Raw genomic sequence first — 61,146 nt, 5'->3', positions numbered from 1 at the left:
CACCGAAAGGGCCTGAAGATCTCCAACTCTCTTTAGTGAGGTGATTGCCAGTAACAGGGCAGTTTTAAGTGTCAGATGTCTATCTGAGATATCTTGTATTGGCTCGAATGGAGCTTTACAAAGAGCCTCTAAAACCACAACCAAATCCCAGGGGGGAACACAGGATCGTACTGGAGGTCTCAGCCTCAGCGCACCGCGGAGGAAACGTGTAACTAGGGGGTGTCTACCCACTGACTGATCATTGAAAGGGACATGGAAAGCAGCTATGGCCGCCACGTAAACCTTTAAGGTGGAGTGGGATAACCCCGCAGAGAGCCTGGCTTGTAAAAACTCCAGAACTGTACCAACTGGGCAGTCTGCTGGGTCAAGCTGGCGGTCTCTGCACCATGAAGTGAAGAGCTTCCACTTCAGGGCATACAGTTTCCTCGTAGAGGGAGCTCTGGATTGGAGTAGGGTCTCAACAGCCTCGGTTGAGAGACCAGCTGCTAACAGCTGTGCCCCCTCAGGGGCCACACCCACAGCTTCCACAACTCCGGGCGAGGGTGAATCATCGTGCCCTGCGCCTGTGAGAGTAGGTCTGTCCTGATCGGTATCTCCCACGGAGAGCCGTCGAGGAGCGAGACTAGATCTTAGAACCATACTCGGCCCGGCCAGAACGGGGCTACTAGTAGTAGACGGGCCCCGTCCCGGCGTACTCTCGGCAGAACTCCCGGGAGCAGAGCGATAGGGGGAAAAGCGTACAGACGAAGTCTCGGCCAGGTCTGTACCATAGCGTCCAGTCCCAGAGGAGCTGGATGAACTAGAGAGAACCAGACCCCTCTGCCATTGCGATGTCTCCTGAATCGCAAAGAGGTCCACCTGGGCTTTGCCAAATACTCTCCATATCTGCTTCACCACCTCGGGGTGAAGCATCCATTCCCCGGGCCTCAGCCCCTGTCTTGACAGTATGTCTGCTCCCACATTCAATCTCCCAGGAATATACACTGCTCTGATCGAGAGGAGTTTGCCCTGGGACCACAGAAGGATCTGGTGTGCCAGCTTGTACAAGGGGCGCGAACGCAGACCCCCCTGGTGATTGATATAAGAGACCACTGATGTGTTGTCGGTGCGCACCAACACATGGTGACCTCTCAGGTCTGGGAGGAAATATTTCAATGCTCTATAGACTGCTAGTATCTCTAGGCAATTGATGTGCCATGTCAGATGGCGACCACTCCACAGACCGCGGGCAGGGTGGCCACTCATGACCGCACCCCAACCGGTGAGGGACGCATCTGTCGCTAGCGTTACACGGCGACAAGGAACTCCCAGCACCGGGCCCTGATTCAAGAACCAAGGTTTCTTCCACATGTCTAAGGCACGAAGGCACCGCCGCGTGACCTTGATAACTCGAAGTGGATTTCCCCTCGGGGAAAAGCCCTTGGACTTGAGCCACCACTGTAGGGGTCTCATGTACAGCAGGCCAAAAGGTATCACGTTGGACGCAGCTGCCATCAGCCCTAACAATCTCTGGAATTGTTTGACAGTGAGTGACTGGCCTTCTTTGACTCTCTCGACTGATGTGAGGATCGACTTGATCCGAGCAGGAGACAAGCGTGCCTGCATCGTGGTCGAATTCCACACTACGCCTAGATAGGTGGTTCTCTGAACTGGAGAAAGTACACTCTTCTTGGCGTTTAGTCTCAAACCCAGCTCCCCCATGTGTGCGAGAACGACATCTCGATGTCGAGCCGCCATCTGCTCTGATTGAGCTAGGATCGACCAATCGTCGATATAATTTAAAATGTGGATGCCCTGCATACGGAGGGATACCAGAGCCGCATCCATACATTTCGTGAACGTGCGGGGTGAGAGTGCGAGGCCAAAGGGAAGTACTCGATATTGATAAGCTTTGCCCCCGAAAGCGAACCTCAGAAACTTCCTGTGTTGTGGAAGGATGGATATGGAAGTATGCGTCTTTGAGATCTATTGTGACAAACCAGTCCTCGGATCTGATTTGAGCTACAATCTGTTTGACAGTGAGCATTTTGAACTTCAGTGACATTACTGAGAGGTTTAGATGACATAAGTCTAAGATCGAACGCAACTCCCCATCCTTCTTGAAATACCGGCTAAAAACCCGGACTCCCTGACTAGAGGAGGGACCACCTCGATGGCCTCCTTCCTAAAAAGGGTATTCACTTTTTGTTCCATAACCAGAGCCTGCAGGAGGCCGACTATTGTCTTTCCACTGTGCGCAGGACCCATTGAGATACATTGGCAGTAGTTTCCACGCTGCTAGCTAATGTACTAAGGGAATCAGTCTCTCGAGACTGATCTCTGGAGTAAGAGGCCCCCAAAGGGGAGGCGAGTATCCCAGCTCCGCTACGCTCACGGGCGGAAATAACTGAGTAGTGCTCGCTGGAGGCCGCTGCACCCTGAAACTCCGGCAGGGTTGGCAGACCCACCTCCCGAGGGCACTGAGTTGAGACGGGCACCGTGTAATGAGGTGGACACCGCTCTACCCCAGTAGGGGCTGCCCTCTGTAGTCGTGACTGTTTGTACGCGGAGGGGGCTGCTCCCGCCCAGCAGTCCCTCCAGTACATCTAACTTCATGAGTCAAATAACTGTCATTATATTCCTCAGAATTAATTAAATCAAACAATCAGACAAGTAAATACGGTCTGGATTGTGATACAATACACATTGAAGTGATATATTGAACTTCTCGAAGTTAGATAACAGTCATTAGATTCCTCAGAATCTAATGCAATCCAAATTCCTCAGAATTTAGTGAAATCAAACAATCAGACAAGTAAACAAGGTCTAGATTGTGATAAAGTACACATATAGTGATATATTGACTTCTCAGAGTCATATTCCTCAGAATTTAAAAATAATCAAACAATCAGACAAGTAAACACGGTCTAGATCAGTGGTTCCCAAACTTTTCCATTCCACGACCCACCTAGACAAGTGTAATCTATTTCATGACCCACCACAATATTTGAGGAAAAAAAAGGTTGATATTACTTTAAGCCTAATCTTACTTAAAAGTTTGATGACAGAAATGAAGTATTTAAGAAAAAAAAACTTTTTATTTTAGAGTAGGCCTACACCTGAAAAAAATCACTATTAATATTTAAGTTTTAATTTTTGTTTACAGACTTTAGAATATGTAGTGTCCATAAAAACGTTAAACAGGCTCACTCCAGTGAACTGTAATCTGCGCTGCTGTGTTTTGTTGCAGAAAATGCATTCACGATCCTTCCGTGTGTGTCGGTGAGAACGGAGCACAATCCAACACTTTTTTTAGAAAAAGCATAAGAAGCAAAGCAGAACTATCTAAAACTGTTTGGAGATTAAAATAATTGTGAAATAGGTAAAAAATAATAATAAACATGTGTCTCGTTTTAAATAAACAAAAAAAAAAAAACTGGATGACATTAAGTTCAGGCAGAAATTTATTTTAGCAATGGTTAAATTAATGTTCAGCAATATCTTCAAAAGATTTCTGAACTTTGGCAAATTTTTCTCTAAAAAGAGATGATACGTCAAGGAGTATTGCATTATTTTTTTGTGCATTTTGTTATGTGGAAATGTTTAAATCTTGTAGTGTTACAATTAACCCTGCGTTTGTGCACTGCTCACCCTGTACATGTGAAATGCTTTTTACAAACCGTTTCCCGAACGAAAAAAGTGCACAGAGCTCAAACGGACGATAGAAATGAATGAACATGGCCTACCTGAAACCGTTTTCGTAACATTTGTTTTCTGGTGTATGCAATCTCATGCGGAATATAGTGTATTGAAGTGAGCAAGTTTTTCTCTTTTAATAATGCGGACCGATTGAACCTTTTAATGACATTGCTCTGAGACCTTCACTGTTATTACAACTCGTGCGCGCCCGCGCTTCAAAACACGCAAAGCACGCGGACTTAATTGCAATTCGAAAATCACACTAAGGATATTGCAGTCCTTATTAATGTTGGTGGGCTATATCATTGTGACGAGTGGGTTCCCGGTTCCCGCCTCCTCCTTCCCGTGATTGAGAAGTTTTTAATGTGTTAGACTGGTGCCGAAGCCTGGGAGGAAGGAGGGACGCGCTGCCGAAGATCCCTCGGCACTGAGGTGAATCCGCAGTGCCATCGAGTAGGGCGAAGGAGGATGCTCGAGGCGGTGGGCTGGAGTGAGTTGCCGGGGAGACGGACGCTCCTCTTTTGTATCCTTCCGATCTCCTCCGTGGTTCTCGAGACTGGTGAGTCGAGCAGGTGTCGCTCAATTCCAATCACTCCACCGGCCTCGCACCGTTCCCACTCGTCACTTTCGTGCAGCCCTAGACTGAACTGTGTGTGTGTGTGTCATTGAAACGCAAATTTAGCTGCAGCCAAGTGACTTTGTGCGACCCACCTTGTTCCATTCTGTGACCCACAAGTGGGTCGCGACCCACAGTTTGAAAACCCCTGGTCTAGATTGTGATAAAGTACACATTGAAGTGATAGAACCAACTCCTGCTTATTAAATGGAGTTAAAATAACCAGACACGCGGTCGGGTATGGAAAAATTCACATCAAAACTGAAAATGATGTAATACACGCGTTGCCTCGACAGCGCGCAAATAGCTTAGTCACACAAACAATATTAATCCCCTCGGAGATTAAATAGCTGCTCACTAACGCTGCCCGTATAATGACACTGTTTGTCTTATACTGTGCTTATGCAACTTTGTTTGTGCAACTACAAGCTCGCCGATGCCTTCCGTGTCAATCTCCTCGGAGAAAGAAAGGCAGAGCGTCAAGCCCGACGCTCGGGGGGAAGAGCCGAAGCTCGGGCTTCCAAACCCCGGAATCAGGCAGATCTGGTGGGTACGGTAGGAGATAAGGACGTGCCCGTCTCCATACCTTCCAGCAGATCGATCTGCGAACCCAACGAATACCGGCGCGGCTTCGCCTCGGCGAAAGCGGAACCGGCATCGCGAGGAACGCTTGCGAAGGCTCACTTCGCGAAGAGAGCCCTGCGGGATCGAAGCGTCCGCATTGGCATTCGTTCACAATGCGGGCAGTCGGCCCCCTCGAGAGCCGACTCAGCATGCTTCGATCCCAGGCAAGCCACGCACAAACTGTGTGTATCCCCACTCGTAATGTAGCGAGGGCAGGGAGGAACACACAATCTATAACGTGGCTTGGAATCGCCCTTCATATGTTAGGTCTTTTGCTTTTGTTTTGGCATATTGAGCTGTTTTAGCGATCTTTTAATGGCTAAGGGACAGACAACAATAAATAGGACCAACAGGACAGACTTTTGACATGCACACACAGAGCGCTTGCTGACAGATTCGAAGCTGAAGCCAGCTGCACGGCACGTGCTTTTATAGCTTCCTGGTTGCTACGTCACCCCGCCCGTGACGTCACGCCTTTCCGATGGACTGATTGCACACGATATTCAGAGTCGGTCTCGTCAGGGACGTTCCCCAAAAGCGTTTCGACGCAGCTCGAGTTCCTGAACAGGAACAAAGGTTTTTCAGTCAAGAGTGCTTTCAGCTTGTTTATTTTCATATAAAAAAATATGAAATGCAGTTCATCATTGGATGTAAATTGTGATAATTGTAAATAATAATCGGGATTACAATTTCAAGGGAATAATCATCAATTATGATTTTTGCTATAATCGTGCAGTCCTAGTAGTACACACACACTTTCATGGTTCAAACAGAGCTGTTCAGTTTGAAGTTCGAAAACCTGAAAGAGCATTAGTTGTTTTTCATCATGGGTTCTGATTCACGATGTAAGTGGTTTTGTTCTAAATTAACAAACTTTAAAGAATGAGCTGGTACATTATAAATCGAAACTTTTTTGCCTTTCACTTAGTCAGTCAAGATGGATTCTGTGGGAAACTTAAAGGGTTAGTTCACCCAAAAATTAAAATGATGTCATTAATGACTCACCCTCATGTCGTTCCAAACCCGTAAGACCTTCGTTCATCTTCGGAACAGAGTTTAAGATATTTTATATTTAGTCTGAGAGCTTTATGTCCCGCCATTGAAAATGTATGCATGGTATACTGTCCGTGTCCAGAAAGGTAATAAAAACATCATCAAAGTAGTCCTTGTGACATAGTGTTGGGCAATATGGTCATTTCTAAAATCGTCATATCATCAGCCCGTGAGATCGACGATACACTATATTATCGTGCATGGGTGGCAAAAGAGAGAGACTCTTTGTTCTTGTCATTGCATAACTATTGTGTTTTAAACAGTGCAGGTGTGCGCGAGAGAGCCTATGGAATCACCAATAATTGAAAAAATATACTTTCAGACATACTGATAAACTAACGTTAAATATAAAAATACTGTATTTAAAACAGCTAGTTCATATATAGTCAGACGCAACTGTCATATTGCGCGTCCTGTGACAAATTTGCCGCATCTGCGCATTGGAAGTTATCAGTCTAAATGTCAACGGTTCATTTAAAGTCCAACAGTTTAACACTAATATTGGACATGAACACGTTATATATAGTTATAACATAAAGTATTCAAAAGTTCAATTGAACTGATGCATTAAGCCTGTGTTATATTTTCCACATGAGCAATGCAATGGGCTTCTTCACATTCCCTGCACATGTGCAATTGTGCTTTTGAAGCCTACTTACCGCACGGACATAAATGGGAGGCACGCAGTCGTCCACTCAGAGCATCCATGAACACTCTCCGATGATGATTTTTATGTCACGCCTACCTAGCGGTCCATAGTGGACTCGCGGACACGGAAAGTATAAACAGAGGCTTTAGTCATTCAGCGCTCCAGACCGTGCACCCCATGACGAGCCCGACGCACCACCATAGAAAGGTTCATGTCAAATTAATTTTGATAAATAAGTCGCACCTGACTGTAAGTCGTAGGACCAGCCAAACTATGAAAAAAAGTGTGACTTATAGTCCGGAAAATACGGTACTTGTTAAAGTGCAATGAAATACCTTATATCTGCAGACGATGTACGTCTGTTTGTGGATGGAGACTTCTTCACCGGCTACAGGCTCATCCTTTTTTTTGCGCGTGTGTGCGTGCGTGTGTGAAACGCGGTGCTGAAGTGAAAAAGTATTATTATAATATTATTATAATTTAATACATTAATAGGAGAATGAGCCTATTATCGTCTTGACAATCGACAGAGACATCTGCTATCGTCTCACAACGGAACACGCTCACAACAGACCCAGAAGAGAAGACAATGCTGAATAAAGTCGTCATTTTTTTTTTTTGGACCAAAATTTATTTTCTATGCTTCAACAAAATCTAACTGACCCTCTGATGTCACATGGACTAGTTTGAAGATGTTTTTTTATTACCTTTCTGGACATGGACAGTATTCCGTACATACATTTTAAATGGAGGGACAGAAAGCTCTCGACTAAATCTAAAATATCTTAAACTGTGTTCCGAAGATGAACGAAGGTCTTACGGGTTTGGAACGACATGAGGGTGAGTCATTAACGACATAATTTTCATTCTTGGGTGAACTAACCCTTTAACACTGGCATTTTTTGTCTATGCATGTTTTAACCTCATATTTGTGAATAAAGAAAAGAAGGTCAGGCTATTGACATAAACTCAAAATTGTTAGACTAGCTTTAAGTAACAAATCTCAAACAGAAATTCTTTTGCAAGCAAAAAGGAAAGCAGCAGTGCTGTAATAAAAAATGAATATCTTTGGAGTTAAATGTAATCTACATTAAAAAAGAAAAGAAAATGGCCTGAGATTTTTGTGCCTACATCGCTGAGCTTAATCAGAGAAATGTAAATCTTTCCATAAATTTTTCATAATCTTTAACATCTTATTGCATTTGCATTTACATTTTTAGTCATGCCTGTAAAGCACAATTGAAAAATTCCCTCACTTTCCTAAAGGTTTCCCATGTTTGTTGCACCTTGTATAGGGGATGAAGCATGTTCATTGAAAAGTTTTACAAACAGATTTTACTAATAAATAATAATAATAATAAGTAAAAAAAAAAAAAAAAAAAAAAAAACATTATTATAAAATCCATAGGAAACCAAATGGTGAATTAGTATTCCGAATTGGCCTACAAAGTAACATCATTATTGCACATCTCTACTGAGACCATTTTCATGCTAAAAACTGATTTCAGATGTTTTGAAACAGCCCTTTAATTTTCATGTATTGTGTGTAGCAGCATATTGATGTGTCAAAGTAAGAGCGTGTTTGATTGGGGAGGTTTTGAGGAGCTCCCACTGCGAGTTGGGATGAGTCTGTCGATCAGTCTTGCTGAGGGGAGTCTGATGTTTTTGATGTCATTTGTGTCTAAGCTCTGAACAACAAGAAGAAACATGCACAGCAAAGACTCCATCAGTAACACCACCCTTTGTTTTGTTCACCAGTCACGGGAGAATCAAACACCAAGACATGATCCTTGTCACTTTGCAGCTTTCTGTCATCTCGCTCTCTTTGTTTATCCTGAAGCCCCTTTAGGACAGTGTTGTAAGGTTTTTGAACCCTCTACCAATCTCTGCCTCTGTCTTTCTTCTTCATCCTCATTCTTCCTCCGCTTCACTCTTTCTCTCTCACATGTAGCTGGAAGGCCTCGCTTTGTAGCTGTTGCACAGATTTTTGCCCTGTTTACTTTTCAGTGGAATCATAGAAAGTAGAAACCAAAAGTGGTTTAAAACAACTCAAAAATTCAACTCCTGAAGAACAGAGAGCAGCTCATTTTGTTATAGAAAGGTTCATATTGAGACCTCTTTTCAAATTGTATATTTTGAAATTTTATTGCAGTCTGGGCAGACAATATTGAGATTTCTGCAGAACCTCCAGTTCAGGCACATGTGAGATTACTGTGGCCTTTTTCTTAATATGAAAAAAAGAAAAGGCAGGCTACAGCAGATATCTCCATTGGCTTTCCATTTATTTTCATAGCTGTGTCGGAGAAACAGTTGAGCTATTAAGAGATCTCATTTGTGGTTTTATATGGTGCCATTAGATAGGGCTCAACAATAAGGTTGTGCAAGAGTGACTTGAAATGCTCTTAGCAGAGGCAGATTGTATAACTGACACTCTGTTACTGTAAATGTTTCCTTTGGAAAAATATGTGTGTGTATATTAATAAAAAAAAATAATACATGTAAAAAGATTTTTTATATTTTAAATGATAATCATATAAGTAAAATGATAAAACTAGATGTATAATTTTACATTTGCAGTTTTAACAAACTTGGCTAATTCATTTAGTTTATTAATTAATTGATATATTGATCGCAAGTAACGTATCTACAGGTCACCTTTTATGTATAGATGGCCCTTAAAAGCATAGAATAGACATACATATTTCAATTTCACCTGATCTAACCTTACATTTCATGTAATATTACAGTAGAAAACTGTTAAATGTTATTTTGGAAGTAAAGTTTTTTTCAATGGCACATTTGTGCTTCTTAAATGTCTTAAGTATCAGTTTATTTATTTATTAATTTTTAATAAAATCAATTTTTAAATGGTAAATCTACAGTTCTAAGTAAATCTTATCTCTGTAAATATGTTAAAATTTTTACTGTATTTTTACAGAATTATTATGGCAACCACAGCTCATTTCAAATTATGTATTGCATAGCAAATACAGAGTTCTGGCATGAAGCTCTGATGCAGTCCAATAGGTCTAACTCAATCTGACGTAATGACATCATTATCACATGGTACAGCCGATTGGTTCTCTCCTGTATTGGTAGCCAACAAGCTCACTGCTCAACATTCAAATATGTGAATAGAGTTTGACACAGCAGTGCATCTAACCCTCCACCTTCCCCAGCTCCACCTGTATACTGCCCTACAAAGGCAAAAGACCTTAACTCGCTAGAGTGTGAAACTGAAAAAAAAGGCCTTTAAAGTTTTCTATTTGCCCAGCCAAATTAATTATAGGTAAGACACTGGATATTTGTTTTAATAATGAAATGTTTTAATAATGAAAATGATCTACATAAACAAATTGTGAGCTCAAACAAAATTTTTGCCCCTATTTTTAAAGTTAATGTACTCTGCCTTTGCATTGCCTGCAAAACGTGAGAAGTCATACCAAGCCAAAAGGAAGTAACTTCCACATTATCAATATTTGGTTGAAAATCACCATTTATAAAATTATTATAGTAACACCTGTATACAATTTAGTGATCATGGGCTGTCTCATATAAGCTATTGCATGTTGTAATGTGACTGTATTAAGTTTTTTTTTTTTTTTTTGGACCATAACAAGCAGACTAAAAGTTAAACATGAGTGGACACTGTGGATACCATTTTTTTTGTGTGTGTGACAGCCTGGTGAATAATCTGAATTATGAAAAGAAAAAAAAAATCTTCAAAGGTTATTCACAATTACATATTGCTGCCAAGCTATATAGTCTTTACAGTGCTTTGTTATATGGAGCGGTTTGGTAGATCTCAATCTATCTAATTCATTTTTTTACACTGTAAAACTTTAATGGACAGTAAAAGAAAGGCAGAACACCGTGTAACTCCAAACCGACACCGTAAATTTATATTGACACGTGGCTAAACAAAGTCAGAATGCCTTGACTCATTTTGAGCATTCCAAACAAAGTGAAAGAACGGTAACTGGTGTTAAACTGTGTTCTGCCTTGGCTTCTCTGGGGCTTATCGAAGTTACAGTTGAGATGACCCATTATTTTCTCCTAAAAAAACACACAAAAAAACAAATTGACTCAAGATACTTATACACATGATAAAGGACGTCTTGAATGTCCCAAAAATATCAATAACTCATTTAGGACAAAAATCTAAGTTACAGTCTTTTGCCTTTGCACGGCGGTATAGATCTGCTATGAGGTAATTCATGTATGGTATATGGGGGTTATTTCTTGTGTTATATTTGCTGCAGCAATATTTCTTACATGCTCACAGCAGCATATTGTGGATGTATTGGAAGTAGCAAGTCTCAGTACTCAGTACTGCAACGTAGCAGATCTATTCCGCCAAGACCAAATACATTAACATTGTCATATACATTACCATGCCAATCCCTCCGAGAGCTGTCATGACAGAACTAATATTATTGAGATGATTGGGAATGCTAATGGATAGTTTCTCTCTCTATTCTCTATCTATCTATTCATCTTTAAGACAAGTCTATAGCAAAACAAATAAAGAGAATCTGTGAACATACTGTTCCTGTATGTAACTTTTATCAACGTGTTTGAGAAAAAGACTGTTCTTGCCAAGACATCTGAATGAAATCAAAGCAAAATCAATCAATAACACAGCAAAAATGTTGAGCTCTTTATACCCTTTCTGTTTATTATTTTTCATCTTTAAAAATGCATTCTTGCATGTGTCCTCTCTCCCTTTTCACGCATTTCAAGCAGCTTCATTAACGTTCACAAACTCGTTCCCCTGGATTCTGATCATTTCAAAGAAAGCACTATTTTCAAACATAATTTTGTGTCTTTTCTTATGCCTGTGATTCTTTGTACTCAGATTGTGTCTGTCAAGTCTGTTGCTTTTGAAGGTGTGTCACAGATTTTATCAGCCGCTTTGATTAGCCATTCTGACAGCTTTTTGCTTTCATTTTACTTGAGTGACTTGAGTGAGTTTTGTTAGTTTGATTGTCATAATGTTTGCAGTTTGCAATCTGGAGTATGTTTATAAGAGAAAGCGAAGCTGAGACTCAGGAAGAGCCCAGAGGCAGGTTGGCCGTCGGTCTTACAGAGGTTCGACAGGGAATGTTTTTAGTCATTTCCAAAATTCAAACTTTTTTGTTTTGTTAAATGATTGTGCCAGGAATGCTTTATTCATAATGTTCCTTTGGGGTGTTTTTAAGCAATCTTACATACAGGATGCCAGTTGGATATTTGTCACGCTCAAAAAAATCTTGGAAAGAAAATAAACCCCACACCCCACCGGTGTCTGTCATCTCCATCTCTGTTTCCGCATATCTTGGCGCTCTCCATTCCTGTTGTTTTGACAGGCATCTTTGTTACTTTAATTTATAGCTGCTGTTCTCCTGAAGTTCATTTTCTTTCTGTCACCTGTCAATCATTTTTCAATCTTTGAGGAGTCATTCAGTTAAATTACAATGCAGCAAATGCAATAAAACCCAGCGGGGCACCTGTCTGCAGGGTCGGTGTAGAGATGTCAACCCTGTAACCTCTGCACTGTGAACGGAGCCTCACTTCCTGTGCTATTGTCAGCAGACAATGTATCTAGGAAAGAAAGCAAGATTGTAGGATGAGTTCACTGATGGCAAGCCAAGTTTGTCTTTGTCTCAGTGTCTGGCATCTGTCCATGCCGGACTTGTGATGGTGAAAGAGTCGTCCTTTTCTTGCTTCCGTTTCCATCCAATCAGCAAGTCTTTGCCGGTCTCTCTGGCCTCCAGGCACATCTGCCCTCAAAGACACTTCAATCCCTTGATGCAGCAGTCAGCATGTGTGTGTCCCCAGTACTCCATCAAACGGCTTGTTTCTGCCCCGAGAGCACTGATGGCTGCTTCCACGGTGCACGGACTATTAATGTGCACCAAATACATGCAGAATCTGCCGAGAAACGGAATGAGTGTACTCGATTGAGTCTATCTGCTGCAAAAAAAGGTCTTGTCTCTGTTTTACGGTTTCTTACATACACTGTATGATTATGCTAGTTGAGAAATGCTATTGATTATGAACTGATTAGATGTTTTTTAAACAATTTTTTTAAAGTTAAGATTGAATTATTATTATTATTATTATTATTATTTGTTTAACCCCCAATTTCACAGACTAGGCTTAAGCCTAGTCCTAGACTAAAATGCAAATCTTAGCTGTTTTAGCTGAAATAAACTTGCACTGACTGATCTTAAAACATGCCAGTGCCTTTGTTTTGTCTTAAGATCAACATCAGTTATGCTTTTTCTAAGGCATGCTTATAAAAATTACTTCTATGACCTAATTGAAGTATTGATTAATCCTGTTTTAGGCTAAACCCTGTCTATGCATTTATCTATCTATCTATCTATTTATCTATCTATCTATCTATCTATCTATTTTTTATCTACTTTTATGCTTTTGTAAAATAATGATTGTGTGCATGTGTGTGTGTGTGTGTGTGTGTGTGTGTGTGTGTGTGTGTGTAAGTTATGAAACTGAGACATTTTTAGGTTTACTAAGTTTTTTTTTTTTTTTAAATAATGAATATTTTCAAGTTATGGAATTGAGACTTTTTTGTATAAAATAATTGTTTTTATATAAATATATATATATATTTTTTGGCAAATTATGAAATTAGAAATTTCATGAAAAATGAAATTTTTGTTTTGCTGAATTTCATTTTTGTAAAATAATGATTTTTTTAGGAATATTAAATATATTGCTTAACAATTATACATGTTTGTGTAAATTATGAAATAATTGTATTGTATAGTTTCTTTCTTTCTTTTGTAAAATAAATAATTTCTGTGCCAATTATAAATTGCAGACTTTATCTGTAAAATTCCGAATTTTTGCATAAATTATTTAATGGAGACTTTGTGTTTTGCTTTTTATTTAAAAAGTAAACATCCGGAAGCTTGAATGTATGTTTTAAAATAGAGCATGAAAAAAACTGAAAAACTGGAAAACTCCGTCAAAGTGATGCATTATGATCATTTGTAGGGAAGCCTCTGAGTGAGTATTCTTATTCTCACGGTTTTGTAAACTAAGCTATTAATATGATTTTCAATAATTTTGCAACTATAATAAACATTTGTAGAAGGTTGACAGTGAAAGTGTGGGTGTGCCAAGCTTTTAATTACAAATAGTCATTATCCTTTTGATGAGCTGGGTTGTAAGTTTTCCATCTTATGAATTTTTTCCCCTCTGTCCGTAAAATATAACCATTATTATTGGTAATCTCCCCCCCCCCCCCCCCCCCCCCGACATTTATTTGATAAAGAATACTAAGGAATCAGATTAAGAAAAAACACTGTAACAATTAGATAATCTTTAAGAAAAATGATTCACATGACAGTGACAGAGTTATCTGATAACAGCCAAGCCTAATGAGAACACTAGCTAAATTAGCCGACAGTGAGATAAATTACACCAACAAACTAATTCATGCTTTCCGCCTAAAGTCTCTCTGTTTGTGTACATGTGAGTGTTTGCATCTGTCTGTGTGATGTCTCAATCATCTCTGATTGATCTTAAGCATGTTGTTGAATGTGATACTGAATGCTGCTAATGCTCAAAGTCTCCGGAAGTGGGTGAGAGACGAAACTGTTATGGACTCGCAAACATTTATAAATACTGTAAATTAAGCACTCCCACTGACTCTAATGAAATTACAATGATGAAGTTAGTGGAGTTGTCACATGGACCTGTCAATCATGTTTTCCCCTGCTCACAGATCTGTCCGTTGAGATCTGCCTCTTTCATATAACATTGGGTTCTATAGAGGCCTGTCAGTTATTAATAGTGTGACGAGAGCGGTATGATTTTTCTTGGTATAACTAAATCAAAAGAGCACAGACTACGCCACCCTGGGAATTGCACCCAAGGAAATATAAAAAGGACCCAGGTTCGGTGGTGCAGAGAAAAGACAGAGTCGCTTCATCCAATGAATTAATGGTTTTATTTAAAAGGAAAAATATCCCACTAGCACCATTTGTTTGTAATATAAATAACTGGCAAGTTTATTATAACAATACACAATATATCAAATGTTAAAAGAACATTCCTCCAGACATTGCTGATTTTCAAGCACTGAACAACATTAAACCAAACAAAAATGTATGTACCGTCCCCAAAAAATAAAACAAACAAGAAAAATTATTACTACAAAAAGAATGTAACGGCAAGGCTTAAGCTCCCGTTAGGGGTGGCAAGCTAGCTGTAAACAATTGTGCTCTCAACCATTTATGTGTGCACGGCAAACTACATATGAAGAGGTGCTCAAACCCTGGTGCTCCAACCTCACAGCAAATGTGTTCACCCAGGTGACTAGCCTCCCCCTCGGCACACTCAGCCTTGACTCGAAACAAAAAAAAGAAACAAAAAAAAGATTAGTAGGGAAGATACACATACAAGATAATCACATCAATCACAATTATGATGATTGATCAGATCAGGTGGTACACAGGTGATAAATAATCGGTCCAACCTCATTTGCAGTGAGGACCCCAAAATACTCGATGGATGACCGTTAGATAGACACTAATATAGCACCACACGGCACTACGGCCCAAATCACACTGATCAGTCCAACTCAATTACAGAAATAGCAGTAACCCAAACCATAAAATTAAATCAAAAACACACAGCGACTATTAAAGTCATGAAAAACCTAACAAAATAATTATTCACGAAGGACAAAAGAATAAACTAGTCATAGAAAAACAGCAGCACGACCTGAATGACATCACGTGGTACGCGGAAGACTGCAAAACAAAACATAACAATCAGACAAGGATCTACTCCAATCGTCAATACAAAACATTACTAAATCATACGTACCCCGCGAGAATCACACACACATCACGGATCACACATCACGATGTCAGGATGCACTCGCGAAATGTTCCACTAAAACACACAATAACCCACATTAAACTTGACTAACCCCATACAACCCACATCACAACAGATCGTGATCGCCGTCATACCTCAAAGCTTTCTATGAGTGCTCGACGCAACTCCCAGGGTACGCAGACGAAACGGTTACAGCAATCCTTCAAAGATAAAAACAGTCTAAACACTTTAAAACCACACGAAACCGTGCATAACCTCCGTCGCTTACCTGGACTATAGTGAAACCGGAAGAGGGGTGGGTGTGACCAAGCCTACATTCTAGGGCTTCTTGTCTAACCATTTAAATACGCTGGCCCTGATTACCTCATCCACCCATTCCCATATAAGGGCAATGACGAACAGAAACAGGAGAGGGGGAAATCCCCTGCTGCTACATTCCACCCCCCCCTTCTTTTATCGGCGCCCCGACGATAAGAACTCAAATGTGAACATTAGAGACAGACTACGACGCGGTGCCACCAGGCTAATGCCAGGGCCTAAACAAGGCCGGAACAGCCTGAGACACAACCCTAGAAGAGCAAACAGTCCCACCAGCGACCCCCTGTGCAGTCTGCGGAAGATGGTACAAATTGGAGTGTTGCCCGGCAGTCGAGCGAGCCGTCCGTCGTAAAGATGGTCGAGTCTCCTCCGACAAGGTTGGGCCAAGATGATCCATCAGGGCAGTCGGAGGGGTCGACGGCCTTGCCTCCTGGGCATCTGGAGTAACCGGAGGCGACCTCTGGTACTGTTGAAGGAGTACGGGAATATCTCGTAGGGTCAGCACTTGAACTGGGACCAACCGAACTGGTAGGTACTACAAGCCACAAGTCATCATTAAACTCCTCTTCGGGTGGCCCAACTGTCACTGATGGTCGATCCTGGGGGATGTCCTGGGGCTCTGGCTGCAATTGAGCTTTCAGCATCGTCCGATGTACATGTCGTACCTTCCCCAGATCGTTCACAGGTGCAATTGAGTACACCACTCCCTTCTCTTTGGGTGCCTTCAATACCTGATAAACAGAGCTCCAAAGGTCTTGAATTTTGTTACGTCCCCTTACACCCACGTTACGCAGGTAAACTCGCTGACCCTCAGACAGTGGCATTTCCTTCACCCTCTTATCATGATAGTCCTTGCGGCGTGCAGCAGCAGTTGCTAGTCTCCCTCTAGCACCCTCGAAGGCGACCTGCAGTCGGGCCTCATGTTCTCGAACCCAGTCATGTACCGTACCAGCCTCTGACTCCCGCACTCTGCCCAATAAGAAGTCTACTGGTAGTTGGGGATCTTGACCAAACATCAAAAAGTGTGGGGACTCACTAGTCGACTGATGTGGGGTAGTGTTGTAACAGAAGACTAACTGCGGAAGGCAGGAGGCCCAGTCTCTCTTTCTTGAGGCAGGTAGGGTGCGCAGCAAATTATGCATTGTCCTGTTGAAACGCTCGCATTGACCGTTGCCAGCAGGATGGTAAGGTGTGGTACGTGATCGGGTAATCCCATAAAGACAGCAAAGCTGTTGTATCAGGTTGCCCTCGAAACTACGACCCTGATCGGAGTGGAGACGACTAGGCACCCCGAACTTGCAGAACCACTCCGTCATGAGAACCTGGGCCACAGTAGAGGCCCTCTGGTCCCGGGTAGGTATGGCCACTGTAAACTTACTAAAAATGTCTGTCACAACAAGCACATTTTCCAGGCCATTATGTGAAGGCTCCAAGACGGTAAAGTCCATGGCCAAAATCTCGTTGGGCCGTGAAGCCAAAAGATGTCCCATGAAACTAGGAGTAGCCGGATTCGTATGCTTCGCCACTTGACACCTTTCGCATTCTTGGCACCAGCGCTTCACTTCCACAGCCATTCCCGGCCAAAAGCAGCGTCGACTGACCAACTCCATAGTCCGTTCTACCCCCTGATGCCCATGGTCATGGTGTAACTGGGTGAGTACATCTTGCTTTAACACTGCTGGTAGAACTACTTGAAATACCTCCTCACCCCCGTTAGGTCGAAGGGTGCGACGATATAATACCCCATCCCTCTCCACCAGTCGATCCCAGTGCCGTAGTAACGCCAATGACTGGGTGGATAGGGCTTGACGCGTCACCAAGCTAGGGTACATCTTCTGCTTGCGAAGAGTCCAAATAGCTTGAATATCTGGGTCTGACCACTGTAGAGAACATATATCAGAGGCAGAATGATGGGGTAAAGCAAAAATGGCTGTTTGGATTACCTGGGATGGTAGTACAACTCCGGTCTGCTGCAGAGATTCTGGAACGAAGGTGGTGGTATTCTCTGGCACATACTGCCGGGATAAAGCATCAGCGTTCCTATTTACTCTGCCAGACCGGTATCGAATTTCATAATCGAAACATGACAGTTGGGCCACCCATCGCTGCTCTGTTGCTCCCAACTTAGCGGAGGCCAGATGACTCAAAGGATTGTTGTCAGTGTAAATGATGCACTTTTGTCCCAAGAGATACTCACGAAACTTCTCCGTAACTGCCCACTTCAAGGCCAGGAACTCTAATTTCATTGAACTGTAATTAAGCATATTACGTTCAGGGGGGCGAAGACCACGACTTGCATAGGCTATAGGCCGGACTTTACCGTCCTGTTCCTGTGATAGAACTGCCCCCAAGCCACTATGGCTAGCATCAACTTCTAGGATGAAAGGTAATGCGAAATTGGCATAAGCCAATACTGGAGTGGAGGTGAGTTTAGCTTTCAGTCCTTCAAAGCTCTGCTCACAGGCCTCTGTCCAGGCCGCAGCGAAGTCCCGTCCGGTCCTTTTCCGAGCCTTCGTACCCCCCAACTCCGCTACTAACTTATGTAGGGGTGCAGCCATTTTCGCAAAGCCCTCCACGAAGCGACGGTAGTAGCTGGTGAAGCCAAGGAACGAACGCAGCTCTGCCACCTGGGTTGGACGTCGCCACTGGGCTACTGCTTCGATTTTCCCAGGATCCGTGGAGACGCCAGCGCTGGAGATCACATGTCCCAAATAGCCAACCTCCTGCTTAAAAAAGGTAAATTTCTCCAGCTTGGCTTTGAGTCCTTCCTGTCCCAGTCGGCTTAACACTCCCTCTAATCGCTCCAGATGCTGTGAAATGGAAGAAAAGACCACAACATCATCCAGGTAAAGTAACAGAGATTGACAGTGCTGTTCCCCAAACAACCGTTGCATGAGGCGCTGGAATGTGCTTGGGGCGTTGCAAAGGCCGAAAGGCATACGGTTAAACTCGAATAATCCAAAAGGAGTACAAAAGGCTGTCTTAGCTTTGTCCTTCTCGGCAACAGGAACTTGATTATAGCCGCTGACTAAATCGAGAGTAGAGAACCAATTGGCCCCGGAAAGAGCGTCCAACGATTCTTCAATGCGTGGTAACGGAAAAGCATCTTTACGAGTCTTTTGGTTTAATTGGCGGTAGTCCACGCAGAGGCGAAGGCTACCATCCTTTTTCCGCACCAACACAATGGGGGACGCATAGGGACTGCAGCTCTCCCTAATAATCTGCGCCTCAAGAAGTTGATTGATATGGGCTTTGACAACCTCATACTCAGATGGGGGCAACCGCCTATAACGTTGCCGGACAGGGACATCATCTAACAGGGGGATTTCATGGGATATAAGGCTGGTACAGCCCAAATCCCCCTCATGAGCTGAGAACACAGCCTGGTACTCAACCAGCAATGTCCTAACCTGTTGGGCCTCTTCCCTACTAAGCTCGGATAAATCAAGGGCATCTATTTGGCTCCGAACTGAGCTGGGAGATGAACCAGCTACTTCAATAGCCCTCAACTCAGCTACGCCCTTAGGCAAACTGACCACATCCACCCCCCGCAAATAACCTAACTGGGTACGAGCGTAAAGCAAGACATCAGTAGTGCCAACATTTACAACAGGAACGTCAACTGTACCCCCAAACACCTGGACTAACGAAGGAGATGCCAACAGTCCACCAGGTAGGCCAGAGTCGAGAGGCTCAAATAAGGCGGTACTACCAGATAAGTGATCTGAGCATGTTGCCCTGACAAACTTGGTCACACCCCCTGGAATACGCTGAACCCTCCCCTGACTTAGCTTAACAACATTCTTCACATCAGGGGGGGGCTCAACACCTGCCTGATAACACTGCTGCAAGGCTTGGAACACATGACCAGGTGCCTGAGACACGGTTGGTAACTCAAATAAAGCAGGCCCATGTTGAAAAAACAAAAGTTCGTAGCATTTGCTAATTACATTCATCCCAAGGACCCCTGGGACACTAGCACCACCAGGAGGGTCCTTTACTACAAGCACGCCGCAACCAGGTATAATCCTACCACACAAGAAAACATCCAATTCTAGATAGCCCAAATAAGGAATAGCCAACCCATTAGCAGCCTTAAGCTGAAGCCAACGGCAAGCCTGTAAACTCCCTGTCTTAAAGTGTTGCAAAAAGAAACTCTCGGTAACTGTGGACACCATAGAACCGGTGTCCAATAAACAGGACACCTTATGTCCACCCATAAGAATGTCTATATGGGGGCAAGAGGACATTAAATTGGCTGCGGTGCTCACGCTACTTAACACAAGAGCCTATAAGGGCCCCACCCGAGCTGTGGCTCAACGGCTCGGTGGGCATTAGTTTTCCGACCCCTGTTGGGAGGGCAATGGTCTAGTACTGGAGGGGGAAGGTAAAGCTACAGAGTGAGACCGGGAGCGAAAAGGAACCCTTGCACCGTCACAATCCCTTGCAAAGTGCCCCGGACGCTGACATCTCCTACAAATTACCGGGCCATCACGGAGCGGTCTAACATGCCTCTGGTTGTTCTGAAGTAGAGCGATACTTTGGGTTAACTGATTAAGCTGATCTTGTTGTTGTTTCAGAATAGCTTTAAGATCCCCCAGTTCTGCTCCTAATGCACCATTACCCAGCATGGTAGAGGAACCCCCCTGAACCCCATACTGAAGGCCATAGACCGATGGAACAGAGTGACTACGACCCCTATGCCCCCCAGGCATGCCCTCCCGCTCCCACCTAATAGCTTCCCCTCTGACATCCAACAGGGTAACTGCGGGCTGGCGACGCACTAGTTGCTTTAACTCTCGGCGGAGTGAACAGTCGGAAACATACTCAATAAATTGGTCTCGTAATAGCACCTCAAAGTTCAACATGCCCGCTGGTGCAACATGTTTTACCAGGTCCAGAAGACGCATCAGAGCCAAAGAAAACTCATGAAGACTCTCCCCCTCTTGCTGTTTCCTGGAAAAGAAAGCCTCCTGCAATGCAACATATGATTGACAACAGCCATACAGTTCTTGCAAGATCTTAATAATGATTTCCGGGTCTCCCCGCTCTGCATCTGAACGATATTTAATTTCATCCCTGGCCTCACCTTCTAAGTGATCAACCAAAAAGAAAGCTTGATCAACAGGAGTCAAATGACGGGCTCGCATACATGCGCGTGCCTCCTCAACCCACTCGTCAATATTCATACCAGAGTTGCCTCGGAACATAGGGCACTTTCTATCCCGTGGGATAAGAACAAGTCTCTCAGTAGCAGTTACAATACCTTCCGCAGCCATACTTACAGATGGCCTTGCTGCAGTATTGTCACAAAGGGCCGGAATAGAATCCGTTGACGCGGTTGCTGCCGGCTCCTGGCGCAGACGTTCATTTTCGGCTCTTAGTTGTAGCACCATGTCTCTAAGTTGTATCAGTTCATCCTCCATGACTGTAAAACAGAACAAAACCAAAAAGAAAAAAAAAAAAAAAAAACTACACAAAAAAAAACTCAGGGAAGACGTTCGTTCAGAAGGGACCTCAATTAGTCCAGGGCTTGAGCATCACCTCAGAGTCAGAGTCGGCTGCTGTTTTTCAATACTCAAAAAAAAGGAAAACAAAAAAAAAGGAAATAACTTCAAACAAAATGATCAATATGAGATTACAGAATCCACGTCTCTGCTTTTACAATGCAACCATCCTGCCGACTACGCCAGTTTGTGACGAGAGCGGTATGATTTTTCTTGGTATAACTAAATCAAAAGAGCACAGACTACGCCACCCTGGGAATTGCACCCAAGGAAATATATAAAGGACCCAGGTTCGGTGGTGCAGAGAAAAGACAGAGTCGCTTCATCCAATGAATTAATGGTTTTATTTAAAAGGAAAAATATCCCACTAGCACCATTTGTTTGTAATATAAATAACTGGCAAGTTTATTATAACAATACACAATATATCAAATGTTAAAAGAACATTCCTCCAGACATTGCTGATTTTCAAGCACTGAATAACATTAAACCAAACAAAAATGTATGTACCGTCCCCACAAAATAAAACAAACAAGAAAAATTACTACTACAAAAAGAATGTAACGGCAAGGCTTAAGCTCCCGTTAGGGGTGGCAAGCTAGCTGTAAACAATTGTGCTCTCAACCATTTATGTGTGCATGGCAAACTACATATGAAGAGGTGCTCAAACCCTGGTGCTCCAACCTCACAGCAAATGTGTTCACCCAGGTGACTAGCCTCCCCCTCGGCACACTCAGCCTTGACTCGAAACAAAGAAAAAGAAACAAAAAAAAGATTAGTAGGGAAGATACACATACAAGATAATCACATCAATCACAATTATGATGATTGATCAGATCAGGTGGTACACAGGTGATAAATAATCGGTCCAACCTCATTTGCAGTGAGGACCCCAAAATACTCGATGGATGACCGTTAGATAGACACTAATATAGCACCACACGGCACTACGGCCCAAATCACACTGATCAGTCCAACTCAATTACAGAAATAGCAGTAACCCAAACCATAAAATTAAATCAAAAACACACAGCGACTATTAAAGTCATGAAAAACCTAACAAAATTATTCACGAAGGACAAAAGAATAAACTAGTCATAGAAAAACAGCAGCACGACCTGAATGAAATCACGTGGTACGCGGAAGACTGCAAAACAAAACATAACAATCAGACAAGGATCTACTCCAATCGTCAATACAAAACATTACTAAATCATACGTACCCCGCGAGAATCACACACACATCACGGATCACACATCACGATGTCAGGATGCACTCGCGAAATGTTCCACTAAAACACACAATAACCCACATTAAACTTGACTAACCCCATACAACCCACATCACAACAGATCGTGATCGCCGTCATACCTCAAAGCTTTCTATGAGTGCTCGACGCAACTCCCAGGGTACGCAGACGAAACGGTTACAGCAATCCTTCAAAGATAAAAACAGTCTAAACACTTTAAAACCACACGAAACCGTGCATAACCTCCGTCGCTTACCTGGACTATAGTGAAACCGGAAGAGGGGCGGGTGTGACCAAGCCTACATTCTAGGGCTTCTTGTCTAACCATTTAAATACGCTGGCCCTGATTACCTCATCCACCCATTCCCATATAAGGGCAATGACGAACAGAAACAGGAGAGGGGGAAATCCCCTGCTGCTACATTCGTAACAAATCTGTTTAATGTTAAAGTGCTTTCTAACCATGCCATTAGCAGCACAACACGTCTAAGCTGAAGCGGTCTGACTGTCTCGCTATGTTGGCTGCTTGTTCATTTTGTCAGTCTTTTTAGATTTTTAGATGGTCTAATCAGATTCAATGATCTATGCTAAGCTAAGCTAAAAGTTATACCGCCAGAGCCGGAGATCGGATGAATGGATTTGAAACCAGTAAAACTCAACCATTTAACTCTAGGGGAGTTGAGCTTATTACTTTTTTTTTTTTTTTAAGTGGAGAGTTCCTTTAAAGGTTTTTTTCTTCCAATAAAATATAAATAATAAATACAAAAATTTAAAAATAGTTCACCCCCAAAAATTAACTTTTGCTGAAAAATTTGTTTGTTTAGTGATTTTTTTTATTATTTATAAATTTTTTTACTAACTGTTGAAAATCTGATTTAATTACTAACTATTAAACAATATCATAAAAGGAATAGTTAACCCAAAAATGAAAATTTGCTTAGAAATTACTCCGCCTATATATATAAAAACACACATCAGACCATTTTCTCTAGCTGAAATACAATTCCTTTATCCATAATATGGATTTCTTCAGTTAAATTTCTTTGCTTTCTCGTCCGCAAAAATGAGTCTAAATAGTTCTAAACAAATATATGGTGGATTTTAATATAAGAGGACAACAGTAAAAGCACTTTTCCACCATTGGATTGGATTATTGATATTTTAGAGAGAAGTGATGGTAATTCTAGATTTTTGTTTTTACAAGCACTCAGCTAGCACCTTTGCAAGATGTTAATTGATGTACTGGAGTTGTGTGTGTGTATATAATTGTGTGTGAATTATTCTGATGTTTATATCAGCTGTTTGGACTCTCATTCTGACAGCACCCATTCACTGCATTAGAGAGCAAGTGATAATGCTAGACATAATGTAGAATGGCCTGAAGGATTTCAGCTAATGGTGAACTATTCTTTTAAAGGTAATATGTGATTTTAGCCATACTCCTAATAGCAGTTCATATGTGGCCTTCCTGACTGCATTCATAGATGATACTCCATTTTTTTTTTCGTTTTGATGAGAAAATTCTGCCATGCAGAGACTATCATTTTGGTGTCTTTAATAAATATATTTGGCATTCAAAAGCTCTTTCTCTGAGAAATTTTCTCCATATTGAACAGAGACTGGTGCATTTGTGCTCTCACTAAAGTTCAGTCTGTTCTGAACAGGTTTTAAAAGAGAACAGAACAAAATATAGCAGTTTTAATATTGTAGTCAGACTTTGTACTCCAGTGAATATTTCTCAGGGTGAGTATATTTTAGGAAGTCAATATTTGTAACTTAAAAGTCTCTGCTACAAAAGGGCTATTGAACATTTCCACCATTATTGCTCAGGAAAAAAGAGAGCTATATCTCCATCTCTTCTTCCTCATGAACATTCAGGAGAGTATTTTGATTGGCATTTGGTCCACTGCGAACCAGGTACACTGCTCATGACAGATGTTTGTGTTCAAGCTTTCTCTAATAGAGCAACAAATAAATGAATGTTTTCAGAGCAATGAAGCAAATCAGAGAAGCAAAGTACTACAGACAATTCAAGTCTAACACTGCAGCAATTATACTATTTTAATGAATACCTGCGGGAGTTTTTAAACGGAACGTTTATCTTTGAAGACACAGATTCATTCAGTGTTAAACTCATACCATTTCATACCAAGTGAAAAAATATTATTGCCTTATGTGAAGAAAAGTCACAGCTATAGAATTGAATTGACCGGCAACCTTTTGTTTTTTTCAAATTTTTCTTTTTTTCTCACTCTACAGTGAGTACTACATTAAAATACACATTTTCTAGCACTGTTCATTTGTGTAGTATTGTTTTGTGTGCTTGCCCTATTACGTAAGCATATTATATGACATTACTTATGATAAACTTAATGATTTTGCGGTATTATTTAATTTTTTTTATTTTTTGTTATGTAAATAGGAAAATTTAGAAGCTTGCATTTAAATGTTTACTGCAAAGGTAACTGAATTAGTAAAACTTAAAACAAGACTACTTAAAACAACTTGTAAAATATGTAAAAAAATATTTTTTTGAAAATGTAATTTTCTTTCTCCAATTGCAAAAAAAAAAAAAATGTTGTTTCAGCGATAACATGGCATACCATACTTATACTATAATTATAATTATATATATATATATATATATATATATATATATATATATATATATATAAAATACAGAATAAAATATATATTTTATTAAATGTATTTATTTTCTTCATTTTCACATTGTTTATTTTTACTTTTAATCATAAATCTAACGAAATGTAGTGAGGGTTGTGCTTAAAACAAGAAAAATCAAGAAGAAGAAAACAGAAAACATGCGAGAAAACATGATAAAGGTGATAATACCAGTGAAAGAAAGAAGAGAGGTGCACATGAAACAGGAAGAACTGAGACAAATGCTGTTTTTCATTCTTCTCAAGCAGAAAAGTTAACAAATTTCACTGAGGCTCATTGAACAAGTTGATAAGTACGTTTCACTTCATCTCCTCCCCCTGGCAAAGGTGAAGCCCCCGACACCTACACACACACACACACGCACGTGCAAACACACCAATTCCAGCCATATGCATGAACGCCTCTTGACACGAGCACCATGTGCCACAGAGGCACAATGACAGCAGCTTTAAGTGCAGAGCTAATTAAAGCACTGAAAATAGAGGAGGTGATGAATGTGCTGTCAAAACCTGCGTGTGTGTATGTGCTTGAGAGAGAGATAGAGAGAGAGAGAGAGAGAGAGAGAGAGAGAGAGAGAGAGCGTATGAAGGTAGAGGTGGTGTGAGCTGAAGGAGAGAACAAGCCAGCAGAAATATGAGAAGCGTGTTCAAGGGAATCGTGTGTGTGTCTGTGTGTGTGTGTGTGTGAGTGAGTGCATCTGTTGGGCCGTGTGGCAGCGGTGATCAATAGCGGACATCAGGAGCATGACACAGCATTTTTCAGTAATGAGGCAGACATTGTTATCAGTTTAATTAACTAGACTCCTGCTGCAGCTTTTCCTGTCCATCAGTGCTAAAGCCCACTGCGGGAACATCCTGATGATGACACAAATTCCATCCTGTTTATGTTTTAACTTATTAAATTAAAACAAGCTAATAAGATTTGTAAGATGCTTCATTGTGGTGATTCAGGAGACTTCAAAGACTTCTAATATTACTGCAAGAGTCATTGTTTTCGTATTGTTTTCCAGTAAAAAATATCTTAACATCATTAAAACAAGATAGATTTTGCTAGAGAAGCAACACTGTGTGAGATATTAAGAGTTCTTTTTAGAGAATGAATATTAAGCACAGCTTGTTTTTTTTTATTGTTTTAACCCTTGGGCATCAATTAGAAAACTTACACAGTCAAAAATATTCTATATTTATATTATATATACTTTATGTATATATTATGTATATATATATTTATTTATATATTTTTGATTTCACTTTGTTTTCCAATATTAAGTTTGATAATAGCAACCAAAACTTGTTTCATTTTCAAGATTTTAATGCTTTAAATATCAGTAGTTGTTTACACAATACCAACTGTTGATTTTACAAAGAAAAAACTCAATGATTAGCAATATTAATTTTGATGCATTATAGGTTCTGATTGTAACTATTTTTTGTATCAAGTGAAAAACAGATTTATGAAAGGAAATGATGGTGAAATATAAAAAAATCCAATAAAAATACACATTTTATGGTGGTCAGTATTGTTTTAAAGAATTTATTTTAATTGAAGGAAGCGTTAAATTGATCCAAAGTGACAGTGAAGGCATGTTAGTTACTGTTATAAAAGGTAATAATGAAATACTTTTATCATCGAATGGTAAAAAAGAAAGAAAGAAAAAACTTATATTAAACATTTCTTGAGAATAAATCATTAATGTACTGTGATGTTGCTAAAAATTCTGATTTGCATCACAGGAATAAATTTTACAATGTATGAAAATAGAAAACAGTTATTTTAAAATGTAATAATTTCTACAGTTTTTACTGCATTTTTGATCAAATTAATTCAGCCTCTAATAGATGTTTAAAATATGTACAGACAATAATCTTTTAAACGGTAGATTATTTCTGTATAGAAATATTTTCCACCACAGCTGATGTACTTTAGTTTTATGTCAAAAGGCCAAGTGTATCTGCAGCTCTGATAACAGTGCATCGTGATCTATTTTAAAGGCCAGACTCATTACTGAGTCTTTATATAACTGTTATTTCCATATCACATTTGCTGAGGTCACTCCAAGGATTCGCAAATTGAATTTCCAAATTTGATCCGGCCTTTATCACTTCAGCCTTAAAATGATTATACGCATTAAATCTTGTAGATTTGTTTTAGCATTGCCAAGTGGCAACACTACAAAAAAGTCTAATGTTCCATGTTTTTTGTATGTGGTATCACAGTATTAACATGTTAGTATGGATATGTTTCACAATAATCCCTTTTTATCCTTTAAAGTATCTTGCGAGCATCTGATATTAAATGCTAAAAGAAATAGTAAACAATGGCCAATGGCTTTTCTATTGTTTTTTTTTTTTTTTTGAGAAAGAGTTTGTTGGGTGCATTTCTGTTAGTAAAATGTCAATGAATTGCTTTGACAGTGCACACAATTAAGGTCATAGTGTTTCAACTACTTAATAAGGCTTTAAGTGCTATTAAAGTACAAGAGGGTACAAGAATTGCACTAGAACGCATCATCAAACCACTGCAGAGTAGAGAGTCCCTCAATAGACCTTGCTAAGAGTGTGTGTGCATGTGTGTGTGTGTGTGTGAGAAGCATGACAGCTAACTCCCCATTGTACTGCGAACAGTATTTTTAGTCATTATCACACTTTTAATGGAACTGGTGGTATCAGACTGTGGAACTGCCACACAAAAGGCCACATTCTGCAATAGACAAAGTGAAAGTTATTTGTGTGCATTCTCTGTAAAAGCCTGATGTTCTTTAATTCACCTCCAGACAGTTAGATGTTCTTTTAGCTTTCATTTCCTTCCTCCTCAATCAGCGAGACACATTTGGAGATAATTGGGGGTGCAGGAATCAACTCGGGAAGTATCTGAGGTGGCCACGTAACACTAGAGTCCCACATCAATATGCATCAGCGCTGGGTTTACATTATGCATCCCTAATCAAACCTCCACTTCAGGTTCCGAGACCTTTCCTGCTCCAGAACCGTCATCTAATTATGATGGCAGACGGAAAGCTTGAATGCAGCGGGCATTTGCAGTTCCCCTCTAATCACGAAATGATATTCTCCAGCACCGCAATAACAGTATTTATGGGGGTTAATATGGTGGTATACTTCATAATAATTTCACTTCTCATTAGGTTTGTTGTATGCGACTGTTTATCAGTTTAGTCTGGTGGATGTATTAGGATGTGGCCAGTGTGCCAGGCTTTCATAAATATCAAAATATGATGTTATGATTGAAAAGAAAATGTATATGTGTGGAGTATATGTTATTACCCTGAAGGTAGTTATATCCCGAGCTGTACGAAGTTTGACCTGCACTGCTTGCCAAAAACCCTTCTGTTATAAGACTCACATGTGTCTGATTAATGCAGACAACTTCAGATGTGGTTGGGTATGGCTGCGATAACTGACTGACTGCATTAATGAAGCGGAAGGAGAGAATATGGCCTCTTTATTTGTCTCTCTCACTTTCTCTCTACTGTATCTCTCTGTCCTAGATATTAAATTAGTTTATACTGTACAGAGTTGTGTATGTTAGGGCCCTACATTGCTTCTGTGAGCAATCTAAGCTGGATAGATGTCTAAAAAACAAGTTAAATCTGTAGTTAATCAGTAAGGCAGGTCATTTTAGTTGGTTTTGAAGGGGTCTTGGACACTTACTTAATACCAGCTTGGCCAGTCTGAGAGACTAGTTAATAGACAAAAGTTAAAGTTTGAAGTGTGAACTGCTATTTACAAACTTATTTACTTCTGTGCCATGACACATTTCAGAGCGAAAATAGACATTAATACAGCACCTTTAAATAAAAAAAAAAAAAAAAAAAAAAAAAAAAAAAAAAAAACTTGATTTTCAGGCCATTGACCCTGTTATATTTTGATTAAAGAATACACAGACAGACAATTTTGCACCAATGAATCATTCACATTAAATCCAGGGATGTGCGCTGGGAACATAAAGAGGGTCAAATTTTTTTCTATCAAGTTGCTCTCTTCAACAGGTTTGTGAAACTCTGTTTACATTCACCCCAGTCGAGGTGGAGTGTTCAATGTGCATGTTCCTTTGTGTGTCTGTTTTCACACAGAGCATCTGCATTTCAATTCTTGATGAAGTTCTTAAGCGTGCACCATGCTGGCACAATCTAAACTCTGCACTTTTAAGGCTGTAGCTGCCATCGTCTTTGAATGCCTCCACCTCACTGTCTGTTGCGTCAGCCTGCGGCGAGGCAGCACGTCTCTGCTTTTGGCATTGTGTGAACAACCCTCCTCCCAGAGCTCTCCACATTTTTCTCGCTTTGTCTCCCCTTCTGTTTTGCTCTCTCCCTCTCTGTATCTTTCCACCTCTATTCGTGAACGCCTCGGGAAGCCACTCTGCATTTTGTGGAATGGATACGTGTTTGTGTTCATTTGATTTGAGGAAGAAATTGTCTACATTTCTCATTCTCATATTTCATTTGTACAATAATTGACTGTTTTTGTCCACATGCAGATGCGTGGCATATTGCAAGTGTTTGTTTTGAGAGCTTAGAGCGGACGAACACACACACACAAAACCATTACAGAGCGCACACAAGCGGCTCTGTCGTTCAGATGTGCCATCGTACTTATTGACCTGCTAACTGTGATTTGCGTGCTCTCTTTCTGTCGACACAAAGTGATCATCTTTATTGCACCGCGGGCTGAAAAAGTTCTATTCTATCTATTCTGTCATTACGGCATTAGTATCATCTCGCTTCTCCAGTAACAGTCTGTTCTTTCAAATTATGTGTCTTTTTTCTTTTTTGTTTTCTGCCCTGGTTCTCAAGAACCGAGCCTATTCTTTCAGTGTGGTCTTCTATTATGCACCGTGGTGCTGTGCGCTCTTCTAAAACTGTAGGAATGCAATATGACTAAGCATGAGATCGCTCTTGCGACTGCTAATTTAATCAAACCACTGTAAATGTACACAAGCTGTCCATCAGTGATTGGTACTGAGCTTATTACATTAGCACTACTGCATGTTCCATCTCATAGCAAGTCATAGGCGAAGTAATTCGATACATGTGTCTACGTTCTGCAATAACATGTAAGACTGTGGCAAAGATGTGCCGTATGAGGGTGTTTACTGACGATCAGATGCATATTGCACATAAAAATGGCAAAAATTGACTTAAATGATCAGTTCCAAACTTATTGGATGGCTTTAAACAATTTTAGGTGTTTTGGCACTTTTAACACATTATAATAAGGTTTCATTTGTATTAGCTCAATCCGTTTATTGGTCTACATTTGTTAGTTTATAAATACACTTTCTCATTTGTTAATTTATGTTTGTTAATACATTAATGTTCAGTTATATTTGTTAAATGTTAATTTGCAACTTGAAGGATTCAAAGTATCGTAGAAAAGAACATTTACCAAGATTTTAATTGTTTACTGATGTTTCACGTTATACATTTCATGATGTTAACACACAGAAATTTAATGTTTGGGTTTAAGTTGTATCTTTCTAGAGTATTTCTTCTTGCCATTGTTGCTGTCAACTTTTTCCACTGCCAATATTCTCTGTAAAGGAATAATGTTTATTGTGATCATTTAAACTGAATTAAAGGGATTAATTTATATAGTAACCTTTTTTTAAAATGGCCATCTGTAATAATGGATTCTAGCAAACAGCATCCAATCCCCATTAAAAAAAACAACAAGCTGATGACCAACTATAAACTCTTCAATCAAAAGTTTTATACTGTGAGAAGACTGATGAGGAAAATCTCTGTGTATTGTAATTAGGACTGTTAATGAACAGTCTTCATTAAATTTTAAGCACAGAGGAAAACTGAACAAGTCGTACAAACATCCATCCACTCCCACATCCTTACACACCCACCCCCACACACACATAAACGGAGGCAAAAACTAGCTGATTTAGTCTATTAGCTTTTTCATGGTGCTCTCCAAATTAAAATCTAATTTAGGGGGCTTTTAAATTAAAAAGTAAATTTTTTTTTCACTGTCCTCTTCATCGTAGAAAGCTTCCATTCCATTAGGTATCTAATTTTTACCTGTCAGAAATAGAGCTATATAATCTTCCCTGAGGAGAGCTATTGCATGGCCCTGTAATTAGGCTGGGAGTGTTGGGATGTGTTTTCAAAGTATGTGTGTGCGTCTGTGTGTCAGCAAGAGAGCAAAACTGCAGTCAGAATCATCTTTTACTTCATAATTGCTGTCTTTATCTTTTAATGCATCTCAATGCAGTATAGACTTATATTTAGCCTGAGGTAAGTCATTTGAAACTCATTTAAGTTTAGCTAATGTCATGTAATGTTGCCATATCTCAAAACATATAATATCCCACAAACGTTTGGGCTCCAGTGATTAGCATTGCATTTGAAAACATATGTGCAGTGTTGAAATACTATTAACTGCTTCATATGAGGCGTTTAGAGAGTCCTTAATGTCTTCAAATAAAGCTGACTAGCCATTCATGGAAATAATCCCTCCCTGTACTATAATAAACTCAGAGGCAATGAAATCATGTCTTTATTTGATGTGAAAGTGACTTGCATTATATCCTAATAAGGCAAAACTCGACAAGATTCACACCAAGCAATTTGTCTAAATCATACGTGAAAATGAAGAAGATTTTGCTTTAATCAACCACAGACAGACTATCAGATAATTTCTCCTCCATTCTCTTTCAAATAGTAACTGAGAAGTGTTAAACTAAGAACACATATCTTGTTCCTCTTCAGGAACTCGAGCTGCGTCGAAGCGCTTTGGGGAACGCGTTCAGCGTACGCGACTCTGAATATCATGTGTAATCAGTCCAATGGAAGGGCGTGACGTCACCGACTTGGTGACGTAAGCGACCAGGAAGCTATAAAAGCACGTGCCACGCAGCTGGCATCAGCTTCGCGTCTTTCAGCAAGCGCTCTGTGTGTGAATGTCATTTGTCCGTCTTGTGAGTCTTATTTACTGTTGTCTGTCCAGTTAAAAGAGCTCCTAGACATGCCAAAAAGCAAGGCGAAAGTTAAGCACTCAGATGGCGATTCCAAATCGCGTTATAGGCTGTGTGTTCCTCCCTGCCCGAGATATATAACGGGTGGGGATACACACAACCTGTGCGTGGTTTGCCTGGGTTCGAAGCACGCTGAGTCGGCTCTCGAGGGGGCCGACTTCCCGCACTGTGAGCGAATGTCGGTGCGGCTGCTTCGTTCCCGGAGGGCCCTCTTCGAGGAGGGGGCCTTCGCCAGCGTTCCCCGCGGTGCTGGTCCCGCTTCTGTCGAGGCAGAACGGCGGCTGCACTCGTGGGGTTCGCAAGTCGATCTGGTAGAGGGAATGGAGACGGGCCAGTCCCTATCTCCTTCCACTTCTGCCAGATCCGGCACCCAATCCCTAGAGTCAGAAGCACGCACAGCGGTTCCTTCCACTCAGGGTGAGGGATCGACGCTCCGCCTCTCTTCCTCCGAGGAGGTCGATGTGGAGTCGCTCGATAGGGATTCGCCACCCCACTCGCTACAGTATGAGGAGCTCTTAGAGGTGGTTACTCGCGCGGTGGCCAAATTAAGTATCGATTGGCCCGCCGAAAAGTCTACCGAACCGCAGAGAAGCAAGCTGGATGAACGCTTCCTGCGCGCGAGTCAGCCACCTCCCAGCCGGGGCCTTCCATTTTTTTCCCGACCTGCATGATGAGATCGCCAGGTCGTGGAAACGTCCATTCTCGGCCCGCCTCTACATCCCCTCGTCTGATTACTACGGAAATGTAGTGGGGATGGGAGAGCACGGTTATAGAGCGATGCCCCGGGTGGAACAGACGCTTGCGAGCTATCTGTCCCCTGGCGCGGCATCGTCTCTGAAGGCCCCGGCATTGCCCTCAAAGCCACTAAGAACGACTTCGGCTTCGGTGGGCAAAGGGTATGCGGCTGCAGGTCAGGCTGGTGCGTGTCTGCACACCATGGCGGTGTTACAGGCGTACCAGGCCGACCTGCTCAAGGAGCTAGATGAGGGAGAGGAGATCAAGTCCCATGATATTTCTGAATTAAGAAGGACCGCTGATCTCTCCCTCCGCGCCACCAAGGAGACCGCCCGAGCGATTGGGCGGTCCATGGCAGCTATGGTGGCCGCGGAGAGGCAGTTATGGTTGACCCTGTCCGATATGAAAGAACGGGACAGGGTCTGCCTCATGGACGCCCCGATCCAGCCGACTGGCCTGTTCGGCGACGCAGTTAATTCTGTCGTCGACAGGTTCCAGGAGGCCCGCAAACAGGCGGCGGCGTTCCATAAGTTCCTCCCTCGTCGCTCCCTCGGGGCATCTGGGAAGGAGATGCCCCAGCCGCACCCTAGCTCCTCACACCGCGAGGCCCAGAAGCAGAGCGTCGCCTCTCGTGCTCCTCCGCGTCGGGAACGAGAGTCTCAGCGACGCTCTAGGCCGAGGTCTTCTAAGCCCAAATTAGATTTAAGGGCGGTTATCGAAGCTAAGAAGTCCTCGGCCAAGAAACCCTGACGCCAATGGCCCGGGGTTTCAGAGGGCAGCCTCTGCTGGGGTAGAACGGTACACGCCGCAGTCCACGGTGCCCGTCCCACCTCAGTGCCCTCTAGGGGTCGTTCTGCCAACCCTGCCAGTGCTCCAGGGCGCAGCGGCCCCTGGCGAGAATCGTTCTCAGTATCCTCCGCCCGTGCGCGTAGCGGGGCTGGGACGCTCGCCGCCCCTGCGGGGGTCTCTTACACCAGAGGTCAGTCTCGAGAGACTGATTCCCTTAGTAGATTATTTAGCAGCGTGGAAACTACTGCCAAATGTATCTCGTTGGGTCCTGCATATAGTAGAAAAAGGCTACCGCATTCAGTTCGGCTCCGTGCCGCCTATATTCAACGGGGTCGTTCACACGATAGTGGGCCCCGGGCAGGGTCTGGTTATGGAACAGGAAGTGGAAACCCTATTAGAGAAGGGGACCATCGAGGTGGTCCCTCCTCAGGACAGGGAGTCCGGATTTTACAGCTGGTATTTCATAGTTCCAAAGAAGGATGGGGGGCTGCGTCCGATTATAGACTTGAGGGTCTTAAATCGTTCAGTTATGAGACTGAAGTTCAGAATGCTCACAATCAAGCATGTTGTAGCTCAGATCAGGTCCGAAGACTGGTTTGTCACGATAGATCTCAAAGACGCATATTTTCATATCTCCATCCTTCCTCAACACAGGAAGTTTCTGAGGTTCGCTTTCGGGGGCGAAGCCTACCAATATCGAGTACTTCCCTTTGGCCTCGCACTCTCACCCCGCACGTTCACAAAGTGTGTAGATGCGGCTCTGGCCCCCCTGCGCACGCAGGGCATCCGCATTCTCAATTATATCGACGATTGGTTGATTTTAGCTCAGTCAGAGCAGATTGCGGTTCGACATCGAGATGTCGTTCTCGCACATATGGGGGAGCTGGGTTTGAGACTGAACGCCAAGAAGAGTGTACTTTCTCCGGCTCAGAGAACCACCTATCTAGGCGTAGTATGGGATTCGACCGCGATGCAGGCACGATTGTCCCCTGCTCGTATCGAGTCGATCCTCATCTCAGTCAAGAGAGTCAGAGAAGGCCAGTCACTCACTGTCAAACAATTTCAGAGATTGTTGGGTCTGATGGCAGCTGCGTCCAACGTGATACCTCTTGGCCTGCTGTACATGAGACCCCTACAGTGGTGGCTCAAGACCAAGGGATTTTCCCCGAGGGGCAATCCGCTTCGCACTATCAAGGTCACGCGGCGCTGCCTCCGTGCCTTAGACATGTGGAAGAAACATTGGTTCTTGAATCAGGGCCCGGTGCTGGGAGCTCCTTGTCGCCGTGTGACACTAGCGACGGACGCGTCCCTCACCGGCTGGGGTGCGGTCATGAGTGGCCACCCTGCCCGTGGTCTGTGGAGCGATCGCCATCTAACGTGGCATATCAATTGTCTAGAAATGCTAGCAGTTTATCGTGCACTGAAGCACTTCCTCCCAGACCTGAGAGGTCACCATGTGTTGGTGCGCACCGACAACACATCAGTGGTCTCTTACATCAACCACCAGGGCGGTCTGCGTTCGCGCCCTTTGTACAAGCTGGCGCACCAGATCCTGGTGTGGTCCCAGAACAAACTCCTCTCATTAAGAGCAGTATATATTCCTGGGAAGTTAAATATGGGAGCAGACATACTGTCGAGGCAGGGGCCGAGGCCCGGGGAATGGAGACTTCACCCACGGGTGGTAGATCAGATATGGAGAGTGTTTGGCAGGGCTCAAGTAGACCTTTTTGCGACTCAGGAGACGTCACAATGTCCCCTCTGGTTCTCTCTAGTTCATCCAGCTCCTCTGGGACTGGACGCTATGGTACAGACCTGGCCGAGGCTTCGTCTGTACGCCTTTCCCCCTATCGCTCTGCTTCCGGGAGTTCTGGCGAGAGTACGCCGGGACGGGGTCCGTCTGTTATTAGAAGCCCCGTTCTGGCCGGGCCGAGTATGGTTCTCAGATCTAGTCTCGCTCCTCGACGGCTCTCCGTGGGAGATACCGATCAGGACAGACCTACTCTCACAGGCGCAGGGCATGATAATTCACCCTCGCCCGGAGTTGTGGAAGCTGTGGGTGTGGCCCCTGAGGGGGCACAACTGGTAGCAGCTGGTCTCTCAACTGAGGTTGTGGAGACCCTACTCCAATCCAGAGCTCCCTCTACGAGGAAACTGTACGCCCTGAAGTGGAAGCTTTCACTTCATGGTGCAGAGACCGCCAGCTAGACCCAGCAAACTGCCCAGTTGGTACAGTTCTGGAGTTTCTACAGGCTAGGCTCTCTGCAGGGTTGACCCACTCTACTCTGAAGGTCTACGTGGCGGCCATTGCGGCCTACCACACCCTTCTCGACGGTCAGTCTTTGGGAAGACACCCCCTAGTTACACGTTTCCTCCGCGGTGCACTGAGGCTGAGACCTCCAGTACGGTCCCGTATTCCCCCGTGGGACTTGGTTGTGGTGTTAGAGGCTATGTGCAAACCCCCGTTTGAATCTATTCAAGATATCTCAGACAGACATCTCACACTTAAAACCTCTTTTCTGTTGGCTATTACCTCTCTGCGGAGAGTAGGAGATCTTCAGGCCCTCTCGATGGCCCCTTCTTATCTTGAGTTTGCACCAGGCATGACTAAAGCGTTCATATACCCTCGAGCGGGATATGTTCCCAAGGTTCCCTCTGTTACACCACGACCTGTAGTGCTGCAGGCCTTCTGTCCTCCTCCCTTTCGGGAGCCCGACCAGGCGAAGCTAAACTGTATGTGTCCGGTTCGAGCACTGGACGCATACGTCCACAGAGTTGCCCTGTGGAGAAAAACTGACCAATTGCTTGTGTGCTACGGTCCCCCCAAGAGGGGTTCTCCTGCTTCTAAGCAGACTATTAGTCGTTGGATAGTCGAGGCTATCAACGTCACCTATGAGTCCTCTGGTCGTCCCCCGCTGTCGGGAGTCAAGGCTCACTCTACTCGGGGTATGGCGGCCTCTAAGGCCTTCTTAGCAGGTGTATCCATGCTGGACATCTGCAACGCTGCGGGGTGGTCCACGCCCTCCACATTTGTTAGGTTCTATGGCCTAGATATGCCAGTCACTCCAGGCGCTTCTGTCCTCCTGTCCTGAGCTGTGCTCTTCGGATACACACCAGGCAGGGGTTTGGTAGTCTGGCGGCGTTAGGACTCGTTCCCCAAAGCGCTTCGACGCAGCTCGAGTTCCTGAAGAGGAACGTCTCTAGGTTACGTATGTAACCCTAGTTCCTCGAGGGAACGAGACGCTGCGTCTCGGAGCCATACCCCCGGCACCCCTGCCGGCGCTTGCTGGTACTCGAAGCTGACGCCAGCTGCGTGGCACGTGCTTTTATAGCTTCCTGGTCGCTTACGTCACCACGTCGGTGACGTCACGCCCTTCCATTGGACTGATTACACATGATATTCAGAGTCGCGTACGCTGAACGCGTTCCCCAAAGCGCTTCGACGCAGCGTCTCGTTCCCTCGAGGAACTAGGGTTACATACGTAACCTAGAGACATTTTTTCAGAAACTCGCATTTGCTTATCGTTTTCCTTGTGGAACTTGAGGGTTTTGTGGTTAATAACATCCAACTGTAACTCAATCAGTGTCCACTCATCCTTGTTTTCTGATTTATATGCATGAGGCGCTGTACATTGTTCCAGTGTGCTTGCTAGGTGCTAGGTGTGTGTAGGGGCTATGGCACAACCTGCAGAAATGAAATCCAAACAAGAGACTAAATGTAGTGTTTTTCATTTACGCAGTTAAGGTCAGAGTGTTAGGGTACGTTTACACAACAACGAAACTTTTTCCTTTGTGTTTTTGAGATGTTTTGCATACATATGACAGCGTTGTCAAAAACAATCATTCATATAGATCCAACCCGATCTCAGGGCAATTCGTACATATTTTACAAGGTGGCGCATAAATTTGTACGAATGACCTACACCTAACCCGCCTCTAAACCTAACCATCACTGGGGTTTAGACAAATCGTACAAAATCGTGCGAGTGAGGTCATACAAATTCGTACGAATAAGCCACCTCGTAAAATACACACAAATTGGTTGTGAGACAGCAATGATAGATCTGTGAAATGAATAAAAATGCTGTAATGTGCATGACAGGTCAGTAGTTGGCGATGTCACTTTGTGAAGAAACACTATGTACCTGCACACATAACTAGATTATACTCTGAACACGAAATAGCCATGACGTCACCATTTTCACAAATTATTATTATTATTATTATTATTATTTTAAATAGCATTTAATATTTAAGAATGGCTGACCAAGGCTAATATCATAGCATTTAATGTATCTCATTTTAATTCAATAATATTTTCGCATTCCTTGCAAAACTTGACAGCTTGATTCAGAATGGCACAAAAATGTTCTGCAATTTTATAAAAAGCTTGTGATTTTATGTATCATACTTGAACTTTTTCTTCTTTTACATCTTTTTCTCACTCACTAACTTAAACTATATTGGGGCAAAAAAAAATGTGGTGTAGTGGAAATAATAAATCAGTTATTTTTTGAAAATACAATTGAAAAAAAAAATACAGAAATTATATCAGTTTGTATCATTCTTTGTATCATAGTTTTGAACAGATATTTTGTTTTTGTATGATGGATTTTCAAAGTCTGGGTTTGGGGTGAGTACATAAAAAAGAAAGTAATTTTCAAACTATCAAAAATAAAGTCTTAGTAAAAAAAGGCACTGTTTTAAACTAAATTAAAAAGACTCTTAGTTTTAATAAAAATCAACCTATCTGACACAAATTGAAATACTTATGTATGCATAATTTTTCAATCATTGTAATTAAATCATTTAGGTGCATTCAGTATTAAACCTCCATTGATTAATACAAGTAATTAATATAAACAAAAATGTGTCAGTAATAGTTTCATTGCACATTCTCACAAAAAAAAAAAAAATAAAAAATACAAAAGCTGTTACTGGGGTGGTACCTTTCAAAATGATCTATTTGTACATTTTAGGTACTAGTAAGTACACTTTAGATATTCATATGTATGGACCCTTTAGGTACAAAGGTGTACCTGCCCCATTAACAGCTTTCATACCTTTATTTCTGAGAGTGCATCTGACAGTGAACTGGTGAACAGAACAGAGTAGCTTACCATGTATCTCACGTCATCTTTCATCAGGCTTGTAGGGTTAGTAATTTCCTCTGATTTCACAAGCACACAATTCAAACTTTCATTCCAGGCTCAGGAAACGCTACACAGTGTAATTTTGAAATGTTTTCTACGCCCTTGAAATTGCTTGCCCTTGATTGTCTCTGTCCACTTCCCTCCTCTTCGGCGCAGAAATGGAACTGCCCCCAGATTACGTTGTTTAATTGAATTTGCCTGCATTTGGTTCCTCGTAGTGAGAAAGAGGAATATTTCTCTGAGCCCCACGCTGACCTTCAGGCACACTGTGATTACATTATGTTCTCATTAGCAGGGTGCACTGACTCGGTGGATGGCACTCTGCCTCCCAATGAGTGAGGCTGCTCTCCATCAGGTCCTCTTTGACCTTCAGTGCGCTGCTTTATCATACTCCTCTCAATACTAATTACTCACTTTAATCGCTAATGAATTATTTAATAATCTATTATGGGTATGCATGATAGGTTCATGAATATGGCATTTGTTGATTTAATTGGACTCTCGTTGTTTAGGCCATCGTACTGGAAATTACTGAAAATCTCCACTTTGTAAGCGAGTGTGACTAAAAGGGTACGTCTGTCATGAACAAAATGAGAATTTCGTTGTTACAGTTGTGTGTATGCTAGCGTAAAAATCAAGCGCTCGAGGAGGGTATTAATCAAAAGAGGAGTTTACTGAACATCGATAGCAATAACATAGACAATAGACAACACTACTACATTAACACATTAACTAACATCAATCACGGACAAGGAGGAACTCAAAAGACAGGGTATTTAAACACAACAATATTTGGCATTTTTATATTATTTTTCATCTGCCAAAATTTCTTTGTGGAATAGAATTATATATTCACAAAGTTGCCATCTAAATAAATCTATTTATTTTACAGATTTATTTATTTTCTATCAAGTTCTTTTTTCATATTTATTCATTGACTATATAATTAAGGTAAATATGTTGCTGTATACTGTTGTTGTTCTCGTTAATCTGATTGCTTCTATTGTTCTCATTTGTAAGTCGCTTTGGATAACAGCATCTGCTAAATGATTAAAAGGTAAATGTAAATATGTAAAATAAATATACGTTTTATTTCAGCAATTGTTCTTATACAATGTGCATAATGGCTTTACGTCAGCCCCCCTGCTCTCTAAGAGATTGTATTGGTATCAACCATTAAAACCTATGCATCAGTTGACGACTAATAATTAAAACTCTGAAATTGCATCAATATCTGCATCTTGGTGATAGCATCTTTCCTGCAGTTGAAGATTCCTTTATTTAAATGCCCCCTGACAAGGCCAGAGAAAATGAAATCAGAGCACCTCCTCCCCATACTGACTCAAATTAGAGCGCTGCCTTCCTATCATAACTAATGCAATCAGAGACACAAGATTATGCTGCGTTTGAAGTAATGCAGGAGAGACGGAGAGAAGGAGGGAGAGGGAAGGAGAAGGGGAAGGATGGAGAGGGAGGGGTTTGGGGATTAAGCTGTGGAAAAATTTGTTATTAAGAGAAAAGGTCACCGAATGATATTACCCACAACCTGATTAGCGAAAGGGCCTTAGGCCAATGCATCAATGCCTTCTTCCCAAAAGCCCCTTGGTTGCACAAACCCACGCATGCGAAGACAAAAACAGTGACAATAAGGGAGTTGCAGAGTCAGTTGTGATTTGGTATTTCAATGTGTCGTTCTCGACAGTCTTTACAGATCAATTACCGCAGTGTCAGCCATGTGGTCGGCCGGGGGCTACATTAGCTGTATCTGACACAGAGAGGCAAACAATTCAGCTGCAGTACCGAACCATTCCCAGCATGCTCTCCGGCCAACACGGGCCACTGCCATCCGCTCCCTCAAGCCAGTTGAACTGACAGACCACACAAACGTGCTAGTGTAGATTAAGACTACAAGCAGCTAATTTACTCTGACATTGCTCGATCCCTTAAACTGTGAAAGACTGGTGGAGACATACTGGTGCTAATAAAGTCAGCTGCAAGGAAATACCAGCACAGCTGATGTCTCTCGAAATAAGTTCTATTACTATGTTTCGGTAGTGACAAATTTGGGGAGAAAAACTTTCTGAAAATACAATATGAGATTTAACTGCACAGTTACTAAAAATGTGTACCTTGAATCAAAATCACAAACTGGAATAAGTAAATTTCTAATAATTTTTTACAATATTTTTTCTATTGTTTATTGAGTAAACTCTTATGCATCACTGAGTTGATTTGCTCTAAATTCAACTGGGCTGCATTAAATGGTCCTGTTACTAGTAAAGAAGATAGTGGCTGACTGTTTTGGAAAAGGGTAAACTGCTCAACTTGCCTTTGAAATGTTCTCTGCCTTCCGTCTCCATAGATTTTAGCAAGACCCCTTCTGTTTGAAACAGATGTGAATCCTGACCCAGTTCTATCTCTCCTGCTTCTCTTAGGCATCCATTTTATCCACAGACAGACAGACAGACAGATGCACAGACACACAGACAGACAGAAGTTATAAAACTTTTATTCCGTCTGCAAGCAGGGAGAACAAACAGCAAGAACAAAGCAAAGCCACAAAAGGGAATAACAGACAAAGAAGAGACTGCGTGAGAGAAAAGACAGCATGCTCCTTTACGACTGACTGATGTGTTGTCCAACAGAGCCTTTCAGTCTTTTGCCTCAGAACAGATTTGTCGCCAGCCTATTGCAGTTACTGGTGGAGACAGACACAGAGAGACTGTCCTGTTTTTAAGGCTGGATATGTTTGTTCCTGTGAGTTAAAATGCTGAAAACCGTTTCTGCTGTTGTCCTGTTAAGCTATGGCTAATGAAGTGGTAAATTAAAGCGGATATGTCACACTCTGACACAAAACTCATTTTTGGATGATGTAGGACTGAAGTGTTTTACATTGAAAATGTCTGTCAGAGTCGTGGCCTGTTTAGCACAAATTCTCTGAGGAAACATGTGCTTTTTTTGTTTGAGGGAACACCACTGATTACTTTTGGCACAGATGGTGTCCCAGACAAGTTAAGACATGATAAAACAACACTTCTTAGTAGTAGTATTTTTGTACTTTGGTGCGTTTAAAGTTTTTGGATAGCCTCTGAGTTCAATTCCGGTGTCCTGACATTTTATCCTGTCAGATTTTCCTACCCGGGTTTACTGCGCATGTGCACATCAATATCGCGTCCTTTATCTCATGCTAAACAACGATATTTAATGTATCTGCATTACTGTAAGGGTAGGTTTAGGGTTGGTTTAGGTGTAAACTTTAATAAAAACGCATCTAATTGGTAGAAAAGAATATTAATTGTTGGTTTCCTGTAGCTGTATCCCTTCTAGCTACAACCGCAAATATAACACATAATTACTGTATTTGCAGTACTGTAAGGGTAGGTTTAGGGTTGTGGTAGGTGTAGACGTTAATAAACCATAACTTTACAGTAGCATTTTTTAGTTGTCAAATTGTACTACCCACTGTTTTAGTGGAAGGTAGGAAAATCTGACAGCGTAGGACAAATCAACAGAACACCGGATCTGATATATAATTTGTTTTCAAACTCACCAAGCAAAATTGACTGAGCGAGACAGCCATACATCACTATGCATTTTCAAATGTATGGAAAAGAGCTTTGACATTTCGATAATGGCTCCTTTGCTGTACAGAAAAAAGTCATAGGAAATTTGAGTGACAAAAGGGTGGATGATGATAGAAGAAACTGCAAATGATCTGTGGAAGGTTTGACAAAGGTGTGATAAATTTAGACTTGCACTTTTAAACTATGTTCTGTCAGATGTAGCGTCTGAACCAATCAGTAACATCCCTCATTTAACAGACCAACTATGAATATAGTCTATGGACCCTTTCCCCAAAATGCATCTAACACCTCAGAAAGTCAGAACAGGCCCTGGTTCTATAGCAACTAATGCTGATATCACTGTTTTTTTGTCCAAAGTATTTTTGGCAGAGCACAAATCGCAATTAATTTACCCTTAGTAAAGACACACAATGCTCATAAAAATGGACTCTTTCCTAATTAGTTCATAGGAATGAATTACTTTGAATGAACACACGTCCTTCGGGCGTGAATCTTCTCAGACCTTAAAGGCCTCACATCAGTGACCCGCCTTTAGTCTTTGGTTCTTTTAGATCCTAAGAGAATGAGGAGGATGAGCTAGAACTCTCTTGGACTTCTAAGCACGTACCAGGTCCTTGGCCTTGACTTTCCATTCCAAAAAGATCCAAAGATCCTACCAAAGATCCTAGGATCTCAGCTGATGTCTCTCTTAGCTCTTTTTCACTTTCCACTGGGAAGAAATTCCCAATCACCATCGAGTCAGAACATCTTTGGAATTTATCACTCTTCAAACTCGGAAGAAGGTGATCATGACTCCTACATCACCGAACCTCCAAACCATCAAGACTTTCATCAAAGACTGCATCCCGACATCGTTCCAGGCTAAGGCAATGCAAGTAAGTATTATACATTTAACTAAATGAAACAGATGTTTAGTATAAGCTGTAGACGCCGTTCTAAAACAGCACTGATGGTTTTACTCTTGGGGTTAACTGACTCTTTTCATTGCTTAATTCTGTTTTTCCTGATGATTTCATGAATGCATGTATATTTGTTTGTTTGTTAGCCTAGTTTGTGTTAGTTATTAATTAATAAAACCCTTGTGCACAAATTGCATGAGTTTCTGATTCTGCCTTGCAAATTAATTGTCCCTTTACAATTTGATCCTTGCTACATGCTCTAACGCATTATTAGGCTACTGTAAGAAGGTTGTTTTCTGTGGCCACGAATATATCCTTTCTTAGAGTTTATATGAAATTACGCTAAATGTTAGCTGGACAAACAGATGATGGCAATTTAGTTCTGCTACTGTTACTATAGGCAGCTCATATAAATAATTGTAATTAATCATAATTAATTGTAATTATTTATATACATTCCCCCTTTGAGCTTTATTTACTACAAAGAAATTGCTATTCAATTTCACAAATGATTGCAAAAAAATATCAAGTAACACATTGTAATAAATGTGTAATTAAGGAATAATGAAACAGTATTTAGGCTTCTTGTAAAATATACATATTCTTTGTTTCAATGGGTGATTTATTAGGCTGTGGTTGTCAAGTGGGTAATCTGAGTTTGAATCTTGCTTGCAACATTCTCATTCTTTTCTCTTTTTGGTCTTGTTTCCTGACTTATTTATATTGCATTCCAAAGAGCTCCGTTATAAGCTCCACAGTGTAAAGTGAAACTGTATCCGTGCTGACTGGCCCAAATTGGCATGGAATGGAGCGGTTAAGCAAAGAGAACTGTTCGGCCCGATTGTAGAGAGGCTGCTTATGAACCATTTATGATTGAACGTCATGATTCAGTTCATCTGGAAGAGAAGACAAAAATACTGAAGACCTCAGCTGTGTGGGAGCACTTTAAATTGAGTGAGAACAAGGCAAAGTCAGTGTATCAGATATGCGATTTGTAACTGGCCTTCCACAACAGCACATCAAGTTTGAAAAATCACCCAAGTTCTGCAAGTAGTTTGCCTATAGTATATTGTTGGTGTAAAAAAAGAAACAAGTTGCATTTATCCGCCATGTTAATCTGTAATTTTACACATGATAAAAATGTGAACTTAATTTGCTTAGAAAAAATTACAGTAGGCCAGCCCAATAATAGTTTGTCTATATTAAAAGTATTGCTCTTAACAGACCTGTGTGTTTTGTATCACTATTGCAGTGTCCGTTTTCAGAGCATAAGCCCTGTCCCTGTTAGGCGCTGCTCTGTAGTTTATTAAAAGTTTATTAATTCTGAATGTGTCGTGTGTTCATACTGCACCAAAATGCGACATTGCACTCCCTTGGGACCGCAGCAACATAACCCGCCATGCGTGGAGTAGATTGGATGAATGCTTCTCGACATAATAAAAATGCAAACAGACAGACAGACACACAGATTCCTGCCTTTATTAGAGAGAAGAATATGTTCAGCTCCCTCCCTCCGAAGCTCAATAAAAAAATGGTATTCGGATCAAAAATGGTATACGGACCCTGATTTGTAGCAATAGCCAACAATACAGTATATGGGTCAAATTGATATTGAAATTTTCTCAATATATTCCAGATTTAGTTGTATCTCAGCCAAATATTGTCCTATCGTAACAGATCATAAACCGTTGGAAAGCTTATTTGTTGTCTTATAACTGGTTTTGTGGTCTAGGGTCACAAATGAAGATATTCAGAAAAAAAAAATCTGTTTTTGACTATACAGTGAAAGACAGTGAGTTCCAACTGGCTTTTTGGCTGATCTGTCCCTTCCAAGACAGATATTAAAGTCAGGTTTTATTACATGATAACAATTGATGGCAGTGTGATAGAGGCTTCAAGTGAGAGTTGGGGTTGAGTTAGTGAAAAAAAATATTTTCAGTTTTTGACTAATGCATGGTAGAAACTATGAAATATTGAAACACACAAGGAGTTAATGATTGTATGCAGGTTTTACTAATGTGCCAGTGTGCATGAGGCCTTTATGTGTGTGTGTGTGCACTTCAGCAAGAGTCCTCCCTCTGGATTTGATATGATGAAGCAGCACAATGAGGACACTGATATTAGAGAAGAAATCCTAGGATGTACAAAAAAGCATTTATCTTAAGAAATGAGAAATTTATTTGAAGATTTTTTTGCTCATTTTTCGAAAGGACATCTCTAGGGAAATAACAATTTTTAATGAGCCATGTTTAGATTTGTGAGGGGAAAAAAAGTTTATCTGTCATAAAAATAGACCCACTTTTTTCTTAAAGACTTTTTTGTCTCTCAACGATAGCAGATAAATGAGCAGTATTAAATTGCACCAAGCTGTGAAAGGAAAACGATACAGCACATAAGAGAAGCCAAAATGGTACTGTGAGAGACTGATAACGGCTTTGTTCCAGGGCAAGACCTCTTATTTTTATTTTTAGTACAACTTCACTTTAATTTTCTTTTTAGTCAAGTCAAGTCAAGTCACCTTTATTTATATAGCGCTTTAAACAAAATACATTGCGTCAAAGCAACTGAACAACATTCATTAGGAAAACAGTGTGTCAATAATGCAAAATGATAGTTAAAGGCAGTTCATCATTGGATTCAGTTATGTCATCTCACTTTCTAACTTTTTTTTTTTTTAACTAGGCTACATTATTTTCATCATTGAATTCAGAGATGTCATCATCTCAGTTCAAGTTTAAATAGTGTCTCTGCAATCATTTTCAATCAAGTCAACAATATCGCTGTAAATGAAGTGACCCCAAATAAGAAAGCCAGAGGCGACAGCGGCAAGGAACCAAAACTCCATCGGTGACAGAATGGAGAAAAGTCCTTGGGAGAAACCAGGCTCAGTCGGGGGGCCAATTCTCCTCTGACCAGATTAATCCAGTAGTTCAATTCCAGGCTGGAGCAAAGTCAGATTGTGCAGAAGAATGATCTGTTTCCTGTGGTCTTGTCCAGGTGGTCGTCTGAGACAAGGTCTTTACAGGGGATCTGTATCTGGGGCTCTAGTTGTCCTGGTCTCCGCTGTTTTTCAGTAGAGGTCCTTTCTGGGTGCTGATCCATGATCTGGTCTGGATACGTACTGGATCCGGGTGACTGCAGTGATCCTCTGATCTGGATACAGACTGGATCTGGTGGCTACGGTGACCTTGGAATAAGAGAGAAACAGACTAATATTAGTGTAGATGCCACTCTTCTAATGATGTAGCAAGTACATCGGGTGTTATGGGAAGTGTTCCCGGTTTCGGTTTACCTAATTAATGCACCCTAAAATCCTTTAACAGATTTGAATATTAGAAGCACATTAGTATGTTATGTGTAAGCCAGGTTAAAGAGATGGGTCTTTAATCTAGTTTTAAACTGCAAGAGTGTGTCTGCCTCCAGAATAATGTTAGGCAGTTTATTCCAGAGTTTAGACGCCAAATAGGAAAAGGATCTGTACGATGTTTGATAGGGATCCAGTGCAGTGTTGACAGGACCGGGCTAATATGGTCATACTTCCTGGTGCTGCATTTGTGACTAACTGTAGTTTGTTTACTAAGCATGCAGAACAACCACCCAATAAAGCATTACAATAATCTAACCTTGAGGTCATAAATGCATGGATTAACATTTGACATCGTGAACATAGGTCGTAATTTAGATATATTTTTGAGATAGAAAAATGCAGTTTTACAAATGCTATAAACGTAGCTTTCTAGGGAAAGATTGCTATCAAATAGCACACCTAGGTTCCAAACTGATGACGAAGAATTGACGAAGCAGCCATCAAGTCTTAGACAGTGTTCTAGGTTATTACATGCAGAGTTTTTAGGTCCTATAATTAACAATTAATCAAATTCAACAATTAATAAAAATTTGTTTATCTTTTTAATCTGTTAACAGTATTTCATGGACTTGTATGGAGTCAAAATAATGCCGTATATATACGCAAAAAAATTACATTTTGCAAAAGAAAAAGTTTTGCAAATATTGAAGAAAATAAATTTGCTCTTTGCAAACAAAAATTAAGAATTGCAAAACATAAATGAAACAGCGCGAAGGCAATGATTTTGCAATACATATTTTCCATGGTCATATCTATTAATTTATCTGCAACACTGCTTTTATTTTGCGTGTCAGTCTAGTTTGAGCTTGCAATAACGTTTTTCCTTTGCACTTCATTTTTGCACTCTCTCTTTGTGGCACTGTTTTGACGTGGGGGTGGAGTCAAGGGACGGGGATGTGTACAACATGCCTCCCTGGAAGTGACGTCATCGGCCCGAGACCCAGCTCACTGATCCAGGTCTGCGCTGTTTTGTGTTTATTTTGTAATTAAAAGTCTGTTTGATTGTCTGCCGGTTCCCGCCTCCTTCTTCCCGTGATCATGGAGTTTTAATTCGTTACACTGCTGTTTATTTCTCTCGATGTGCACACTTTTATAAGTAGAATTATAAATGAATAATTCGCTAGTTTCATTTGTAAATGAAAACACTCATTTGTCACAGAACGTTAATTAGGTAAGCAATACACGAATTGAAAGGGGAAGTAAGCATAACAATAAATATAAAAATATAGCCCTAATTAATATAATTCTATTATCAATTATATACGGTTAGCCTATATGAATCAATGAATAAATGAATGATACATTTATATAGAGCTTTATTGTGTATTGTTGTCCACCCAAAGCGCTGTACAATCATGTGTGTCTCTCCTCAACCACCAGCAGTGTGCAGTATACACTTGGATATATTATATATACCGTATTTTCCCGACTATAAGTCGCACTTTTTTTATAGTTTGGCTGGTCCTGCTACTTATAGTCAGGTGCAACTTATTTATCAAAATTAATTTGACATGAACCAAGAGAAATGAACCAAGAGAAAACATTACTGTCTACAGCCGCGAGAGGGTACAGTCGCGGCTGTAGACGGTAATGTTTTCTCTTGGTTCTTGGTTCTAAATAAATATGATTTATAGTCCAGTGCGACTTATGTTTTTTTCCTCATCTTGACGTATTTTTGGACTGATGTGACTTATACTTAGGTGCGACTTATAGTCTGAAAAATAATAATAGCCTTACATGAACATATATTATAAAAAGACACGATCAACGGACTGTGGGATGGATAAAAAATATTTTATTAATCTTTGATAATCTTAGATTGCTCTGGTCACCCTGGTTTGTTTATTCATTAAACTCGTGACCACGACATTATCACGTTCCCAAGAATTATTCTCGTGGCCACGACAAAACTAAACTAAAAAGACTCGAGTATAAAAACATTTTTTATCTTACAATGACAGTCATTTATTAATTTATGCCAGTAGTTATGCAAATGAAAAACTAATTTGCGATCGATAGGAAACTTGACTCGTAGACCTCTTTAATGATGTAAGTTATAATTTATGAAGTGAATTGCATTATTTTACATTAAAACTAGCAGTAACTCTGAACTAATGTGAGCAAAGAACGCTTCTGTGCGCTGGCATCCTCCACAAGTTAAGAGATTTTAAACAAACACTTGCAGTTAACCAAATAAAACAATACACATTTTAATGCTATAAAAGTGTGCACATTGAGAGAAATAAACAGCAGATGTTCACGCTAACAACTTCTTTAACTTGAGCAAATGCTGCTAATACACATACATTTGTTAATAAAGTAAATAAAACGAAAACATGAATGTTTTAATGCTATTGAATAAAAAGAAACGATCCACTCGAAAGTCTCTGCTCATCATGACAGGACCTGGATCAGTGAGCTGTGTCTCGGGCCGATGACGTCACTTCCAGGGAGGCATGTTGTACACGCCCCCATCCCTTGACTCCACCCCCACGTCAAAACAGTGCCACAAAGAGAGGCATGCAGAAAAGTGAAGCGCAAAGGGAAAACGGTATTGTAAGCTCAAACTAGATTGACACGCAAAATAAAATCAGCGCTGCAGATAAATTAATAGAAAATATGTATTGCAAAATCATTGCTTTCGCGCTGTTTCATTTATGTTTTGCAATTCTTTAGTTTTGTTTGCAAAAAGAAAATTTATTTTCCTCAATACTTTAATTTTCGTTTGCAAAACTTTATTTTCTTTTGCAAAACGTAATTTTTTTGCATATATATAAGGCGTTAAATTGACTCAATAGACTTGAGCTAAGATGAATTAACAATGAACAGTTATATTTTTATTAGCTAACATTTAATAACAATAAATAAATAATATAGTAATTGTAATTAATGCATAAGTTAACATTAATTATTGAGACCTTATAGTAAAGTGTAACCACATTTTCTTTTTTTAATGTACATTTATGTACTGTAGGTTTAATGCATTAACTTAGAGACCCTCATAGATTTTTGCACCAGAAAAATACTGTTTAAATTCAATTATAATTGATATAACCCAATAGTTATACATTTCCCCCTTTGAATAGATTTGTATGTTAGAAAATGTTGTTGTTTTTTTAGTGGAGTGATACAAACAGTGAAAAGTGCTTTAGGACTGCATATTAGGACTAATGCCATTCAGCCAATGCGATTCAAGGACCAGAATTAATTGATGTATAATTCTAATGATTTGGAAAGGTTTTGGGTCGTTTTGTTCATAGGCCTTTTGTCATGATTAGTGTAGTTTTATGTCTTTTTTTATTTTTATAGTTTAGTTTCTAGTTCATGTCATGTTCGTGTTCATTGCGACCTCCTTTGATAGTTCCAAGATGTGTCAGGTAATTATGCTTCCTTCAAGTGCACCATGGAAACTCGCACCCCCGAGTCGGGCATTTGTTATTACTAGGGGTGCACCGAAATTTCGGCCGCCGAAAATTTTCGGCCGAAATGGCATTATCGGTTTCGGGCCGAAATAAAGAAAAACAGCCGAAAACGTAAACCGAAAATGAATGTCACCCGCCCCTCCCATCCGTGAGCAAGTGCTTAGGTTTCACTCACGGTCGAGCTGTTATCATGCGTCTGCCTATCAAAGATTAAGCATGTCAAAGGGCTGTCACAATCAAAAAAAGCTTGTCACAAAAGCTGCACAATTGATCGGACCAACCAACACAAGTTTTGAAAACGAAAACAGGGAATCGATTTTAACGGCCTTCTCTCGGAGCGCGTCCAGCTCGTCACTATACGCTCGCAGCGAACGCGCGTCACACAGCAACTGCAGGTTCTGAGACACACACACACACACACACACACACAGAGCCTATTAGTGCATAATATCAATGTAGCCTTCAGTAATGTTTTTCATTGATGTTATGGCAGTCCACATTGCTGACTTGTGCGCGTCTCAAGCGCCCTCTTTACGTTCGCCCTAATGCCTGTTTAGTTTTTGGTGGATTTGCCTATATTTGGCGTTGAAAAACGGATCAACGCCAAATATAGGCAATTTACTAACTATTCAATGAACACTTTGCCTATGTCTCAAAAATCGAACAGGATTTTTTTTTTCACAAAAGTGACAGCCCTATACGAGAGGACACCAAAGTTGCAATATGTAACATTTGTTCTGCAAAAATCTCCAAAATTGTGGATTTTTTTTGCACAATTTTTAAAAAACAATTTTATTTGATGGAACATAAAACTTGAAGAATAATTATTATTTATATTTATTGTAAAAAATATTTTATGTTTTGTTATGTAACTGTTAATAAAAGTTTGATTATTATATTGTGATTTTTCAATTCAGATCCATTAAATCCAAGCAATATATATATATGTTTTTAAAAGAAGCCATTTTCGGCTTCAGTTTCGGTTTTCGGCCAAGTGCATCCTAAATTTTCGGTTTCGGTTTCGGCGCAGAATTTTCATTTCAGTGCATCACTAGTTATTACAACAGGTCACTCATTCAAGTGGGATGCATAACATGGCAGTAGCTTTAACATCCAAAATAATGAAAATATTATTTATTTATAAGGAGTATCAAAACTAAATGCTTGTTAAATAAAGCAAGATGAAGATTGACCATTGCAGAAAAACTTTCTGTATTAAAATCTCTCTCTCTCCATCCATCCATGTAATTAAGGTTTTAAGAGTAATGTTAGGGGGAGCAGTGGTGATTTCTAGCAACTTGGTCTAACTACTTCATCTTGATGCAGTGCTTTTGTCATTTAGGCAGACATTTGCTCTCCTGAGAGTCGTGGACTGTGCCTGGATGTGTGGAGTACCGGAGCTGATCAGACTGTGTCAGAGACCTGCTGAGAAATAGATTACAGTGAGTCAATGCAGCGAAGACTGCTGCGAGTCAAGATGTCGAGTATGAGAGGATGTCAGTTAGCGTAAGTGTGTATGTGTGTGTTTAACGCTAGAGAGAGAGGGGAAGCACGCACACAGCCTATGGCGAGGATTACAAGGTTTGAGTTTTCCAGAAACCTTGTATGAAAGCATTTTCAATCAATTTTTTTTTCAACGGGCTAAAGAATATTGTGCGCATTGCTAAATGTTATAACAATCTCTTAAAGGAATACTGTAGTTAACCCAAAAATTAAGAAATAAATTAAAAAACCCTCATGCCATACGAAATGTAGATGTGTTTGTTAATTGGAGATATGAAGCACTTGCTCAGTAATGGATCCTCTGTAGTGAATGGGTGCCATCAGAATGACTAATGTCTAAACAGCTGCTAAAAGCATCATCACAATAATAAAAGTATAATCCACACCACTCCGGTCCACCAATTAATGTCTTGTGAAGTGAAATGCAGCAAGTTTATTATAAATTTCTCATTATGATATATTATAATTTCAAACCATTGCTCCAGCTCTTATGCATAATTTTGCATAAATTAATTTATGCATAAATTAATTTCAATGGTGAAAATAACAAACTTTTGTGAAATGAATCAAGAAAGAAATATGCAAGATAAACTACTATTTACAAGCAATAACAACCCAAACCGTTTTTTAGTAAATATGTTGGTGGATTTTGATGTGAGATGACAACATGGCACTGTTTCAAAGTTAAAATACCTTAATGATGGATTTTGTTCACAACTTTTCAGTTCACAAGATGGCAATTGATGGACTGGAGTCGTGTGGATTACTTGTGGATTATTATTTTTCGAAGCTATCATTTTGACGGCACCCATCAACTGCAAAGGATCCATTGGTGAGGAAGTGATGTAATGCTAATTTCTCCAAATCTTGCATTGAAGAAACAAACTCATCTTTATTTTAGAGAGACTGAGCGTGAATACATTTTCAGCAGATATTTACTTTTGGGGGAACTATTCCTTTAAAGTGGCAGTTCATTAAACAATTATACTCACCCTCATGTCATTACAAGTGGCAGTTTTTATTTAAAAAAAGGTCCTAAAATGTAGTGAAGATCTTCCTTTTTAATTATTTTAAAAGTACTGTATGTAGGGCAGTTCTTTAGACATATTAAATATATTTATCCTCTCTTCCATTGTTAATAGAGACTTGGATCGAATAATTTTGGAAGATCCTGCATGTAGATCCACTGAAGGCAGTGTGTGTGAGTAAGTGGTTGTATGCAAGTGTGTGTCACTGGGCTGTTGGAGTGGGATAGTCGGTGGCAGGTGGATGAAAAGCATTGCATGCTGGTCTGTATGGTAATAAGATATAATTGCACAGTAAGTTCAGCCTGCCTGTCGCCTCTAAAATTCAAAGGGAATTTGCATCGTTATGTACAGACTTTTCAAATATGCAAATGTTTTTTTTTTCCTCACCGCTCACAGGCATCTTTCAGTACAATTAGATCCTCTCAGCTAACTGTGTAATCACAAGATTTCCGAGCAGAATGGGGAAAAAACACTTAATGTTTCTGTTAACTTTAAATTACACTTGGTGAAGTGCCCTATACAGAAGTCTCTGACAGCTTTTTGTAATCATATCCAGAGGAAATAGTCCCAGGAAATGAATTTCATTATAATTTAGAATTAATTATAATGTGTAATGATTTAAATTGTATGTAACAAACATTCAAATTTTAACTTTAAACAAAATTCAAGAATGAAAAGAATGAAGTAGCTTAACTCGATTCATAAGTTGGTTCATAACTACTCCAAAAGAGCATTCAATCAATGTCGCAGGCCAAGACCTTCCACTCAGACAGAGACTAACCATATGCTGCCATAAATAATAACTAACCATATTTTGTTTTGTTTTAACATGCCACTCAGTGGTGGCTTTTTCTGAAATAGCTAAGAGCACATTAATAGCCTGTGTGGGAAAAAATCATTTATCTGATAATATGGCAGTCTCAACAAACATTATTACAGAAGGGTCAATGACATGACACTGGCATCTTTATTTAACTGGTTCAGAAATACAGACATAATGAGGCTACTCATACTTACAATGACTTGAGAATGCATCTTTGATGAATGTTTCTATTTCTTATTAAAATAGCTGAATTAAAAGGCTGAAATTCAGTGCGTTGAGAACGCTTCAGTTAAAATGCAGTGAAGCTGCTAAGGGGTCAAGAAAAGCATTTTTCCTGAGGTGCACTTATAATCTTAGTATGTTTTTTTTTTTTTTTATCAAAATTCTAATTTAGATATAAATAGTTATTTTCTATACCCCTGATTTAAACGCTCTGTTGAGACTTCAGTGTAAAAACTCAGCTTCGGCAGGTCAGATGGAAGGAACCCAAAGCCTGGTAGCAAACCATAGCACAGCAGGTCCCGACAGTGCTGAGAGGGCAACCCCAGCATATGAAGAAGAAGAGAAGGAGACAACCCTCGAGAGCGAGAGGTGCACTGTCCACTTACAAGTCATTCAACCAGGAATCCAACACAAGCTTCCTGAAAGGCGCATCAAGATCAAGTGAACAAAGGCGAATATGCAAGAGGACTGGTGCAGGCTCGACGAACACCTCAGTGGAGTGCTGCAGTATTCTTTGTGAGGAACAGTTGAGCGCAAGCTAACCTTGATAGAAAACATCATATACGAGGAGGGCAGAGAGAGGTTTGGAGAGTGTACGACCAAACATCCATACCCCCAGAACAGAAAAGACGGACTCAACCAGGAGAGTCACATCGAGTTGCTCATATCAGACAGGCATCACCTGAGGAAGAGGTGGAGCAAAGCAGCCCCAGAGGAAAAAGAAGGCCTCAAGCTGTTATGGGATGACCTTAAGCAGAGTCTGGTCAAGCTACTCTGGGCAGAATGGATCAGGAGGCGGAGGAAATGGAAGGAGATGGAAAAGAAGAACTTCTTCACAGACCCTTTCAATATGCCCGTCAGCTGCTGGACGAGAAGCAGAGCAGTAAGCTGGCTATCACTAAAGAGGATCTGGAACATTATATTAAGGGCCAGTATACGGATGCAGCCAAAGATACACCACTTGGCTCACCAGGTTATGTCCCACATCCAGATACCCCAAGGAACCCCTTCAACACCTCCCCACCCAAGCTGTGTGAGATTAGAGAAGCCCTCAAAAAGGCCATATCAGCCTCAGCACCAGGTCCAAATGGGCTTCCATAAAAGGTGTACAAGAACTGCCCACAAGTGACAAAGATCTTGTGGAAGCTCATGCAGTTTGTCTGGAAGAACCAATCCATTCCAGCTGAGTGGAAAGAGGCAGTTGGAATCTTTCCTCCTAAGGAGCAGAATACCATGAACATTAATCAGTTCAGGAGCATCACCTAGCTAAACATGGAAGGGAAACTATTCTTTTCAGTTTTGGCAAGAAAGATGACCAGCTTCCTCAGCAGCAACCACTACATCGACACAGGTTGCCAAAAGGCTGGGCTCTCAGGCATTCCAGGATGCATTGAACACACATCCGTGGTCTGGGAGCAGATACAATGTGCCAAAAGAGAGAAGAGTGAACTTTTGTTGTTGTCGTTTGTTCTGCGTTTGAGCACTGTCACTATATTCTTTTTATTGACTACTTTTTATCTTAAAAGTCAATTTTATACACCATAATTTCCAATTCTATAACATGTGAATATATCCTCTATCCTATTCTACAACAAAAACAATCAGAACGCCTCATTATCACTCGTTTTATTTTGATCTCCCAGGTCCGCTATTAGCTTATAGCCCGTTAACATCGGCAGCATGGTTGCTGCTAACCGCACTTGCATTGCTAATACTCTATTCACACACATTAAATTGCTTTACTCAGTGTTACTTGCTTTAATGGCGGATGTATGTCTACCTTTGATTGCGCTGGAAACCTCCCGGGCTGATGCTCACAAGTCCAGGGTAAGTATACAGCGCGCTGCTAACAGTCCCACCACCTCTACTCCATGTGTTTCTCTGCACAGATATCGTACCTCAAAGTGATGATGTTACAGACCATTTCCTTGTATCGTTCATGCTGCGTATCACTGATATTAACTATATGGCTCAGCGTTACCATCTGGGCAGAACTATTGTTCCAGCCACCAAAGACAGATTTGCAAATAACCTGCCTGATTTATCTCAACTGCTATTTGTACCCAAAAATACACATGAACTAGACGAAATGTCTTGCAACATGGGCACTATTTTCTCTAATACATTAGAAGCGGTTGCTCCCATCAATTTGGAAAAGGTTAGAGAAAAACTATATATCTCAACGAGACCAGATGAAACTTCTAAATTATCTAAGCTAACAGAGTGTTAAAAATTTCAAAGATTGGATGACCAATAATTTTCTCCTATTAAATTCAGATAAAACAGAGATATTAATTATTGGACCAAAAAACATTACACAGAATCTTGTAGATTACAATTTGCAACTAGACGGATGCACTGTTACTTCCTCTACAGTCAAAAATCTGGGTGTTATATTAGACAGCAACTTGTCTTTTGAAAACCATATTTCCCATGTTACAAAAACTGCATTCTTTCATCTTAGAAACATTGCCAAGCTATGAAACTTGTTACCTGTTTCTGATGCAGAAAAGCTAGTTCATGCATTCATGACCTCTAGACTGGACTATTGTAACGCAATTCTAGGTGGTTGTCCTACACCTTCAAAAAACAAGCTACAGGTAGTTCAAAATGCAGCGGCTAGAGTCCTTACCAGGTCAAGAAAATATGATCATATTACCCCAATTTTACAGTCTCTGCACTGGCTACCTATTAAGTTCTGTATCACTTACAAATTATCATTACTTACCTATAAATGTTACAGACACGCCAGGTTCCACCTCCTTCCAATCACAGCACAGTCCCTCACCTGAATACTAATCACTCCCACCTGATCCTCATCCACCAGCAATCCCCTCAGCACTACAAATACCACACACATGCACTCAGTCAACGTCCGGTCTCGTTCGCAACAAGGTCTTACCTGTATGCTAACTCTAAGGACTAACTCTATCTCTACTTACCTCTCTCCAGTGATCTCCAGAAGCTCCCAGTCTTCATCATGCGTGTGTGTGGTACACCCTCTTCCTCCAGCGTCTCTACCCCTCATCAATGTATCCATTCTTCACTGCCTCCAGCACCATCACTTTACCCAGCATTACCCGCTCCTCTGCTTGTGCCTAAATAAACTGTGTTTCTGTTACCCAGAGCCTCCTCTATTGGTATTCTGTAACAATAAATGCCCTAAATGGTTTAGCTCCTGCATACCTAACTAGCCTTATACCACGTTACAATCCATCATGCTCCCCATGGTCTCAAAACGCTTTTGGCAGTTTCTAGGATAGCAAAGTCCACTAAAGGAAGTAGAGCATTTTCGCATTTGGCTCCCAAACTCTGGAATAGCCTTCCTGATAATGTTCACAGTACCACATAAGCTGGTTGAGTTTGCATTTGAATTCTTACACATTCCAGCGGTTGTAATTACCAACCATTCAATCCTTTCAAACAGGAAAGGGGTGAGGGATGACAGGACAGTGTTCACAGATGGAGGGGAGAAGATACCATCGCTGAAAGAGCAGCCCGTCTGAAGTCTTGGAAGGTAGTATACTTCGAGCTCTCAGACAGACGGGGAAGTTGGTGCAGAAGCAGCTGAGAGAGGTGCTCGCAAAAATCGATAGCAGTCAGCTTCCTGGGAAACTGAAGGTTTGGTGTTACTAATTCATATTTTTCCAGTGTGTGATGTGGCCTCTGAAGGTGTCCAAAATACCATCATCCCTGACTTGCAGGATGGACTACATCAGGAAGTTGTTGAGCCCACGCGCTGTTTCTCTGACACAGGCCTTTTTCCGCAAGAATGCTCTTCAGCTTCCTTTGAAGTCCATCAATCTTGGATACAAGCAGGAGAAGACCTGTCTTGTATTTCAACTAAAGGAATCCAGGGATAAAGCAGTGAAGAGCGAAGGGTTGACCATCCACACTGGGCACAGATGGAGGGCCCAGCAGGAGGTCGACCGAGCTATTAACAGGTTAAAACACAAGGAGGTCATGGGAAGAGTCCAACACAACTGAACAGAGTTGGGCTGGGGAGAGCCAGTCCAGTTCTGGTCCACAGCCACAAGGGAGCAGAGTAAGACCATGGTGGTGGAAGAGGTCTCAAGAGTGGAACAGGACTGTTTCCTCATCAAGGATGTTTACCAGGGCAAACAAAGAGCATGGACCTTTTGGAAGGGCATCATTAACAGGGTTATAACCTGGTCAGTCAGTCAGTTTTTATTTATCCCCTTGGGGAAAGTAATTTGCAGCATACCTCCACAGACATCACAATCAAACATATATTGCATATACAAGTTAACAAACACTTAATTTAAGCTGGTCAGACCAGCTGACCATCAGTCAAGGCTAAAAGAAGAATTTCAAAATCCAATTGCTTGGGGGATAAAGGATAGTTTGGACCTGTTTCTTTAAGATTAATTTCTTAAAGAAATACAACCTTTGTTGTATCTTCTTACTAAAAAGTCAGTCCATACATCCCATTTAAGCTTATGATCCAAGACTATACCGAGATATTTATAATGTGTTACTACTTGCATTTGTTCCCCATTAATTAGTGTAGAGTGGGTTGTATCCTTTTCTTTCATTCTAAAATCAATAACCATCTCCTTAGTTTTGGAGGCATTTAAGAGGAGATTTGATTTCTCACACCAACATTTTTTTGTCTATAGGTATTCTTATCTATTTGTATTTGTCTTTTAATCTTCTTCTGTATATGTCTCTGAGTTATCACATCCTGATTTTTATATACCTTCCTTTTCTTATTAATAAGTATTTTTAATTCTTTAGACACCCAAGGTTTATCACTGGGGTAGACCGTAAAAGTCTTAGTAGGTATAATATTATCTACACAGTAGTTTATGTACCCATTAACTGTTTCAACATACTTCAACATACATTGATGTCACCACTATCAAGAATAAGAATTGACTCAAGTCTCTGAGATAGGTTGTAAATGATCTCTTGAGCTGTTAAAGTTTGCTTTGGGGTGAATGTATGCTACAGTAATACAAATTTGGGGAAACTCCCTCTGTAAATAGTACGGGCGAAGAGAAACGCACAACAGTTCAATGTCTGGAGTGTGCATGTTTTCTCTGACCTTTACTGCACGTCACCATTCCTCTCGAACAAGAAGACATACGCCTCCTCCACGAGTCTTTCCGGTGATGTTAAAATCTTGGTTGGTCCTGAACGACGCGAAGCCTTCGGGTTCCACCTCGCTGGGCAAGACATTGCTGTCCAGCCCGTCTCAGTAATAGCAAGGACACAGGAGTTCCGGAACTCATGTAGGTAGCGGATGTTAGCTGTTAATTCATCCAATTTTGCTCGCAAAGATTGCGCGTTAAGGAGAAGGGTAGTAGGCTTGCAGAATTTATTTTTTTCTTTCAACCGTCTCAATTGGTGATGATGGCCTCCTCTACATCCCCATTTCCGCTTAGTATGAACTTTGACGCTTTTCATATTGGTTTTAAGGTGATTTGGAATTGTATCCACTACTGTAGAATGCTCTGGTGAGTTGCGAAGCAATAGTAGGAACTCTCGTTCATATCGAATTTCATTAAGGGCAACGCCACCAGCAGTGTGGCCCAAATTCAGTCCATAGGAGAGATAAATGTTTAAGAACGCCACCAAGAGTCCAAACATGCTCCACACTACAGTATCCATGATTACTATCCCCCCAAAAATATAATCCACAAACTTAAGGAGGCTCCTAGCACTAAACGAGTCTTAGATAAAGAAATTATCTATCAATGTAATATCATGGGAGACACCGCTCGGCAGCCACAGAGCAGCGCCACCAAAATGAATACACAGCTGGCTCAGCTTCCTTGTGAGGGCAGTGTATGAAACTCTTCCTTGTTACTGAATTCTCTCCCAATGGTTCGGAAGTGAGGACAATCGCCCCCTGTGCAATGAAGCAAATGCAGCCTTTGGACATATCCTGTCGGGGTGTAACGTTGCTTTGATGCAGGGCCATTTTAGATGGAAAGTTGGAGAAAGTTGGAAAGATGTAGATTCTGGGCAAACAGCTCTTCAGATCCCCTTCAGCCAAACATCCCATTCCCCAGACCAGGAGATGGCAGGAAAGACAATATGTCTGCTCACTCCTGGAAAGGCATAGGAGATGCGTATTGACCTGGGCACCCAGCTTATCTTTCCAACAGAGATCACCCAGACAACATTAAGGCCAGATGCCGTGGTGTGGGCTGCAGCAACCAAGAATGCCCTCATTATTGAGCTGACTGTGCCATGGGAAGGGGGAATACCAGTGGCGCACAATTTGAAGTGGCTTAAGTACTATGATCTGGCGGCGGAGTGCAGAGACGGGGGATGAACCGCGACCATCCATCCCATAGAAGTTGGATGCAGGGGCTTCGTTGGTAAGTCAACCCAGCTTCTCTGAACTGCTGGGACAATGGGGATAAGCCTGAGGAGAGCTATCAAGGAGCTGGCAGAGGAGGCAGAGAAGGCAAGCTACTGGTTGTGGCTATGGAGGTGGGACAGGAATTAGGGCAGCTGCAGGGGGTGGCGGTGAGACCCCCACAAGCCATTGCCCATATATATGTGTGTGTGTGTGTAAATATACACATATGAAACCAGTAATAGCACAAATACTACATATCTGTGTTTTAAATTAGATAATAATAATAAAAAACATGTCTTTATTGTGGGCACTGTTATATTGACAGGACAAACGATTTCACACATGTAGATTTAAAAATAGTAACAGAATGCACCAATTCTGTTCATGATCTAGTTTACTTGATATACTCTGCTAATTCCACTGATTATTTCATCATTATGAAAAGCACTTCTTCTCTCATTCTGGTACTGTGAAAACAACCCCCCCCCCCATTGGTTGATAAAATACCTGTTTGTGCTTACTTTCAAAACAAAAATTGTGGAAAGCAAGCCAATCAGATAAAAGTTTCCCAGATCAGACAGATTAAGTTTGATTTAAAGATAAACCTCTTGTGTGAGTCTAAAGTGGTGGTGCAGCTGAGGTCAACAATAGTTATTAAAACACACTTTTTCGTTCGTTTGTTTGTTTTTTTAATCCATGATCAGCATGGACGAAGCCCTTCAGCTTGTTATCGTTTTTTTGTTATATATATATACACACTAATTCATTTTTTTTTATTCCTCAGGAGCTTCAGAGAGGAAAAGACAAACCCATAAACCCATTTCTGGCAAACCTGTACCGCCTCAGAAAATCTGAAATTATCATTTTCTACAAAAGACCATTGTGGGCTGCTTCTCTACTAGAAATCAATGATTCTCCCAAATCTCCTTGAACAAGGCTGACTGCGTGAGGCAGATCGAAGAGCACAATAGACTTTCAACAACAGAGCTGTTCTAGCCAGGGACTTAGATTTTTTGAGTTAAGATATCTTTTGACATTATTTTTTATTAACA

At 41.0% G+C, this 61,146-nt stretch overlaps 1 long non-coding RNA gene across 1 annotated transcript; it reads left to right on the top strand.

The window, feature by feature from the left end:
* Positions 1-12,302: 12,302 nt before the first annotated feature.
* Positions 12,303-54,095, top strand: LOC132106965 (uncharacterized). The gene is made up of 3 exons (XR_009424212.1): positions 12,303-12,587; positions 51,527-51,626; positions 54,009-54,095. It is a non-coding gene; the product is annotated as an uncharacterized LOC132106965 (long non-coding RNA).
* Positions 54,096-61,146: the final 7,051 nt, after the last annotated feature.

This window comes from Carassius carassius, chromosome 27 (assembly GCF_963082965.1).
Source record: "Carassius carassius chromosome 27, fCarCar2.1, whole genome shotgun sequence".
NCBI classification, from domain to species: domain Eukaryota; kingdom Metazoa; phylum Chordata; class Actinopteri; order Cypriniformes; family Cyprinidae; genus Carassius; species Carassius carassius.
The sequence above is the reverse complement of the archived record's forward strand: the minus strand, read 5'-3'. Positions and strand labels throughout refer to the sequence as shown.